Below are 70,900 nucleotides of genomic sequence, written 5' to 3' on the forward strand. Positions count from 1 at the left end.
GGGTCACAGCAAAACAGGTGGATCCTTCCTGCCCATCCGTCAGCCCCTCTGAAAAGGTGTAACCCCTGGGCAGGGGTGAGTGTGTGCGTGCATGTGCGCACAGGCAGCAGATGAACACGCTTGCAGAGCAGATATGGGGGCACCAGGCCAGCCCCAGCCCCTCTGCAGGTTCAGCCCCTTCTGGCCAATCTTCACGTCTGCCCCCAGGGCACAGCAGGCTGGGCAGGGGGCTCAGGGCTGTGGCACGGTCCGGTCCGGGGAGGGCACCCAGGGGGCAATCGATATGCCTGGGCCAGGGGACGGTTGTCTGGAGAAACCGAGTGAGGCTGAAGAAAAGAGTTTGGTTTGCGGATGCATTCCAGGCTGAGAAGGGACCGCGTGACCGGGAGGCTTTGAACCCAGGAGGGGAATGGCCTGTCCTGGGGAATGGCCTGCTAGCCAGAGACTTGGGCTGTGTCCTTCCTCAGACAACCGGGGAAAGCCCTGGAAAAACACCTTAATGTGTGGCCGCCGTGTTGGGAGGAAGGGGGAAGACGCGGGTCGTGTGTGCAGAGCTGTGTGGTCAGGCCCTCCTCTCGGGACCTGGTCCCCGGGATTGATCAGGCCTATTAGACACGTTCAGTTTGTCTTCCACAGGAGGCAGGGAGGGTCTCAAAGTCACATCCTTACCCATTTGTGTCCGAGTGTGGAACCACCGTAGCCTTGGAAAGCCCTCAGCTGTGGAAGAGTTGTGACCCGCAAGGTCTCCCTGGTGGGCCTGCCCTCTCTCCAGCTCGTGATGGCCCTTCTCGCCCCCCAGGCCTCTCTTCTTATCAGACAATCCTCTCTGCCCTTACGTGTCGCCAGGCGATACACTGCCCACCACAAACTGTGAGTCCAAAGCCTGTTTCTATTGTGGTTGTATTACCTACACTCTCACCCTAACGCCCCGTCAGACTTCACGGCTGAAGCACCACCTTCCTTCTGTCCTTTGAGGGCATCTGTCCATCGTGAGAGTCTTCAGAGAAAGAAATCCTTTAACGGCTGAGGAGCCTGGGGAAGAGGAGGGTTCTGGCAGATTGAGGTGGACAGACATTGCTCTGTTGAGCTCATTCTTCACGTTTGTCCAGCTAGTGACATTCTACAGAACCCCTGGGTGCTCAGTCCTGTGCCTGATCCACTGGGGGGGGACACAGGGAACCAGGGGCGAGGGCCGTGTCCTCGGGCAGTGCAGTCTCCTTGGGGAGGCAGGAGCTGCATATGGAAAGCAGCAAAGAACCAGACACAAACTGTGTCTCTGAAGCCGAATGTGCCTGCCGGGTGCTTGGGCTGGGCTTGGGAAATCAGAGAAGGCTTCTTGGAGGAGGAAGACAAATAATCGGGGCAACTTACATCTCTTTGGATGAGCTCCGCGTAAATCAAGCAGGCAGCAGAGATCAGCACATCAGCATCGAGGTCAATGAGGTTGTTGCAGGCCTGTGCAGAGAGAGGAAGCTGGGACGCAGCAGGTCTCCTTGGGCACAGGCGGCTGCCTCCCGCTTCAAGGGACAAGGCGGCTGCCCATGGCAGTCACTGGGGCCACCTGATCTCTCTCCAACCAGCCCAGCACAGTGCCTGATATTTCACCACTGGAACTTGATTTATGGGGGACATGGTAAATGTAGCTTTCCTGCTGGGCTCTAGGGAGTACCAGGGTTCCACTGAGTGATGCAGGGGCTTCTAAGGACGACCCCTTTTATAATCGGGCTGCCACCCTAGAGCGTGTTGAACGTAGACCTCAGCTGCTTTTTTGAAATGCCCGAAAACTCTCTGTCTTTGCCGCAGGAGGACCCTAGGGCTAAGGGATTAACTGTGAGGCTGCGAGCGCAGACAGTAAGAGGCGTTCAAGGCCTCGGGTTCTTCCTGTGCTAAACAGGGGTGCTGGGGATGGTTGTGTCCCACTGCATCAGGCTTGTCGTGAGGCTTAAATAAGCTGCTCTACAGAAGCACCAGCGCAGTGCTCAGGACATCACAGATTCCCGCCAGGGGCGAAGGGCTGGCCTGGCCCCAGGGCGGGTGCACTCACCAGGATGATGTCATCCCTGGTCATGCTCTCCTGTAGCACCTGCTCGCGCACCATCTGCAGCATGCTGTAGGCCACCAGCACCTGGAAGTTCCTGCAGGGCTTCCCCGTCAGCAGAACCTGCAGGTGGCCGGTGAGTGTCAGCCTGGGCCCCGCAGCCGGAGACCGCAGCCCACCGGAGGATGGTGACCCACCCGCTGACTAGGCACCCGCCCGGGGTCAGCCGTTCCTGGGCCTCACTACTGACTCCCTCATTCGCTCAAGTGCTACCTCGGGGGTCCTGAGGCTACTGCAGGCTTGGAGAAAAAGGCTTCAGGGAATTCATTAGCTAGGGGGAAGGAAGAGGAGGAGAGAATGAGAGAGGGAAGGAGGGGAAGAGGAAGGGAGGGAGGGAGGGAGGGAGGGGAGGGAATGACCCAGTGACTGTAGCATTTGAGTGGAGCTTTGGCAAAGCAACGGTTGATGAGAAGTCAACGATCCAGGGGTGTCAGCAGAGGTCTGGGGGTGGCCATGGACTTGGGCATGGAGACCAGCAGGCCGTGAGGGAGGGATAAGGCAGGTGGGAGTTGACTCGGGGGGCACTGAATGCCAGGCTGAGGACTGGGCTGGGCAGGGCAGAAAGTGGGTGGTGGGTCCGTTCCCAGGGAGCTTCATCTGCTGATGGCCCAAGGGCCTGGGAGCAAAGAACTGCACCTTTGACCTGCCCTTTGGTGGGGGACCCTCCTTCTCCAGGAGTGAGGGGCCAGTAGGGAAACAGCACTCAGATGGAGGGGAAGGCAGAGGAAGGGGCAGCTGGGGAAGCAGAGCAGAGGGCGGCCCACCTGGGCAGGTGGTGGGAAAGCAGGCCAGGCCCCCCCCCCCCGGCCCCCAACACGGGCCAGAGGCCCCTCCTTCCACCCTGACTGCCCTCCAGGAGGCGCTGGTGGGCCTGGATGAACAGATGGACCAGCTGATGTCCTAGCCTCCTCCCACGAGGCGGGAGCAGGGTCGCTGGCCCAGTAAACCCCAAGCTGCCGAAGTCCAACCCGGGCCAGCAATGAACGGGAGGCGAGGGAAAGGGCTGCCCGCTGCATGCTGGAGGGGTGGGGCCTAGCCCTTCAGTCCAAGGAGGCCTCACCTCCCACAGCCTCCAGACATCTTCGAAGGACTTGAAGGCACGCTGGAAGCAGAAGCAGAACCAGGGGAAGAGGGACCGCACGGTCCCGGCACCCTTCCCTCCTGCGCAGAAGAGACAGGGGCGTCAGCCCAGAGGCCGTGGTCGGAGAACACAGGGACAGGTCACGTGACAGAGCAAAGGCACACAGAGGGCGAAACGACAGCACGCCAACACGCTGGGGAAGTACGAAATGCCTGGCCCTCACTGTTCCAACCGCCTTTGGAGACTGTTTGGGGTGAATTTTCAACTGTCCGGATGCCAACGCCATCCGGGTGAACCGTGCTCCCAGGGCCTGGAGGGAAGACCAAACGACCCGCTCCCGCCCACCATGAGTGGGCCCGGCTGCCTGGGGCTGGGTCCTGGTGCCCCCTCATGCCTGCCCTGGCTGGCGGGGGGGGGGGGGCGACGTACTGTTGCAGGAGGCGGAGGGTCCACTCACTTAGGTGCTCAGCGAACATGGGGTCCAAGAAGTCGATCAGGTCGTTGAGCATGTCTAGGTTCTTGCCCACTCCGATGTTGATGACACAGCTGTGCTCCTGAGAAAGATGGGTGGGAGGGAGGGAAACGGCACCTCTCTCCGTGTGGGGGCACCGGAAGAGCCAGCCCTGTTTCACAGCATCTTGGTTCTGGAGGCCCCGCGCGGGGCTGGCTCCAGGCTGGGCTCATGGCTCTGGATGAGCCTGGATGCCTGGGTCTGGGCGTGTCTATGTGATCTGTGTCTGTAGGGGTGTTTGTTTGCACATGTGGATGCACCTGTGTGTGTGTGTGGTGGGGATGCAGGGATGTTCCAGATGTGGCTCACGTGCAACGCATCCAGTTCTGCCTCTACACACACGCTGTGGGTCAGAACCAATTGGGACAAGGAAAGAGCAGTGAGCCCTTTGCTGCAGGGATGGAGACAGGGGTGAGGGTAGATGCTGAACAGCCTCTCACAGATCATAAGGAAAGGTTTTCCAGGGAGGATGTTCCAGGGAGCAGCAACTTTAAAAGCCCTCAACGTGGTCGTTGTGGGGTACATCTGGGGAGTACCGAGTCCCCTGCTGTGCCTGAAGTGCAGGGCGTGTGAAGGGGGCAGCGAGAGACAAGGCCAAAGATCGTCCTTGACTGCCTGGCCAAGGTTATTGGACTTTATTCGGGAGGCGATGGGGAGCCATGGAGGATTTGTGGGAGCAGAGCCATGTTTGGGGAGGGCAATGCCAGGAGAGGAAGCCTTCACTGGGACTGGCCAGTTACACTCTTTCAAGGTTTGGGGAGAGCTGGACCCAGAGCACCTTTCTAGCCCTCTCCTCAACTGCAATGCCTACAAAACACACAGCACTGTCCCCCAAAACCTCACTGGTGTTAGTGTTGCCTGTCCACGCTCCTCTGGGACCCTGAGGGCTGTTTCAGGGCTGAAGGAAACGGCCAGGCTGCCAATGCGTGCCTGACCTCAAGGGGTTATCTGGGGAGTGGTAGGGAGGTGGTCCCTGAACTCAGGCCCAGCCCTCACCGTTTTCTGCAGGAAGAACTGGAAAAGCCAGAAGGTCTCATGGTCATGTTCCACCATCAGCTGGAAAAGCATCACCATCTCGTGGAAACCCTGCTGATACTCTGGGGTGGAGGGGGAGGGCAGTGAGGAGGGGCTGGGTGGGGGCAGGGAAGGGATTCCAGGAAGGAACTGAGAAAAGGGGGCCGTGGGGAGGCCCAGGCCCGTGGCCCACCTGCCTGGGTATTGCAGACATAACTCAGGAGCAGAATTTTCTCCAGTCTCTTCTTGTCGATAAGGACGTTGCCTAGGTGGTCTTTGTCGTAGAGTTTCTGAATGTCATATGCTAGGTTGCGGAAAAGAGACAGGTAGGGGGCACCAGATCACCTCCAGCAGGGGGGCCATGAATGAGTTCATTCCCCCAAAGGGTAAGACCCAAGGCACCCTGGGGAGGGGGCTGTGAAAAGTACATCGGCCTACATCTGCCCATGAGGCTCTACCCCTCACCATACCCTGAGCTGTTTGGCCGTGTCCCCACCTCCAAATCTTTGACGATGCTGTACCCTCTGCCAGGAATGCCCCCCCATCCCACCCCACCGGTTCTGTCCAACTGAAATCCAGCCAGTTCAAGGCCCAAAGGGGAGAGATGAAGGTGAAGCGGCAGGAATAGGAATCACCCCGGGGGGAAAATGGTGCTGGGCATCTAGGGGCCCCCAGCAGAGATGGGGGATGGGCTAACCAAGGTTTAGCCAGCAAAATTCCCTGTGGAGGCAGCTCCCAGGAACCAGGGGACCCATCGGCCCCTGGACATGACTGAGGAGGGGGCAGGCATGGCTTCAAGCCCTCCCCTCCACCCCGCCCTGCCCACCCAACTCCACTTACCAATGTTATTCCGAGTCTCCATAAAGTTCCGGTGCAGGTTTTCCAGAAGGGGTTGAATCTTTTCATACATCTCGCATAAGGCCTCGTAGTTCTTCCTGTGAAGACAGAACTGAGGCTGAAAGAGGCAGCCTCCCCCTCCTGGCAAATCAAGGGAACTCTGCGGAGCACTCTCCAGGAGGCTGCACCCTCTCGCTGTGATGCCCCCTCTCATCCCCACCGGTGCCAGCCCTAACCACACTCTAATGTGCTCCTGGAGGGCAGCATGGAGGCAGGTTCAATCTTGTGGCTCTGGGGTCCCATGGCTGCTCCTGAATCCTGGCTCCACAAATTAATAACTGGGTGTTTGCAACTAGGGTCAGGCCTTGTGGACATCACTATACCTAAGCCTCAGTTTCCTCCTCTGTAGAATGGGGAGAATACTGGCACTTCCGCCTTAGAATCGGAAGGATTGGATGAGGCAGTGTCTAGTGTCTGTTACCAGAATGTGCTTAGGGCACGTAGGAGGCTGAATGGTGGCCCTCCAAAAGATATGTCTACGCCTTAGCCACTGAAACTTGTGCTTGTGAACTTATTTTTAAAAGGGCCTTTGCAGATGTAATTAAGGATCTCGAGATGAGATCAATCTAGATTATCCAGGTAGACCCTAAATCCAATGACGAGCGTCCTTCCAAGGACACACAGAAACACACAAAGGAGAGACAGAGAGAAGGCGACCATGGAGGCAGAGATTGGAAGAACACCCAGAGTCAGCAGGAGGAGGCATGGAAGGGTTGTCCCCTGGAGACATCAGGGAACGTGGCCGTGATGGCACCTTGCTTTTGGGCCTCCGACCTCTGGAACCGAGAAAATACATTTCTGCTGTTGCAAAGCCCCCGGTTTGTGGTGCCTTGTTTCAGCAGCCTCGTGAAACTAATACAGGCCTTGTCAGGGCTCTCAGGAATAGAGCATTCCAGGCGGACCCTCAGTTCCCCTACGGCCCTGGATCATTCTCCACTGGCCTCTTGTGCGTGAATCTTCAGTTCAGAGAGGCACACAGGCTCTAGGGAAGGATGGGATGGGACGGTGGTGGGCCAGAGGAGTTGCTGGAATGAAGCCCATGCAGGGCAGTGTGTGGGCTGCTAAATGGAGCTGGGTGGGAATGTGCTGGCACCTCCCGTGTTCAGGCCCTGGGTCGGGAGCACGTGGGGGTTTTGTCTCTCAGAATAAGAAATCCATCCGAGGGAAGAAGACTGAACTTGCCAGGCTGGGGTGGGCACTCCCACCCACCTGCACTGCCATCCACCCTCCCCTGACAGGATCTGGAATGTTCTACCTCCTTGTGCTGTCCACCGTGAGCCGCTCATCCTGGGAACTCTGCCATGAGTAGTAGCCCGTGAGGAACTTCCAGGCTTCTGTCCTCACGAAGGGGTGCAGACCCTGAGGTGTGGGTGAGAGGTGAGAGGTCACAGGCCCTTGGGGTGCCTGCTGAAAGGGCCTCTCCAAACACCTGCCTGCCCTCTTGCCCACCCATGCCCCCCAGTGCCAGGGCAAGGCCTTGGGGATTGTACCCTTTCCAGGATGTTAACACAAATGGAGTCTCGTGATTTGGCCAACAGACCGTTCTCATCAAAGAAGGCATCCCATTCTGTCTTGTCAATGGGTGGTTTTCTCTTCACCTGGCAAGGACAATCACTTCAGCCTTAGTTAAGAAGCTTTGGTTTTTCTTTTAAGTGTGCTTGTTTTCCTTTATTTTAATGTTTTATTTATTTCTGAGAGCATGTAAGCAGGGAAGGGGCAAAGAGAGGGGGACAGAGGATCTGAAGTGGGCTCTGTACTAACAACAGCGAGCCCAAGGTGGGGCTCAAACTCACGAACCATGAGATCATGACCCAAGCTGAAGTCGGATGCTCAAACAACTGAGCCAGCCAAGTGCCCCTAAGTGTGCTTTTTTCAATGTTATACTCTGGAGTTTGTAGCATGAGTCAAGTTCCCAGTCTCTGACTCACTTCTGGAAATCTATCCTGAAGAAATTACTGCAAAGTTCTACAAAAATGCTGAAAGCACAATAATTTTCATTGCACATTACTTACCAAAATGAAAAACGCACGTGCTCTACACATTATGCAATAAGGGAATAGTTAAATAAACTATAGTTTATATACTCAATGGAATATTGTGAGGCATAAAAAAATGATGCTGACAGGGAATGAATAATAATCTGGAAAAATTTAAATGTTAACAGAAAAAAGCAGAATACAAAATTACACATTCCGTATCTATCCTCTATCTTCTCTATGTGCTATCCTCCTTGTATACCTATGTCATATATTATAAAAACTACACCTCATATACTCTAATATAGAATGAATTAACATGATTAAGATTCTGGCAGAAAAAAAACTGAAAAGAAAGCCCCCACCAATACCAAAAATCCCCACTAAAAGCAAGAGTGATTGTCTTCGAGAAATAGGATTCTACATAATTTCTTCCTTTTTCTTGTATTTTTGAACTTTTCTGCAATAAAGTCTACTGCTTTGATAATGGAAAAATATAAAATAAGCACAAATTAAACACACCCATGGGCTCCATTTTGCCTTTCTTGGAAGAGTAAAACAATTCATCATAAGGAGTGGTTTCTGGTTTACATAAGAGATGTGAGTGTGTGTGTGTGTGTGCATGTGTGTGTGTGTGTGCATGTGCGTGTGTGTGTGCGCACGCGCGTGTGTGTGTGACATGGGGGGAAAAGAGTGTGCTGCATGCAGAGTAATTAAAAATGCTCATAAGACAGTAACCAGGAGGTAAGAGCTCCTGTCAGGAATCTTCTATTGGAGAGAAGCGTGTCTTGAAATGCCACACTGCAGACATGAAGACATGCTAATGGACAGAGCTTGGCAGGTGACTAGACTTGCCTGATATATACACTCCCAACTTCCTGAGTACACCTGAATATGCACATGTGTGACTCAAATTCAAATTTGCATATGAGTCACCTGAAGATCTTCATAATATGCAGATTCTGACTCAGAAGGTCGGGTGTTGGGGCCCAGGGTGATGCATTTCTAACAAGCCCCCAGGAGATTTCTTTTTTTTTTTTATTTTTTTTTTAACATTTATTTATTTTTGAGACAGAGACAGAGCATGAACGGGGGAGGGTCAGAGAGAGGGAGACACAGAATCTGAAACAGGCTCCAGGCTCCGAGCTGTCAGCACAGAGCCCAACGCGGGGCTCGAACTCATGGACCGCGAGATCATGACCTGAGCCAAAGTCGGAAGCTTGAGCCAAAGTCGGAAGTTTAACCGACTGAGCCACCGAGGCGCCCCGCCCCCAGGAGATTTCTGATGCTACTGGTCCTCTGATCACGAGAGAGAGGCAAGCTATTAGAAATCCCTTTAGCACTGGAAATGAAACAATAAGAGCCCACAGGTCCAGATTTGGGATAATTTCTACCGACTCCACATTCGATAGGGATGGATTGAGCACCTTTTTAACTCAAACATGCTCTGTCTTCTGAACCAAAATAGGACATGTGGGCCCAAGAAGATATCAGAAAAATCCCACCCTCATTGGAGATGGCCTAACCTTGGGGAGCGGGGTCTGTCCTGATGTCATGTCCCAAGTGCACAGACACTGTTGTCTGGGCAGACCAAAGCCAGGGTTCCATCCCTCCAACTGCCATCATGTTCTCCAAACCTGTACTCAGACTGCAACACTCAGCATGAACTGTGGCAGGAAGCAGGAGGGAATAGGCAAAGTTGGGCTGTGTCCTGGGATCCTTAATTATAAAAAGGAATGCATGGACTTTAGCAATGCATTTCCATATAAATCTTAGTCAACTTGTCAATTTCTACAGTAAAGACAGCTATGATTTTGATGGGGATTGCGCTGAATTTAAAGGTCAATTTGGGGAGCAATGATAATAATATTGAGCTTTCTGATCCATGAACATGGTATATTTCTTTGTCTATTAAGATCTTCTTTAATGTCTCTAAGCATTGTTTCGTAATTTTCGGTATATAGGCTATTCATATATTTTGTCAGATTTATCCCTAACTATTTTGGTTTGGGGGGGGATGTTATTTTAAAAGTTGGTGTTTTTAAACTTCCCAACTATTCATTGCTATATATAGAAATACAATGGATTTTTGCATATTGATCTTGTATTCTGCCCCCTTATTAGTCCTAGTGGCTTTTGTGGGATTCCATGGGATTTATTATAGAGGTCAACAATCAGTAAACTACAACCCATGGACCAAATCTGGCCTGCAACCTGTTTTGTTTTGTTTTTTAAATAAAGCTTTATTGGCACACAGTCATGCCCATTCATTCATGTATTGTCTGTGGCGGCTTTCATGCTAAAATAGCAGAGTTAAGTAGTTGTGACAGAAACATTTGATACACAAAGACTAACATACTTACTATCTAGACCTCTGCAGAAAAAGTTTACCAGCCCTGATATAGACAAGTTTCTTCTCTTATAATTTCGTTGATTTTGGTACCAGGGTAATGTTGGGTTCATAGAATGAGCAGGGGTGTATTCTCACTTAAAAACTTTTTAGAGGGGCACCTGGGTGGCTCAGTCGGTTAAGCGGCCGACTTCGGCTCGGGTCATGATCTCACAGTCTGTGAGTTCGAGCCCCGCGTCGGGCTCTGTGCTGACAGCTCAGAGCCTGGAGCCTGTTTCAGATTCTGTGTCTCCCTCTCTCTGACCCCCCCCCTCCACCCGTTCATGCTCTGTCTCTCTCTGTCTCAAAAATAAATAAACTTTAAAAAAAAATAAAAAAAACTTTTTAGAATAGTTTGGATAGAATTGATATTATTTCTTTCTTCAATATTTGGTATAACTTACCCATGAAGCCATCTAGGCCTAGGGTATTTTTTTGTAGGAAGATTTTTAACTATAAATTTAATTTTTTTATTAGATTGAAGGATAGAGTCAGAAGAGTTTGTTTTATTTTTTACTTAAAAAATTAGAGATTTATAGGAACAAGGCATTTCCCTTCTAATCCCCTTTAAAAATAAAAGTAAATAATACAGGAAACAACAAGGAATTAAGAAAAGCATAAACATAAAAAATGATACAAACCCAAAGAAATCAATTATGAAAATAAATGCATTAAATTCTCTGGTTAGTTGTAAACATCTACGAAGCATTGATGAGGTGCCAGGCACTGTTCTAAGCACTTTATATTTATCACTTAATCTTTGCAACCACTCGTGAGGTAGGTGTGGTTATTACACTGTTTTACAGATCAGGGAATTGAGGCTGGAGGAGGGTTGGTTAGTATATCTGAAGTCATACAGTAAATATTAGGGCTGAGATTTGAACCCAGAGCTGTTTGGTGCAAGAATCAGGGAGTTTAACCCCAATCCCATGCTACCAGGGAGAGTAAGAAGCAAGGATTTTCCATTTGAATGGAAAATACATACCTGATACCTGATACAAGCTGTTAACAAAAGGCATACCTTAAAATCTAATGTCGTAGAAAGATTAAAAAATAAATGATGAACAAAGATATGAAAAAAGGGTAAAATGCGATGAAAGGGTGGCAAAGTAAGTAATGTGCACAGAAACCATAATAAGAGGTATGGCATCAGCACAATAAGGCAGAGATAATTAAAAATGTCACAAGAAGGTGTTTGCCGAGTGCTCAGTGAATTTATATTACTAAACCTCTACCTGCAACAATTGACCATCCTCCTACTTTGCCATGGCTGAATTTGCTTACAAAAAGCCACTGACTTGTGGGGTGCCTGGGCGGCTCAGTCAGCTGAGTGTCCAACTCTTGATTTTGGCTCAGGCCATGATCCTAGGGTTGTGGGATTGAGCCCTGCGTAGGTCTCCATGCTGAGCACGGAGCCTGCTTAAGATTCTCTCTCTCTCTCTCTCTCTCTCTCTCTCTCTAGCCCCTCTCCCCCGCCCTCACTCTCTCATTAAAAAAAGAAAAAAGAAAAGAAAAAGTCACTGACTTCTCCTTCCAGGAAGCTCAATTTCTCTATGTCCACCACTTCTGTGGGCAAAACTTAAACAAACTACAGGCCAACCACAAGAACCTCGAAGACATTTGCTAGCAAGCCAAGGACAAACACAAGAAGCTTGTTGACCTGCAGAGGCCTAAAGGGAAAATTTCCACACAGAGGGCCCCTCCCTCTCTTCTCCGGTATATTCACACCACCTGTCTATGCCGGAAATCAGAGACCAGAATCTGTATCTGGGGTCCTTCGAAGTAATAGAGACTGTCAACTCAATAATCTCTCAAATCCATCTTCCTACTCCCACATTCGCCCATTCCCGGCTCCGCTTACTAGTAACGCCCTGCACCACCATCTGGGTACAATTACCTGGTGATCCAGGAGGGGAGATACATAGTCCATGAGGTGCTGGATACCCTTTAACTCTGCAGTAGCTTTTTTTCCTGGTCTCTTAGGAAGAGGACTGCTAGACGGAGCCGTTGTGAAAATCTCCCACCTCTACGGTGTGCTTAAGTAGGTTAAAACTCCCCACCAGCAAACCTGGGGACACCTTGGCCACGTTTCCTCTAGAGAGGGGGGCCGGAAGTAGGAGTCCTAAGTGGCTCAGTTTCTCTAACATCCTCCTCCTGCCGGAGGCCCGGGCTGTAGGCATACATCTCCCCACCCTCCTTCTATTCTGCTTCATTGGGTTGAAGATTTTCTCTAGCATTCTTACAAAATAGGAAAGCTACTGGAGGATAAAGCAAACTTTCCAAGAGGGTTCCTGATGCCATGTTGCTCTGAAAACTCATAGGGACAGAGCCCCCAGTAGGCCTCGGAAGGGTCACAGGCTACTTATGGTTCCCAGCCGCTTCCACTCCAGTTCCCTTGAGGGACAAGACACGCTCTCAACAGTAAGAGTGGCTCATCATGTCAGTGATTCTCACCCAGGGGAGAGCAGGGTGGCCCAGGAAGGAATGTTAAAATTGGGGTGGGGGGAAGCATATATGCAACTTGAAAGTTACCTGGGTGATTATTAGCAACCCAGGTATAGGGGTGTATCATCCATATAGCGGAGCGATTAAATGAACGGTTTGAAATAGTGGTTCTCAAAGTTAGCTCCGGATCACACTCCCCCGGAGTGCTTGTCAAAACACAGATCATTGGCCCTCACCTCCAGAGTTTTTGGTTCAGGTCACCTGGGGATCAAGAGTCTGCATTTCTTACAAGTTCCCCACTGATGCTGATGCTGCAGTTCTGGGCACCACATTTGGAGAGTCACCGATGTAGAATGCCACCTCTGCCACTTAACAGTGTGACTTTACACAACAGTGTGACTTTAGGCAAGTTGCTTAGTCTCTGTGCTGCAACTTTTTCATAAAATGAAGACAGTAGCATCCTACACCTCCTATATGGTTATGGTGAGAATAAGGGACTCTAAGGAAAGCATTTAGAACAGCCATTGTACATAATAAAGGCTATGTGACAGTTTGTTATTTTATTATTATCACTCTCTACATTCAGAGAAATGAATAGAGATATAAAGAAAATCCAAATCAAGACCTGGTAGTAATCTGCAATAAAGCAATAACATTTAAAACTCAGGGAGAGACCGATATTACCCTATGTGTTAGCTAACTAGAATTTAAAACGAAAACTTGGAACAAAAAAAGGAATATAAAAAAATAAAATACAACTCAGGGAGAAAGGTGCCCGTTTTGCAGTTCTGCTTTTTTTAATGTATCATTCTCTTAATCCGTATGACTAATGAAACTCAAGATTGGTTAAGGTCATTATAGTCAGTTATTATGATTTTAAAAAATACACTGTGTGGAAAATTTTTATGACTGAGGCTGCCTTTTAATGAATAGATACATTTTATTAAGTGGACTTGAAACCACCTACTAACAGAAGCATTACTGCCACCTGGTGGCAGCATACCAAAATTGTTGGCAAAAGCGCCAAGGAAAATTTATCAGCATCTACAAGTTTGTACTTGCAAACCCAAAACTCATTAAAGTTAGAATATCACATACAGGGAAAGGTAACTGGCTTAGAGAGAAGGGTGAAAGGGAGAAAGACGACCTGTGTTTTTCAGTCCTGTGGTTAGTGCTGATGTGAGATCAAGGTACAGCCTACCCTGCTCAACCTTCCAGGCCAGCTCAGGGTTCTAGTCCTACCCACCCAGCAGGGGAAAGTGGCCCTAATGCAAACCAGAAGTTGGGGAGGGAGGGACTTGGAGTTGATGAAGAACACGCACCAGGATGAAGGAGGCTGACCACCTGGCAGAGAGGCTGTTTTCAGGAGAGAGGGTGGTCATGGCCCCTGTGGTCCGGCTTCAAAGCAGCTTTTGACCAGAGCTCACTTGGAGCCCTAACTGATGCAGGGGAAGGCGGTCTTCTTTTGGGGGGATGAGCTGCATGCCCAGAGGGAACTGGGCCCCTCCTTGACGCCTGAACAGAACCAGCCAGCATGTGTCACAAGGCCCCTGGAACCCTCATCACAGTGACCTTGGAACCTGGGAGCACTCAGCCTCAGAAGTAAGGCACATCCAGGAACTAAGATGACCAGCCAGCCCGAAAAATCACAGCACACACAGGATGTGTGGAGGTTGGGGTCACAGGACGCGCAGACCAATGTGCTGGGCAGGTCAGGGAAGGCTTCCTAGGAGAGGTGGGCCAGGAAGCCTTTCTCCCTGTCTCCGGCTGTCCCTTCTCTGGGTTCCCTTCCCTTGTTATCCCACAGATCAGTACCCAAACCCGGATAACACCCAGAATCTGAGCTTCAGGTTTCTTGCATGTCAATTCCAGAGATTCAGAATCAGCGGTCTGGGTGGGGGACCTGGCGTACTGTGTTTTGAAAACCTCCCTGGTGACTCAGAGTCAGTATTTGAGTGGTAGCTTCTGGGGATAGAGACCGGTTTTTCCTATCATTATATCCAGCGCACTTCAGACAGGGGCCTGCGCGACTGAATGAAGGATTTAATTGAATGGAAGAACGAATGGATCTCTCTTAGATCTCGTCTCCTTGTCCTCTCTGAAGGCATCGCAGAGGTTTCTGTTCCATGTCTTCTCTCCCTTCCAACCCTGGGTTCCTCAGGCCAGGGTCAATGTCGGATTTCCTTTGTGCTTTCCTCCCAGTGCCAATCTCTGCTGCCTGGCACTTGGCAGGTTCTCCGTATTTGAATGAATCTGAGGAGCTAGCTCCTCTCGACTCCAGCATCACTATTTCTCGACCTTAAGCATGGCTTGCATGTCTACCCAGGTCCAGGCCATTAAAGGCATCTGGCCCTAAAGCATCCATAGTCATTAGGAGGTAGCAGTAATTAGACCAACTAAATTGGAATCGGGAGCTGGGAGATGGAATTCGGACTCTGACCTTAAATTTGGATGTCCCTCCCCCCCTCCTGAGCCATGGGTCCCCCAGCCACGAAATCAGAACACAGTCAACCTCTGGCTCTCACATCCTTATTAGCATAATGAACCGGCAGCCACGCAGGAGTCTTCGAGTGGACACAATTCGCTGTCTCATTTACGGTTACTGTTCTGCTAGCTTGTGGCACCGCGGGGGTCCTTTGAAATCAAACACCTTATTCTCTGCCTCCCTCCACCACGCCATGCCAGCCCAGCAAAGCATTATAGCCTCTTCCCCTTAATCTGCTGCCCCCAGGTCTTCATGGAAGAGGGGGTGGGCGGCTTTGAGCAGGCAAGGCGTGGAATGAGGGTGAGGCAGCCTCCCACGGCCGGGCGCCTCCATTCTGACGCCTGCAAGAAGCTTCCAAAGCAAACGTCCAGAGCAGGAGGCATGGCGTGAGCATTACTCACCATTTGGGATCATCTATGCCTCTGCTGCTCCACATTAATGATGTCGACAACTGAGAAGCAACTGCCGTTTTCCCCGAAGCTCGGGATCTGGCAGGGGGTTGGAAAAGCTGTGCGCTAAATCCGACGTGGTTTCTAAAACGAACGTGATGGCCATAGATCATCTACTGAACTTCCCTTCACCTCTGGCTCCCCATCTGTAAATTGTAGGTAATAACCCTTGCCCAAATTAGCCCGGATAGTTTGGTCATATTACAAAAGCCTCAGAACAACCACGTGGAGGCTTAATATTCAAATGGAACTGCAGGACACTGAGCTGAAGCAGGAAGGGTTTTTGATCCCTTGGACTCTTTTTGCTGATACTTACAAGGGATTTACAAGTGTCAATCTCTTTTCTCCAGGGCTGAACGGTTCCTTTCCGTGTCCATTTATTCACATAATCCCCCAAATTCTTTAGATTCCCCTGTATCACTTTTTCTCTTATGCATTTCCCCCCCTCCTTGATGGGAGCCCAGTTTTTCTGCTTTACATTTCTGTACTTGGGGGTTCTTCAGGGCACAAGAATCCCAGGCTTTTCAAATATTATTCTTGGTACTGGAGTATGGGCCAAGGATGGAGAGAGCTAGAATTTACATTAAAGTAGTCCTGGGAGGGAGCAAACCTTGCAGCCCATCTTTTCTCCAGAGGATCTGGTTGTCCACTGGCTGATGGGTGTAGCGGTGAGGCAGGAGGGTGGTGGTGAGGCTTGGAAGGTGCCGGGGGAAGACCCTCTCATCCTCAGAAGTGCAGGGCTCATGCAGTAAGAAAGCCCATGGGCCTTGGTGCCAGAAAAACCCAGGTTCAATTCCTGACCATGCCGCCCAACCAACCACGTGATCTTGGTCCCACCTAGGGAAAGCCATGAAGTCTTTCCACTTCCGCTTGGCCACTCAGGAGGGGGCTCTGGACCTGGGACACTTCCTTACCAAGAGACAGGGAGTCCTCACAGCCTGTGCTGGATTTATCGCCTCCTGTGGGAACGCCTGCCTCCGTTCCAGATTCAACGTGCGCGCTTCTGTTCTGCTTAAGTGTGTGCACCACATGGCGCCTGGCCAATCCCACTGCCGTATCTCTTCCCATCCAGGAGGGAATGGGGTCCTTTGCGGCATGAGAGGGGTGCGCATAGATCAGAGCCCTAAGTCCGCTTGTGGGACGAGACCCGCTGGCCATGGCGGACCAACGCCCACTGCTGAAGTTGATCCTGATCTATCTCTTTATGTGAGCAAAGCCTTGTTCCCTCCAGCTCCTGTGTGAGTAGTGTCTTTCCTGGTGATGCTGACCCCTGCAAGCCATGAGGGGGTTGACATGTCGAGATGCTGCGCCTGGAGGCAGGCACTGCTGGGCTACTTGCTCTCCTCCATGCGGAGGGACTCCTCCCCCAAGGGTAGACACCATCTCTTACCCGTCTGAGTGGGGGGAGGGCAGGGGAGGGGAGAGGTGTGATAATACCTCACGGAACTGAAGGGTAGATGAAGCGATGTGCATGAAGAGCCTGGCCTGGGCCTGGAGCACAGGGCCACCCAGTGCATGGCAGTTATTGTTAACCTCAGCATCACCATTTTCATTACTGATGCCCAGGACGTGTCCATACAAATCTCTATGGACTAGACTTGAATCAAGTGCTGCCTGCTTCCGTGAGGCTTGTAGTAATATCAGTGTGAAGGTTCAAAGATCCCACGAGCCAGACAGTTTCTGTTTCTCTGCCTTTCTCCGGGAGCCCAAGGACCAGGATTACCATAAAAGTGGGTTGAGGCCAGTATTAGAAATTAAGTTCCCTTAAGCTCCTTAGGTCAGTGCAATACAACCCAACTCAATGACATGCAGTGTGACAGTGTCCCTGCAACAACTACCTGTTCGCCCCTTCAAAGGACACCTACCCATGACTGTCGAAGTCTGGGACACGCTAGTTCTTGGAATAAATCACACACATTTTGATTTTATTTCATTCCAAAGTGCCAGCGATCTTTTATGCTAAAGCGGTATTTTTCTCTTTGCCCCTCGTTGTGAGGAACCAGGATAAGTTTAGATTTCCCACAGCAGGTTTCCTGCCCTCGCCCCCATGGAGCACGGTATTTCTGACAATGCCGGAGACAGCTGCACATCACGTGTCACTAATATGAGGGAAGCGGGGAACGGGGAGCCGGGGACGCAGATGGCTGTCTTCCGAGCACTGTGGTAAGCTGGAATCCCCCAGAGAAATAGCCAGCCACCCCGAAGTCCCCTGAGCTTTTGGAGAGCTTAAGGGTTATCTGCTGCACGTTGGGTCATTTTTTAAAAAAATTTTAATGTTTATGTCTGAGAGAGAGAGAGACAGCAAGCAGGGGAGGCACAGAGAGAGAGGGAGACACAGAATCCGAAGCAGGCTCCAGGCTCTGAGCTGTCAGCACGGAGCCCGACGCGGGGCTCGAACCCACAGACTGAGAGATCATGACCTGAGCTGAAGTCAGACGCTTAACTGACTGAGCCACCCAGGTGCCCCTGCATGTTGGGTCATTTTCAAGGTCTTGGGGAGCCCTCACTGGCTCCCCAGTCAGTTGAAGATGACACCTCTATTACCTCCCATCCAGCTGTCATGCACACCGGAAATAACCCACAGGAGCAACTCTGGCCAGAAGCCACCATAGTCAGCCAAAGAGGGAAACTCAGCCCTGGGCAGTAAGGCTAAGTCCCAGTGCACTCCCTCCTGCTCTGAAGGAGCCTTGCCCCCTAGGGGTCCTCACCCTCATTCTCCCTGACTCCTGACCTCCAGCCCAGTCTCCTGGGGCGCCATCAAGTACTTAGCTCTGACTCTCGCCAAGCCACGGCTGGGTCTTTTATGCTGTCATGTCCACTGATCATTTGGCCCCCACAAGTCCCCTGTTGTCCGCAGACATCTAGACCACAGGGCGCTTGCTCTCTACCTCTGGGAAAGAATTTTATGAATGTCAGTGCTGGCCTTGACCATCCTGTGAGGGCAACAGAAGCCCAGAGAGGTTAAGTTACTTGCTTGGGATCACCCAGCGAGAAGTGAGGGAGCCAGCCACCTCCTAGCTCTACCCAGCTTTGCCACTAACCGGGCCGTCTCTGTGTCACTTTGGCAGAAGTGGGCATCTCTGCGCCCCTTGCTGGCTCAGGGGACTGTGATCCCACAACCCAGCGGGGAGGAGGCGGTTTGCCATGGCTCCTTCTTCCAGATTCTAAACTAGTCATTCAGCCCCAAAACAATGCGCCGTGATGGTCGGGGGGATGGAGTGCGGAAGTGTTACAACGTAGCTTATAAAGGTGATGGAAAGAGTGAGATGGAGAGGAAAAAGGACAAGAAATTCCAGCAAACTCCAGGGACTGCTAATGGAGAGAAATAATGTGGCTAATTACATCTCTGAAGGCCATCCGTTCCAAGATGAATTTTTAGTGCAAAAATAATGCATTTCCCCTGCTGCTTGAATCAGGGAGGGAAGGGACGGAGCGGTCTCCCAGTGCAGGCCAGAGCAGCTGTGCATGCCAGCGCCTCCCCCTTCACCCGTGTCTTCCCAGCACCCTCATCCCTAGGGTGCCCATGACGCCACAGTGCAAGCCGGGTGCCCCTCACGTGCCCTAGGCTCCAGGAACACCAGTGTGGACAAAGGCCAGTAACTGTCCTCACAGCCTCAAAGCTCCGGGTTTCCCTCCTGCAGCCCCCAGAGGGCTTCCCGAGGTATTCCTCTGCCCACTCCCCTTTCCCCCTCTCCCCACCAGGGAGTCATGGATCTTAGATCCAGGGGTGTAAAGCTCCTCATGTGAAATGAAACCCTTGCCTCTAACGTTCCAAATGCATCTGTTTGCTACACGTGGGTTTTGCAGGAAATGAGCCCCATTCTCCCCTCTTTCTGGGGGTAATCTATAGATCAGAATGGAAAAGAGAAGCATGAGTTTTAGAGTCAACCAGACCTGGGTTCAGATCCCAGGCTTGAAACTTATTTGTGGTGTGACCCAGGGCAAGTGATTTACTTTTCAGGGCTCAGTTTCCTTACCTGTAAAATGGGGTAACAATATCTGCTCCATAGTACTGCTGTGAAGGTTGAATAGTGTCTGTAAAGTGCCCAGCACAGCGTCTGGCATGGTCCAAGCAGTGGTTCGCGTTGTTATTATTTGCCCCAGAGCACACCCAAGCTAACCTTGAACCTCGCCCCCCTCCCCTCTGCCCCTCGACACACACACCCAAGAAACTCTGTTCTGAGAACTCCCAGCCTCAGTCAGCTCCGCTTGCCTCCTGGGCAAGCCAGCAAGGACCACAGGGACAGCTGTGATCACTGAGGTTGCTGCTGACCCTTGACCTCAGCTGGGCTGTCTGGTCAAGGGCCCAGCTCACCCTCCAACTTGGAAAAGGCAGCAGGGCGGGAGCCAGCAGGAGGCTCCTCCAGGCAAAGCGGTGACCAAGATACTCCAGATCTCACAGCTACTCCACCCACACTGCCCTCAGGCACATATGTCTCTACAGGCAGCGACAGCGTCCATGGCCACGTGGTCAACCCTTTGTGGGTTCACACTCTCGGCCACTCATTCTCCTACGTGAAAGTTCCAAAATTATACGCAACACCTCTCATATCCGGGAGTACACCAGCACCCCTAAAATGCAGGATCACGTGCTTCAATATCCACTCTTCAACATATTCAGACCCACGGAAACACAAACAGCCCCGCAAGATGTGCATACAAACACACACATATACTATAGCGTGAGTGCACTTACGTGCTTCCCCAAACACAGCACAAAACCTATCCAGAGCACCTCACTTCTACGCAAGACTGTCCCTCTGAAGTGCGTGCACAGAAACATGCCCCTGCCCCCGGGGGGAATGCGTGGGAGGGGGCCAGGGATGGCACCTTGGGCCCGCATCAGTATTGGCAGTGTTCACAGTGGTTCCCAACCCAGAGAAAGCCCAAGCTGAGGGGGCCAACGAAGGCAGGGAGCCTGGCCCTGGGGGACTCCCTTGGAGGTCAGAGTTCATGAGGGACAGGGCAGAGCAGGAGGGCCCCAGGTGCCCGGAGTGACAGAAGGGGACACACTGAGCTGGGGTCTGAGGAAGTAAAGAAGGGTACTGAAGATCAGCACCAACACCCTCCAGTCCTGGGAGCAGAGAAGGTTCTGGATCCAGACTCACACACGCCAACACCTGGCAGAAGGAGGCAGGCAATATTTCTTTCCCACCTCGTTCCCTGTTTGTTCCTGTTTCTGGAACTATACTATCCCCCAGACTCTAGGAGACTCTGGGAGATCCCCACATCTGGCCTGCTGAGTAGGTCTGTGAGTGTTCCAGAGACCAGATGCAGCCAGCTTATTACTGGGATTCTCAAAAGGAACAGGAGGAGAAGGACTCCCGTGGCCTCTGCCCTCTCTGTGTGGGGGACGTTCTCTGCAAGGCAGGATGTGAAGGGCAGATCTTCCTCTGTGTCTCAAAGTCTTTCACTCACCCAGCTGGGGAGGGGCTGCACCTGCCTGGAGTAAGCCAGCATTCAGGGCACAGCATTCAGTTTGACCCTGACCCAAACTCACCAATCTGGTGTCGTCATAAGCACGCGACACCTGGAGGCAGAAGGTTCCAGGACGTTTCTCCTTCCCGTCCTGTCCCTACTCCTACCCCACTCTCCACCCCGCTCCAAGCCCCATACCCTTCCTTCCTTCAGCCTTTCAGGCCAGAGTGGCCCTGCAAGCTTCTCTTTGAAGTCTTTGACCAAGCTGGGGACAGTGCTGTCATGGGAATTGTTCCTGCCCCTCATGGGCAGATCCCACAGACTCGGGATGCTGCTCTGCTGGCAAAGCATTTCTTTCCATGAATGGGATTGTTGCAGAAAAACATTTGGCCAAGAACATGAAGCCAGTCAGTGTTATGGGGCAATTTTCTGAGACGGAATCTGAGAAAGACAATTTTATAACCTGAACCCACATTGACCCTGACCTTGGCCAAGACTGGTCTTGATCACAGAATCTTAAATCGAGGCCTAAAAAACATTTACAGAAACTCTACTTCACAGATAGAGAAATTAAGCTTCAGAGAGGGCAGTAACTTGCTCAAGGTCACACAGCAAAGCAAAGACAGACCTATTACTAGAATCTAGTCTCTTGCCTCCTGGCATAGTATCTTTAGATCTCCGTAAAAGGTGATGTTTTAAAGCCAGGCTTTGAAGAAAAGAGGAGAAACTCCCAGATGAGAGGGGCTTTTTCGAAAGTTTAATGAAGGAGTCCTGGAAGCTGTTACTTTCTGGGGCATGGGCAACTTTTGTCCTCTCCTCACTCTGTGGTTGGGCCAGGCGATGGCCAGAAAGGGGTGGGTTCTGCTCATCACCCTCACCCCGGTGGACGGGGATGTGGGGGTGGGGGCACAGGCCTGGGGTGGGCATTGCCTCCTCGGTTCCAGTCTTCTAGAGTAGCAGCAGCCGCTGCAGGGGCACGTGATGCCACTGCGCAGAGAGGCTGAGATAAGAAGGGGGATTGATCTTTCTGCTGCTTCAAAGAGAATACAAGCCATCCCTGTCATGGCTGTTGATCAAAGGCTCTGCAGAGGATGTTTTATGTGCCCTACCCTGCCCCCATCCCAGGCCTGTGGAGGCAGGGCCCCCAGTCCTTACGCTGAGGCCTTCCTCCAAGCCTCGCTGCAAACCAGAGAGACCCCCAACCTTCCAGCCTGGATCCCTCAGCAGCCACCAGGAGCCAGGGGTTCAAATGCTCCGCCAGCCTTTTCTCCAGACAGCTCGGCCCAAGGTCAGATCTGTGGGAACTAATACTATCCGCATTGCACAGATGAGAAATCGAGGCATAGAGAGGTTAAGTAACTTGTGCAGAGCCATGAGCTAGTTAACCGTTGGGAAACCCCCATTCTTACAGAATTACGTCCTCAGAAAGTCCCCTGTCTGATGGCAGGAGTGGGCTCCTCCCTCTGGAGCTGCCAGTTCATCTAGCATGTGTAGATCCCAGAAAGACTGAAAATATTCTCTGTGAAAAAGGAAGGATGCTTCTAAAATATCTCATTTCAAACATCTGGAAAAATCCAAATTTTTAAATTTCACTTTGTCTCTCTGGTGGGACAGAAGGCAGATTTTTCCCACTCTTTCCCATCCTCTGCATCCCCCATCCCCCACAACACTACCCAACGCCATCTATCTGCAAATAGTGTTCTGCCTTCTGTATAAAAATCCTTAAATGTTTATTTATTAATACAGTGCAAATTCCAAATTCCTTAGCCTGGCATTCAAGGCTCTAAAAAACCCTTGAGAGGCCACATGGCCTAGAGGTTAAGAGTGCGGGCTCCTGGACAAAACCTCCCAGGCTAGCACCCCAGCTTCTCCACCTCCTAGATTTTGACTCATGGATTGTTTAGAAGTGTGTTGCTTAATTTCCAGTAATTGGAAGATTTTCCAGATATCTTTCTGTTATTCATTTTGAATTTAATTCCATTACGGTCAGAGAACACATTTTGTTTGTATGACTTCAATTTTTAACCATCTGTAAGGTTTCTTTTATTAACCAGAATATGGTCTATAGTGGATGATCCATGAGCAACTTGAAAAGGAGGTACATTCTGCTATTGTTGGTGGAGTGTTCTATAAATGTCAATTAGTTCAAGTTGACTGAGAGTGTTGTTCAGGTCTTCTATATCCTTGCTGATTTTCTCTCGATTTTCTACCAGTTACTGAGCAATGAGTCCCTAAGCAAAACTGGATTTGTCCCATTTCTCCTTTTAGTTGTATCGGTTTTTTGCTTTGTGTATTTTGAAGTTCTGTTGTTTGGGGCATACACATTTTGGATTGTTACATCTTCCGAATGAATTGATCTTTTTATCATTATGGAATATTCCTCTTTATCTCTAAGTTTTCTTCTTCAGGAGTCTGCTTTGTCTGATATTAAGATAGTCATTCTAGCTTTTTTTTTAAAAAAAATTAATGTTCCATGTTATATTTCTTTCATCCTTTTGCTTTTAACCTATGTCATTATATTTAAAGTGAGTTTCTTACAGACAGCATATAGTAGGTCTTGCTTTTTAAAAATCTAATCTGACAATCTCTGTCTTTTAATTGGTATGTTCAAACCATTTACATGTGATATATTTATTGATAAGGTTGGATTTAGGTGTCCCATTTTATTATTTGGTTTTGGTTTGTCCTCTCTATTTTTCATTCCCTGGTTTCCCTTTTTCTGCTTCCTCTTGAATTATTTGAATATTGTCTTAGTGTTCCATTTTTATTTTTCTGTTGGCTTTTTGACTATATCTTTTTGTTTATGTGGTTGTTCTAGGGATTATGATACATGTACCTAATTCAGCATCGTGATCTATTTAGGGTTAATATTTTACCACTTCATGTGGTATATATGACTCCTGCACCCATGTAGGCTCCCCTCCTCCCATCACTGTAGCTGCTGTATGCAGGAAAATAGTCTATTATATTTACCCAACTATTTTCATTTTTATTTCTATTTTTATTTTTATTAAAAATTTTTTTGACATTTATTCATTTTTGAGAGACAGAGAAAGACAGAGCACAAGTGGGGTTGGGGCAGAGAGAGAGGGAGACACAGAATCTGAAGCAGGCTCCAGGCTCCGAGCTGTCAGCACAGAGCCCGATGTGGGGCTTGAACTGATGAACCGTGAGATCATGACCTGAGCTGAAGTTGGACACTTAACTGCCTGAGCCACCCAGGTGCCTCTTTTTTCTCTTCTTTTATTCTAAAGTCCCAAGTTTCTTTCTGGTAGCACTTATCTTCTTCTTTTCTTTTCTAAGTTTTTATTTATTTAAATAATCTCTACACCCAATGTGGGGCTCAAACTCATGACCCCGAGACCAAGATTTGCACACTTTTCCAATTGAGCCAGTCAGGCACCCCACTTATTTTTTTTTTAATTTTTTTCTTATGTTTTATATTTGAGAGAGAGACAGAGAGCGAGTAGGGGAGGGGCAGAGAGACAGAGACAAAATCTGAAGCAGGCTCCAGGCTCTGAGCTGTCAGCACAAAGCCCAACATGGGGCTCAAACTCACAAACTGTGAGATTGTGACCTGAGCCGAAGTCAGACACTTAACCGATTGAGCCACCCAGGCACCCCAACCCCACTTCTCTTCTTCATGAATTTCTTCTAACATTTCTTTTAGAGCTGAAATGCTGTCAATGAATTCCCTTAGTTTTCCTTCCTCTGATAATATCTGTTTTGGGGAAGGAGCTTAAAAAAAGATATTTTCACTGGATATAGAATTCTAGGTTGACATTTCTTTCCCTTCAGCACTTTAGAGATACTGTTCCACTGTCCTCTGGCCTCCATGGTTTCTCATAGGAAATCTGTAGTCTTCTTAATTGTTGTTCCCTTGTATATAACGTATGACTTTCCTCTGCTTGTTTTCAAAAACATTTTTTTCTTTATCCTTGATTTTCATTAGTTTGATTAAGATGTATTTGGGTCAGGGGCACCTGGGTGGCTCAGCTGGTTGGGCGTCCAACTTCAGCCCAGGTCATGATCTCACAGTCTGTGAGTTCGAGCCCTGTGTCGGGCTCTGTGCTGACAGCTCAGAGCTTGGAGCCTGCTCCGGATTCTGTGTCTCCCTCTCTTTCTCTCTGCCCCTCCCCTGCTCATGCTCTGTCTCTCTCTGTCTCAAAAAGAAAAAAAAAGATGTATTTGGGTCAGGTTTTCTTTGAATTTATCCTTTTGGGGGGGTTTACTGAGAGTCCTGAATCTACAAATTTATGTCTCTTCACCAAATTTGGAAGGTTTTCAGCCATGGTTTCTTCAATTTTTTTTTTTTCTACACCGAGTTTTTTTTTCATTTCTACCTGAAACTCCAATGACATGAATGTTAGACTTTCTAATGTTGTCCCATAAGTCCCTCAAACTATATTCATTATTTTTCCAATTTTTTTTAGCCTCTGCTGTTCAGATTCAATAATTTCTATGAATCTATTTTCAAGCTCACTGACTCTTCCCTCTGTTATCTCCATTCTGCTATTGAGCCTATAGAGTGAATTTTTTATATCAGTTATTGAATTTTTATGTTATAAAATTTAATTATATAAAATAAGTTACAAGATTTCCCTTTGGTTCTTTTTGGTAGTTTTTATTTTGTTCCTGACAGTTTCCATCTTTCCATTCATTTCAAGATCATTCTTCCTTACTTCGTGGATTATAGTTATAATAGCTACTTTAAAGTCTGCCTGTGATAATGCCATCATCTGGTCATCTTGAGGCCAGCATTTATTAATTGTCTCTTCCTTTGAGAGTAATTATGATCTTCCTGGTTCTTTGTTTGTAATTTAGGGCATTTGAATATTATGGAATCAGCCTCATTTTTTTTCAGACAAGTCCTCACCTGCCTTTTGCTTTGAGTCAATTCTACACATTCACAGCTCAAGGGTGGGTGTAGGACTTCATACATAGATTCTCCAGCTCTCCATAAGTGCCTTCATACTCCCTGACTCCCACCTCCTGGTCTCTAGGCTAGAATCTGGGATTTGGGCCTCTCCATACTGTCATACATTTCCTTTGACTGCATCCACCTTCAGGGTGAAGCAGTAAGATAAAAGAGAAAAAAAGGGAACAGAACTTCCCTACACTCCCCACAGGGGCCCTGTTTCTCAGTTTTTCCAGTCAGAAAGAATGATTTGTTCTCAGAATTTTAGGTTTTGCACCCCAAACATTGCCAGAGTATAGCTTCAAGATTGGGGCTTTCCTTGGGGCACACCCTGGAGAGTAAAAGAGAAGCAACTGAGATTATTCTCTCCACCCCACTCTCTATCCTGCGGGTCCCTGTCCCCATTCCTCTGGCTGGAAAGAGAAGGGTTCTCTTTGAGCTTTTTCTGTTTGTGCCCACTGCACAGATCTGGGATTTAGGCCCTCTAGAGTCCAATCTGGGAGGTATGGGAGGGAAGAAACTCAGGAATCACATTGCCATATTGGTCAATCTTTAGTGTTTATTTATTCCCCTAATCTACCTGCTTTTGTTTTTCAGAGTCCATTGACAGTGCTGTGTGTATCTATTGCAGGGTTTTTGTTTGCACTCAGTGGGAGAGAGAGGGTAAAGTGTGGTTACTCTGTCTTAGCAGTAACCAGAGGCCTGTAGACAAGTCATTTTAAGGGATAATTTGACTAATTTTGTCAACAATATGGCAATATTTAAGAGAAATTCAAAGTCAGTATATTTGTAAATTTAATTTATTAGAGTTACAACAGTTTTTCAAGTACATGATGCAAAGGTTTTGCTTGTGTAATTAGACATTTAAGTTACTTAGGAAAGTTAAATATATGAAATGTCCAAATGTAGTTGGAATTGTTTAAGCAAATTTAATTAAGTTGTAAATGGCACTGGCTGTTTAAGGGAGTTAGTGTTTCAACTTGAGTTAATCAAACCTTAATTGAAGAAAAAGTGAAGGTCTTGTTCTTATTTTATTACATTTATAAATAGAACAATAAGATTGGTAAGTGGAACTTAATCCTTAAGAAAAGCTCCGTTTTTAAATGTGTGTCCTTAGTAAATTGAATGTTAATTTAAAAAATGTAACTATAGATAGTATTTTATATACTCCCCATCTCCCCCCCCCGCCCCCACAACATGCACACCAAGAAAGCTTCACTGATGGGGGCTCACCTCCTCCAGAGACAGCTGTGTCACTCTCAGGCAACTCCCGCTGTTGGAACAATGTCCGTCTTTTTACCTGAAATCCGTGGGCAGCATAGATAGTACAAGCCTTTGAAGACAGACTGGTGAGTTAATTTACTCCTCTGGGACTCAGTTTCCTTATCTGCAAAATGAGAATGAAAAAGAACCTCCTTCAAAGGTTTGTTTTGGAGGCGAAGTAAGATAATGTAGGCAAAGTACATGTATATCTGTATGTGAAGTGCTCTGCACAGAAAGCTCCAGGAGTCATTCTTGATGACGCAGACAGTTGTCTGAGGTACCAGGGAGTGGTTAAAAAATGCAGAGCTTTGGCCTCAGGAAGTCCTGTGTTCAGATCCCAGCTCTGCCTAGCCTCCTGATTGGTTTGGAAAAGCTGCCCAGACTCTCCAAGGCTCTGTTCCTTCACCCTTCTGTGGTGCAGAGCTGAGGATCATGAACTCATAGGGTGGATTTAGGTCTTAAATGGGTTCCTGTGCTGTGTCCAGCATGATGCCCAGCATGTGGGAAGCTTGTATACACACATGGTGCTTAGCTTTCATCTTCACCATGTAAGTTTTATTCCAAAGTGGATTCTTTGGCTGCAGGCAAGCTATTTGTCTACGCTGACCTGGATTATCTGATTAGCTTGTCTACACTGACTCAACTGAGGAGCAGGAAGCCCATGTTCTCGTCTTGGGCCTTGACACTTAGGTCAAACCCTTCTCCTTCCTGGGACTCAGTTTTCTCATCTTTAAAAAAATTTTTTTTTTCCAACGTTTATTTATTTTTAAGACAGAGAGAGACAGAGCATGAACGGGGGAGGGGCAGAGAGAGGGGGAGACACAGAATCGGAAGCAGGCCCCAGGCTCTGAGCCATCAGCCCAGAGCCTGACGCGGGGCTCGAACTCACGGACCGCGAGATCGTGACCTGGCTGAAGTCGGACGCCTAACCGACTGCGCCACCCAGGCGCCCCGAGTTTTCTCATCTTTAGATTGGGTATGACAGTGTCCATTCTGCCCCCACGGACTCATGTGGCTTAGAGGTCCTGTGGATGCAGAGGGCTTAGTTCTGAGGGGTGATTTGCCTTGACAAACTTAGGAGATCTATGACAGAGCATAATTCTTGGTCTCTTCTTACCCTGGCAGGAAGTTGGATGCCCTCTGCTTCTGAGGGCTGATAATTGGCTTCCATTCTGGCCAGGCTGGAGGTTGGTAGCAGGCAGCCACTGGTAAGCTTGAGTTCTGGGTCACTTGTACATCAGCCTCCTTCAAAGCAGAAATTGCTCTGGCTCGATGAGAAGGGGCACTCTTGGAGCATCTGTGCCACCCTGTCTCTGCTCAAACCCCGTGTAGCCACCATTGGCTCCCTTGCTGCTGGGCTTCTATGCATGAGGTCTGTTCCCGACATCTGGGACGGGCAGTGAGAACATCCCCTGGCGTTTGGTTCACTTGTCTCTGGGCATCGTGACCTCTGTCAGCCATGCTAGTGCTTACTGCAGCAGCAACTGGATCCTATGAGGTCACATCAAGCCCCCTGCTTCCTCCAGGAAGCCCTCCCAGCTCCTCCAACTCACACCACCCCTACCTTCCCAGAGAGTCCAAGCCAGCTCCTGCTCATACTCTGTCCTGCCTTGGACCCTTACTATTTTCTCTGAGTGGTTCTGTCACTTATCAATATCCCAGGTGGAGGGCTTCGGAAGGGAGGAGCCAGAACACCTCCTTCTCTACCTTGCTGACAGCCGTGTTCTGGGATGGCCCAGGGGACCTCTAAGACTGCTGGGACATGAAGTGGAGAGTGGGGGGAGGGGCAGAGAGCAGGTCCTGGCTGTGCTCCTCGGAACCCAGGCAGCAAAGAAGCTGCAAAGGAGGGGCATGCCCCACAGTGAGGCCCAAAGCATGTTGGGACCACTCTCTGGTCTCAATAATGCAAACATCTCCTATGTGTAGAGGGCCTCATGGATTTAGAAGATCTCCCCCACCCTTGCAGCTATTTGACAAAACAGACCTTACTACTTCTTACCTGCAGAAGAGATAGACAGGTATCCAGATGTTCAAAAGAGGAATTCCCAAAGGCACAGAAGTACCTAATGTAACACCCCGACTAGAAGCTCCAGTTCCAACTTCCAGCCTCTTAACCTCTGTCTCTGACTTTCACAGAGGTGGGGTGGGAGGTGGGGTGGGAACAGAGCAGTGAGTGAACACCCACCCCCAGCCTCTCTGTGCTTACTTCAAAGACTTCTCTGCTAGAGGGAGGGGCAAACAAGGAAGGAGGCAGAGCGGACAAGCAAAGCTGGAGACTGCATCGGGTCCACTCTCATCGCCTGTACCTGGAAGATCTGGGGGGCTGGGCAGATATGAGGGCAGGCCTGGTGTTCCTCCACCCTGCAGACCCAGCCCTGGCCTCAGCCACCCCATGAACTCCTATCCCATGCTCCTTCCTGGTATCCCAAGGAGACACATGATCTGAGCATCTCTGGAGCTTCCCCACTTCCAAAAAAGAGCCTAGAAGAAAGGTTGGAGCAAGTAGTGACATTGGCTAGAGCCTATGGTCTCCAAGTCCCTTGCCTCCCTTCTTGTACCATATCCCAGGTTGCTCTCTAAGCACACGCCAGGCTGGCTCTCTGGCTTCCAAAATCTCTCATCCTAGTTTTTGGTAAGCTGGAGTGAAAAGGTCTTCCTGTCTCTGGATAACTGCACTGGTCCATTTTCCTCCTCTCTCTTCTCACCTAACTCTAGCAGGGAAATATGGCCAGTCAGCTTTCCTTCTTACTGGCCCAGAAGAAGTTGCCGAGAGAGGAACCTTGAGTGGATGTGTGCGCGTGTGCACAAGAGAGAGAGAAAGAGGGATAGAGTGAGCCAAAGGTACAGAGAGAGACAGAGACAGAGAAAGAGAGGGAGGGAGAGGGGCATAAGGAGGGAGAGTTGTTGAGAGAATTTCTTGAAGACAGGCTAGTCCTCCCCTATCAGACAGGCAGGGACCAGCCTTGCCCAACAGATCTTTTAGGAGTGAGGACTCCTAACATCAAGGCTTCATCAGTCGCACTGGCAAGTTCGGGAAGCGGATGATGTTGCAGTCAAAGGAAGCCAGGCCATTAGCCACGACCATCCAAAGGCTTGGCCAGAGCTGCTAGCAGGCGGGAAGCTCTGACATGCCACTCGGAGCCAGTGAAGCGTGGTGGGAGGAACCAGGCCAGAGCAGGAGCCAGAGTGCTGGACACATAGGCAAACTTCTCAGATACTCAGCATTGGCAGGGGGCAGGGTGATGAGTTAGCACCATCCCTTATTATGCAGATGGGGAAACTGAGGCTCAGAGGGGGACAGGGCCCTGCCAAATGTTCCAAAGCAAGACCAGGGACTGAAAATCGATGTTTGGATTTCAACTTAGGTTTTTTTGTGTTTGTTTGTTTGTTGTTTATTTAATACAAAGCATCTTGCCAGGTTGTTCCGAAATCGATAGCTAGTAAATTTATAATCTCTACGCCTTGCCCACTCCCCAGGTGTTTTCTGGGTACTGGGCCATGTGCTGAGGCCATCAGAGATCTAGGGTTCTATGGGCCCCGCTCCCTCAGTGGCCGGGCAGGACCTACTTGCTGTTCTGCAGACATCCCAGTCTGGGTTGATGACTATAGGGAGAATGTGCCTCAATAAAGCTACAGGCAGAGCACAGTGGGATATGGGGGAGGAGGGACAGACAAATGGGATTTTCCTTACTTTCACCTTACCTCATTTCCAAAAGGTTTACGGTGGCCGTGAGGCTGTGAGTCCCCCAAGGTTTCCAGGGTATGGACTTGCCCTTGAAAAGTGAACAGGATCCAGGGGAGGACAATATGGGAACAGGCATTACAGAAGGAGGGAGCAGGTTGCGCAAAGATACAGGACACGTGTGGGGCCTGGCAAAAGCCAAGGTGGCTGGAATGGAGGGTGGTGGGTGATGCACAGGGAAGTTGGACTCTCTTGAGACTCCCTGTTTGCTAGTTGGTCTGCTGAGGGCGCCCTTGTAGGGAAGTCTGCCCCTCCAGAGGCTGATCTCTTTGTCCTGGCTCACTGTGTTCTCATGATGCTTCTGTTAACAAACCTCAGAATTCAGTGGCTTGAAATAATGAGCATGGAACTTACTGTTCTGTGGGTCAGCTATTTCAGCTGGGCTCTGCTAGGTGGTTCTTCGGGCCTCAGTGGGGCTTGCTCACATCCCTGGAGGTGAACTGGCTCTTGGCTACCTAGGCTAGCCTTGGCTGGGTGGAGGGCGCTCCAAATGTCGCTTATCCTCCAGCAGGCTAGCTTGGGCATGGTCTCACCCGGATGGCGGAGCACCAGAAGGCCGGTTCCAGCGTGAAAGCCCATTTTAAGTTTCTGCTCAAACATGTCTGCTAACATCCCATTGGCCAAGGCAAGTCACGTGGGTGGGCCCAGCGTTGAGGGGCGGGGCGGGTGGGAAAGGGCAATACAAAGTTGCAAGGTAAAGAGCACCGACCCATGGATGTGACCGCTGCAGTCATTTCCGCCCAGCCTTAGCACAGTCATCCGCACCCACCGCCCTGCAGAGGTGCAGCGCAAGCCTCCAGGACCTGGGTCAGATCCTGCCTTCTCAGGGGAACCCTCCTTGATGGCCTGACCCTCAGACTAGCTCAACTGTGAAGGGTCAGGTGGTTGCACGTGTGTGCGTGTGTGTGGAGAACGGGATGTATTGTGTGAGCGTCTGTTGGTGTGCGTCTGTGTGTGTATATGGGACTGTGTGGTCGTGTGAATGCAGGAGTAGAAGTTGTAGGTGTGCATGCATGTGTGGGTGCGTTTGTGTGTGTTGCTGCTCAAACCAGATGGTGGGAAGGGAACGGCGGCTGCCTGTTTCTTTATCATCTCCTCTGTGCTGGGCCGCGGAGCACAGAAGTGAATCAGACAGGTCCCAGGGCCTCCAGGAGACCCAGTTTTCTGTGGAAGACACTCCCGCCAGCAGTGACAACCCAACATGGCAAAGACCAGGACACAAGAGCACAGGACACAAAGAGAGACCAGGGCAGCCCTGGGCCCAGCCTGGCAGCCAGGAGAGGCTTTTCAAAGAAAGTGAAGCTTGAGTGGAGTCTAGAAACTGAGCAGAGGAGTAAGAACAGACCAGTGCATCTTGGAAGGGATGGGGGAATCCGTCCCCTGTGGAGGGAATAGCATGGCAAAGGCCTAGTGGTGAGAACCGATGCACACATTTAAGGAATGGCTGGGGCTGAGCGTGTACCTTGGAGAGAACGGGGACAAGCCTGGAGAGGTCGACAGAGACTTGTCACCACACGTTGGAATGAGGGATGCAGGGAAGCCGAGTTAGAAAGCAGGAGTGCACAGGCAGACCAGGGGTCAGACGACAGTGTGCGACAAGGTGGGGGGAGATGAGGAAGGTCTGAATCAGGCAGAGGGAGTGGAACCAAGAGAAGTGATTTAGAATCCGTGGGATGTAGTGACCGCGAAATGGGACCCCCAAGGCAAAGATGACCTGGGCCCAGGGTTCAGGGGCTGGAGCTTAGGGCAGGGGCATCGCCTGAAGCCTGAGGGTGAGCAGTGCTGGCACTGGGAGACCATCTGCTGGTTAGAAGGCAGCAAGACATGGGCCAGGACAGCTTGGGAGCCAGTGTCCCCAGAGGTCAGGGTTATGCATTCCTGGGCTGGGCCTGGGCCGCACACAGGCTTCGGGGGCCCTGACTCTGCACGGCACTTGCCTGAGGCCCCCAGTTCCAGAGTGGCACTGCTCTTCCCTCCCCAGCAGCCTGGCACAGCCTGTGCGCCCCCGCCTGCTTCTTCATCTGGCACATCCTGACACGACAGCACTGCTGACAGAGAGCAGAGCGATCTGAACAAGCCACCAAGGAAAGGAGCATCAAAGTGCCTTCCTAGACCTGACCTCTCTCCCCAGCTCCAAAGCCTGCTTCAGACACCCCACTCACATCATAGGCCTGGGGCACCAACTGATGACCAGGGAAGCCCCAAGTCACCTGTCCCTCCCCTGGGGAGCTTCAAAGACAGAGGTCTCGGTCCCATCTGGGAATCTTTGTCACCCTCTCCTCTGAGCCTCTGGCTGACTGACATTCCTGACCCCCTCCCCTAAGATGTCCTCTTGACCCTGGGCTCCTTGTCAGAACTTGTCACCAGCTATGCCCACCCTGTCCCAGAGCAAGGGCTTCTCCCCTCTGCCAAGCACTCGGGTCCTCATCAGCCTTGAGTCTGGCTCAGTATGCCAGCCACCAAGCCTCTCTTTCCTGAAGAGTTGGGTCTGCCTCTTAGAGCAGCTACTGAAGGCAGAGAGGCCCCTGGATCTGAAATTAAGAACTCCTTGGTGGAAAAAGACTCCCTAAGTCTTTTCTTTCCTTCTTTTATTTACAGGCAGGAGCTGAGTTTCAGAGCAATGCCTGGCTGTGTAATCAGGAGACCTGGATTCCTGTAATTTGACTTTGGGAAACCTCTTTGGGCTTCAACTCTAAAATGGGGCCACAAAGGCTGGTCTATGAATTGAATAAGGTAATGCATCTGAAAATGTTTAATAGTGCCTAGCACATAGTAGGTGCTAATTTTTTTCTTCTTCTTTTTTTTAATCTTTATTTATTTTTGAGAGAGAGATAGGGTGTGAGCAGGGGAGGAGCAGAGAGAGAGGGAGACACAGAATGCAAAGCAGGCTCCAGGCTCCAAGCTGTCAGCACAGAGCCCGACGCGGGGTTCGAACTCACAGACTGTGTGATCATGACCTGAGCCGAAGTCAGACACTCAACTGACTGAGCCACCCAGGCGCCCCAGTAGGTGCTAATTTTTCAAAAATTAAAAATTCAATATGTTCTTAAGAAGTTACCATGTACCCCTATTCCTAGTACTCAGGGAAGCCCCAATAGGGAAAATGCTCAGAGGGGAAGGACCTCAGAGAGTTCACAAGTGTGTCCTACTAAACATTCTTATTCCACACCCTGTAGCAAAGAACATGGGTCAGGTTAAATCTGGTCAGCAGGTGCCAGGGTGGGAGAGCTCGGTGCTGAGGGCACAAGACAGGCAACCAGGACTCCGGGAGCCGGGGCGAGAGACGGTGGTGTGGACTGGTGATTAGGAAACTGAGCAGGGCCCAGCAGGTGTAAGGTTTGGACAGCTGAGAGGATAGTGAGTAAGGTATCCTCATAGTCCCAGCATGATGCTGGCTGTGGGCCCTCCAGGGAAGCCTCTGCTCTGGAGAAGAGACTTTGATTTATGAATATTGAATCTCATGATAGACCCAACAGTCCTACACTGCAGGACCTGGCCCAGGTCTCCGTGGGCCCGGGATGGTGGAACAGCATGGCTGAGGGCCTCTTGGGCATCTTGGAGCCCCTGCTACTACAGACCCATCCAGGAAATGTCAGCTCTTTTGCTGCTGGAATTGGGAGCCTCAGGGAAGGCAGGCCTGGGAACCTGGGGACATAGAAACTGCATGTGGACCAGGGGGTGGCTGGAGTGTGAATCCTCTCCATCTGTAGAAACAAGCCCTGGAATTGCTGGGAGTTGGGGGGCAAGGCTGGTCAAGATACAGGGAGAGGAGAACCAGAAAAAGGCAAAGCACACCTGGGACTGCTAATGGCAGGGGCCTGCACATTGCTTCTTTCCCAGAGCACAGCCAGAGCCTGGCCCAGTGGCAATGAGTGTTGATCAAATTGATTTGATAAGAGAGATCTAGAGTGAGATACAGTCACAGAGACACGGGTGATAGAGAAGCCAAGAGATGAAAAGACGTGCATACTCAGGGATAAAACCCTAGAGATAATGGAAATGGAGAAGGGAGAGAGAGAGGAGAAAAACAAAACTGAGCAGAGACAGAGAAGGAGAGAGAGAAGATAGTGTCTTCACCAAGTCCCAAAATAGCAGCTGCTGGTGCCGGCAGCCTGCCCTGAGATGGCCCCTTAATTGGGGCTGAATTCAGCATTCTCTGAGCCCAGCACGGATGTCACAGGACGGTGTGTGCTGGGCCAAGGTTGTCAGAAAAGGCCCAGCTGGAGCTGGAATGTGTATCGAGTGTGTGGCTTCCTGCCCTGGGCTCCCCACACCCCCTCTAACTCCCATCCTGTACATGGGCCCAGACCAGAGATGCTGCTCTGAGGGGAGGTGACAGCTCTGGGGAGGTCAGGGTATCACCTGCTCCGCCAGGAAGCAGGGAGAGGGACTGGACTAAGGAGCAAGGAGAGGGTGGAAGGGAGTGGATGATCCTTGCATTTGGGGAAGAGATGATGGTTGGACCTTTGGATACTTAGTGCTGTTATCATAGGGCCAAGTTACACTTTCACATAACTCTCTTAACAGGCTGATTTGTCTGCCCACGTCCTCTCTTCCAGATGCCAGCACCCAGTTGTGTGACCCAAGCAGCCATAATTTAAGGTACCACCTCCTCTCCAACCCATTCCCCTATTGCTTCGGAAGAAGGGCTGGTCCTATGTCCTAAGGGAGCATAGCCTCTGCTCCGGCCAGTTATACAAGGAGGTCTGGCCGGGCTCCATTTCCCCTTAGGATAAAATGAACACACCTGCTATTCCCCCATGCCATGAGGAAATTTTGTTAGATGTCAAGAATTTTCCAGCAGCATGAAATCAAGACTAGCATACAGGATAGCTGAGTGGCATGACCACCACCTCATGTCCCTGCTCCATTACAAGGGAAACTTGAAACTTCTTCTACAGATTAATACCACATCTGTGCTCGTGACGCTCAGTGCTGGGTTAATTTAAAAATATTAATTGGCAATTAGTTGGAAAGTGCCCCCAGACCCAAAAAAAGAAGGGAAGGAAATTAATATTTACATGCCAGGCACTGTGCTAAATAGTTTCCCTTATGTTGTGGCATTTAATCCTCACAAGAGGCCTAGGAGGTTTTTATTATCATTTCTGCTTCTGGATATGGAAAGAGATTAGATAATTTGCCCAAGGTCACTTAGCTGGTTAGTGGAAGAGCTGGGGCCCAAACCCTGATCTGCCTGCCTTCAAAGCCCATTTTACTATGCCAGGTCTCAGGGAAGCCTTGCTTCTAGATGAGAACTAGGAGAACTGTCATAGAAAGCAGAGTGAATAGTCTCTTAGGAGACTTGAGGGAAATTGATATGCAAGGCAGCTCTACTCTTGGTTGGCCTTCTTCCATGTAGTCAGATGGTGGGCAGATGTCATCAGGATGCCTAACCCAAGGGGCCAAGACTTTAGAGCTATCATAGGTTGGGTTCACCTGGAAGCAGACTCTGAGATGATTAGTTTGCAGAAAATTTACTGGGGAGCAGTCTCAGGGCTAAAGCTTGTGGGGGAGGAAAGGGACAGGATTGGGCAGTGGAAGACAGTGACCTGCCAGTACAGTCTCAGCAAAGACCAAGACTTAGCTGATTCTGCAGGGTCCTGGAAGCTGGGATGATCCTTCAGAGCTGTCATGAGTTGGGGTGAGGAAGCTGGACCTTCACTCTCTATCATTGGCCATTGGGTGTTGACTGCCCTGGGAAGTGGGTCTGACCTTGGACAAGGATGCTTGCTTCAGTACAGACAATTCCCATAGAGAGTGGACAGATGAGAGCTGTCAAACAGCCACCTCCCAGCAGCTGGGAGAATAACCTGTAGGGGCCATCTGGGTGTTCAGCACAGCATTCCTGACAAAGTTTCTCTGTGACAACAGTAAGACACGAGGCTGGGGAGGGCCAACTCCATGATAGACAGAAACATCAGACATAATATAGACCAGGAATGAGGATTCCCTAGGGGCAAGGGTCCCCTTGAGAGAAAGGGAATGAAGCTGGGCTGAAGAGTTCTGGAAAACACTTTGAAGTTTGCCTCTGCCTCCTGTGCCAACAATGCCAGACAGAAAAAGTGCCCAGGAAATCAAAGCTGAGGACAGAGTCACCCCTTGGCTAACATGTCCTCCAGAAAGACCCTGCATGCCTAGCCCTGAGTGGAGCTACACTGGGTGGAAGGAAAAGAGGGAGAGAATGGAAGGACAAGTAAAGGACAAGTTGAACCTGTCTCAAGGCATTCACATTCTGGCTGGGGGTGCAGCTTCATATGTGGGAGCAGGCAGAGAGTAGCACATGGTGTGCTCCCAGGCTGTCTTGGATGGTTCTGCCAGCTCTTAGGGTAAATTAATTCAGAGAAGGAAGCCAGCAAGGTGGGAAAGTCAAAGAGAGATCCTCAGAACAGAAGAGACTTAGGATAAGCCTTGAATAATGGAGAGGAGTCAGGCAAAACAAGGATCTGCACTTCTGAAATGTCCTCTCACTACCCTGCTCTGTGACCATGGGGGAAGGGAGTCATTACTCACCCAAGGTTGGTTTATCTCCAGATTAAGAGGTGACCCAGAGAAGCACCCAGTCTCTATTGTTGCCTTTGTAAATACTCTGTCATCTCAGGCACCCTGGATCTGTCCATGGTTCTGAACCCCAGAGTGCTTTTCCATGCCTCACCTTGGGAGGACTAAGTCTGCAGAATTTCAGTTTCTCCTTCTGCAAGAAAGTGGCAAGATGAGCCTTGTCATGTAGGGTTTATGCACGGAGGCTTCAGCCAGTGCCAGGAGATCTGCCCCTGGACACTCAGGCCCTACCTTAGCTTCACTGGACAGAGCAGGACAGGATAAACCCACCTTTCCAGTCATAAACAGAGCCCAAGGGCTACCACTTGATTCATGTTTATGAGCAGAGCATAATATGAGCAGTTTAAAGGTGGGCCTTCAAGGGAGCTCATTTTTGATAATGAACCAGTCTGTGTCTTGATTGTAGTGGTGGTAATACTGATTTATACATGTGATAAACATATAGAGCATACATATATGCATACAAAAATGAGTGTATGCAAAACTGATTAAAGTTGAGTAAAGTCTGTAGTCTAGTTAATTACCACAATACACGTGCTAATTTCAAGTTCCTAGTTTTGAAATTGCTATAGTTATTCCCGCATTCCTTCATATCACTGGGGGAAGCTGGGTGATGAGTACTTGGGACATTTTTGTACTAATTTTGCAATTTCTTGGAACCTATAGTTATTTCAAAAAATTTTTAACAACAACAACAACAACCACAACAACAACAACAAACGTTGTACCTAGTGGCTGGTCCTGCTTCAAAACCTCTTATCAGCTGTCTCTTCTTTACCCCATGTATATACTTTGGGGGCCCAACTCAAGTTTTTTCTTCCCCAGGAAGCTTCATGAACACCCATGCCCACTTCTTTGTTTCTACAGCACTTACAATGTGAACACATAGCCAGGTGTCTGTCCTATGTGGTTTCATGTATTTCTTTTGCCTCACCAATGATACTGAGAGTTCTCTGAGGGTGGGGTTTTATCTTCTGGGTCTTCTACTTCCTTCTTGGATCCTAAGGATACACAACCAGTGCTCAACTATTACTTGGTGATGGACTGATAAATATCTGTTTCCCTCAGGACCTAGACTTTTTCAAGCCCTGAATTGCCTCCTTCATTCCGGAGCTCCTATTAAGTCCAGCTCTGTGGCAGTCTGTCTCCAACAATCATGTGAGGAAGTGGGAGAACATTGGACTTGAAGATTGGGAGCCATGCACCATGGCTACCACTTAGTGAATATCCACATGATAATAACACTTAACATCTCTACAACCCTGCAAACAGGGAGCTGCGCCCCCATTTTACACATGGGAACAGACATGAGCAAGAGATAAGTAGCAAGAGATAAGTAACAGAATTGCAAACATAGTTCTGTTTCCCAGCTTTGCCCGTTGCTTAACCTCTCTGATCTTCAGTTTACTCATCTGTAAAATGGGAAGAATAATACCTTCATCACAGAGCTTTTGTGAGAGGTAATGAAATAACTTCCATAGCGTTTGCTATTCTGCAGCTTCCTCAAAGGTAGGACCAGGCCTGGGATATTCACTTCATGTTTGTTGAAATAATCAATAAACAAATTAACGGTTGAAAGAATAAACAAATGCTTGCAAAGTGCCCTCTCAGTTCTGAGCACAGGATGGAACTCTGTAAATGTTAGTTCCTCCCTACTTTCCTCTTCATTCCAGCCCAGGCTTTTCTGGCATGAATTGCCATCCGAACAATGCCAGGACAGTGGAAAATCTGCCAGTCCCTTCTGGTTCCAAAGGAAAGAAAATGTGTCCTTTTCAATTTGCAGAGTTTGAGCATGGTAGGAGGCATGGGGATCCCTCTGCCCCTGAACTCATCCTCAGGCCTGTGGCCAGGCAGGGCCCAGGGAAGACTGTGCAAACCAGCAGCCTGGGCGGGGGCCACTCAGGGACCCTTTTTCAGGGTGTCAAAGAGTGGACTCTAAGGGCTGGGCCTGGAACCCCACTGTTCTCCTACAAAGTAACCTCGCATGAAGATGTCAGGGGATCCAGGGAGGGCTGTGGGACACCCACCTTTGGAGAAAAGGCAATAGGGATTTATAGCCCCTGTGTGCCTATCCCTCACGCAGAATCCTAGAATCCAAATCTGTCAGGGATGTGAGAAACCCTGACTGTCATTAATACAGCTTCAAAAGGCTGATTCCTCTCCAGGTAGGGACGGGTCCAAGGCTGGAACCGCCACCCCCCTCCCCAGGGTACAGGAGACTTACTACTTCCCTGGTATGATCATTCACTGCTTGTCCTGCTGGGAAAGGCAAAACAGGCCATTCCAACACTTCTGGAAACCAGGCTTGCCTGAGTCAAGCCAAAAGAGCAGTGAGGTGGTAGCTTCATAACTGAAGGTTCCATGGCCAATTGTTTTCATGCTGATGCCTAGGATAAAATCTTGCATTTTGAAGAGTTCAGGCTGATAGGTAAAACCTTGGGGAAGAGTAAATCGGCCACAGAGTTCATACTAAGGTGTAAATTATTGACAAGCTAAGTTCTTCCTTGTCTGAACAATGACTGGCCTACTGACTCCAAATACAGACCTCTGAGAGGCTGTTCTGCAGTTCTTGCCTCCAGAGCTGTTTGATCAGGTGGATGGGAAGTACATCCCTTATGCTCCCTCTCCCCTAGGTTCCAACTTCCCACCCCCTTTCTAGCCCCAGGAGTCCACTTAAGTATAGGCTATTGGATTTAATCCACATGCCCTTGGTTTGACATAATGCCCCCCATCCTGGCCCAGCAGGGATGGGAAATTCAACTAGTTGTACAGGCTCCACCCCCCCTGCTCACTCCTAATTTCAAGGCTGAAAAGAATGCTTTACACTTTTAAGGCCCTTCCCATAAATCCTCCCTTGTGGTTGAACACATATGGATTAATAGTCCCATATTAAAAAATGTTTTTAAGTGGGCTTCACACCCAGCACAGAGCCCAACGTGGGGCTTGAACTCACAACTCTGAGATCAAAACCTGAGCTGAAATCAAGAGTCAGAGGCTTAACCGACTGAGCCATCCAGGCACCCAATGGTTCCATTTTAAAGATGAGGAAACTGCAGGTGATAGTAAAGTGACTTGCCTAAGGTCACACAGCAAGACAGTTGGCAAGACTGAATGTAAATCCCGGGGCTCCTAATTTCTGTTCCTGCCCTTGCCAACTCTCCACAGTCTGCCAGTGAACACCAGCTGCAGTGGCTTCCTCAGCCCTGTTCTCTGCCTCCAGTTCTTCCAGCTTGGACACAGGTGTCTGTTTTCAGGAAGATACAGGGCTTTGGTCTCAGGAAGCTCACGTTAGGGTGGGCAGACATGAGTGTGCATGAGGAAGCAAGGAGAGGAAGCAAGGCAGGTCTTAAGGGGCTTGGAGCATGGAGACCAGCTCCCACAGAGGAGTGTCAGTGAGGCAATGGGTTCCTTGGGGGTGGGGCCTATGAAAGCCAGCAAGGATTCCATGTCAGTCTACCCCTCTGGCAGACATTTGCTCTTTCCATTCCATAGCCCCTCACTCAACAGAGTCCTCCAGACATCCAGTGCCCCTAGTCAAGCTCAGTGCTTCTATCGCCAGAGGCCAGGTCTACCAGCTGCCCCCACATCCACTTCTAAAGTCAGGTCTCCAGAGGGAGTCTGGATCCCATCCTCACATTCTCCTACCCCCTTCCCCAGCACCACAACTCAGGCCCTGCCTGTGTACTGGAGCACATTCTAACAGTAGCATCTTGCCCCAAAGACTCTCAAAGTCCCCAAGGGCCTTGATAAGACATGACAAGCTGGACAAGAACAGGGTTAGTTTGTGTCAACCACTCTGTTCTTGCCCCTAGGGGTCAACATTTTTCCTAAAATGTGTACAGGGTGAAGGCTCAGGCTAGTCCTAAAATGAAATTCAATCTCTGGACAGAGTCAGGGCTTAGTTGTAGGAGTTAGGGGTTAGAGGGTGTCCCAAACAGTGACACAAATCTGGTCTCTTTGGTCTTGAAAAGCAGGAAAAGACATACAGCCAAATCCACATGGCTTTATGGTGAGTGCTTCTCTTTCTCCATGCTCCCTGGGGACCCGGTCCCCAGCCCAGTGCAGTGGGAGGTGGAAGAGGCAAAGATCCCTCTCTCAAGGGGCTCCAGGCTCAGGGGACGAGATCAGTGTCACATCAGCAACACCTTCCAAGGACATTAGTTTCCTATGGCTGCCATACCAAATTGCGGTGAGTTTGGTGGCTTAAAACAACACAAATTTATTTTCTTACATTTCTGGAGATCAGAAGTCTCACAGGGCTAAAATTAAAGTGTTGACAGGGCTGTAGTCCCTTCTGGAGGCCTTAGGGGAGTATCTGTTTCCTTGCCTTCTCCAATTTCTGGAGGCCGCCTCTTATCTTTGGCTCATGGCCTTGCCTCCATGTTCAAAGCCAGCAATGCTGGTTGTGTGTTTCTAATATATCTGGCTGGTATATTGACTCATCTGACTCCCACTTCCACTGTTAAGGACCATTGTGATGACACTGTGACAACTTGGAGAATCCAGGACACTCTCTCTATTTTAAGATCAGCTGATTAGCAACCTTAATTCCATCTGCAAATTTAATCCCCCTTTACCATATTAACATACTACATTCACAGGTTCCAGGGATTAAGACATGCACATCTTTGAGAGGCAGGGGGAGCTGATGGGATTATACTGCCCATCACACCAATTTATAGAGAGTGTAGTACACATAGGGACGTGGAGAGGTCTCAGGATCCCTTTGGAAGCTGGAGACCTGGGTTCTCATTCTGGCTTGCCTGCTGCCTGGTGTTTGGCTTTGGACAGGCCCTTCCCCTCTCAGGCCTCAGCATACCCTTCTATATTCAAGGAGGATGAACTATATGATGGCTGTACTAACTAGTGTAAAGTTGGGCTCTGAAACATAGACACCCAGCAGTATTTCAGTGGCTTTAAGAAAGACAGCCACATATATCAATCCAGGATGAACATCCCAGGTATATGTGGGCTTTGCTTCATGTGGTGATTTAGGGATTGGGATTCTTTCTCTGTCTTGCCTTGGGGCCTTGATATTCAAAGTGTGCTTCTGGGGGCTCCTGGGTGGCTCAGTCGGTTAAGCGTCTGACTCCAGCTCAGGTCATGATCTCGTGGTCTGTGGATTCGAGTCCCGCGTCTGGCTCTGTGCTGACAGCTCAGAGCCTGGAGTCTGCTTCAAATTCTGTGTCTCTCTCTCTCTGCCTCTCCCCAGCCTCTCCCTCAAAAGCAAAAATAAACATTGAAAAAAATTTTTTTTAAAAAGCAAACAAAAACAAAGTGTGCTTATTGAACCAACAGCATCAGCATTTACCTTGGAGCTCTTTAAAAGTACAAATTCCCATCCCCGGACTTAGTGAATCAGAAACTCTTGGGAGGTGGATAGCAATCCACAATCCAAAAATACCTATAGGTAATTCTGATGCACACTGAAGATTAAGAACCACTGTGCTAGAGAATTATACTTACCTGCTTGGGTGCAGCTGGGTCACGGACATGTCTGAGTTTGGGTTCATGAGAAGGAAGCATGGTGGAGCACACCCCTAAGGCTTTGTGGGCCAGGCTTTAAATCCACCATTGGTGAGAATTTGGTCCCATGACCAAACTTAGTTTCAAGGGGGTGTTGAGAAATGTAAGTTCTAGCTGAGCTGCCACATGGCTAACTACAGTTCTACCACTGTGGAAGAGGAGGAGGAAAGATTTTGGTCCTCTATTTCATAAGAACAATGATTTCTTGCATCTGTCCTAAATCACAGGCCTCATCTGATAAGCTGAATGCACCTAGAGGGGTGTCCTCATACATTTCAACTCAGCTCTAGCCTCAATTGCCACAGTTTCCTAGGCATCCTGATGGTGGTCGTGAGACCAAGGTCATTCTCCAATTTGGAAAGAGAGTGGGAGAAGGGAAGGACTGGCTTTACAAAGCCTGGGCCTACCTAAGCTTAAGTAGGCAAAGGTGGGGGTGGAGAGGCCATGTTTAGGATATCAGATCTGCCCCATAAAATGCTGGAGGTTTTCAAGATATCCTAGGTTCAGCAGGATGGAGAACACACTTGTTACCACCCCTCCCCCTCCATCAATATCATCAGCACCAACATTAAAAAAATTTTATTTAATGTTTATTTATTTTTGAGAGAGAGAGAGAGAGAGAGAGCATGAGTGGGAGAGGGACAGAGTGAGGGAGACAGAGAATGTGAAGTGGGCTCCAAGCTGACAGCAGAGGGGCTCGAACTCACAAGCCGTGAGATCATGACCTGAGCTGAAGTTAGATGCCCAGCCAACTGAGCCTCCCAGGCACCCAAACGCCAACATTTTTTGAGTATTCACTTTGTTCTGCTCCCTGAGCTGTATGCTTAATGAGAAAGTGGCATCAACTGCTGAAGATTCAGGAAATACTCAAAGCTTCAGGTGGGAAAAATGGGGAAATAACTGTCCATTCTACTCTCTCCCTGCACATTGTTCTGGGAGCTTCTTAGAGTAAGGTGAGAGGCCTCCTTCTTCATACTGGGCATGGCCCCAGGGAGGGAGAATCGGCCTCCTCCACGGGTTCAGAAGCCAAGTGGATGTGTTTCGTTGTTCTCTCTCCTTCGTCACATTGAGCCCCTCGGTTCAGATTTTCTGATGGTGTCATGGGTGTTCTGGACTTTCTCAGATGGCCGTGTTGGCTGAGCCTCCTGCAGAAACACTGTCCTGAGCCGGGCTTGGTGCCAGACCTTGATTTCTGCAGGGCAACAGTGAAGAACATGCCTCCTGCATTTTCCATGGCTGTTGGGGAAGATGCTGCCTGTTGTGCAGCTCAATGTCCCTAAAGTAATGGCTCCTGTGATAAATTCCACTTCGAATTTAATGCCGGGGACATGTTTATGTCTCCTGAAAAACTGGCCTTTTGTTCTGGCAGGGAGAACACTATATCCTTGTGGTTCCACTTTGGTCTGAGCTGCCAGGAACCTCAGAGCTAAATTTAATGATTAATTGCAACACCTCAATATTTTCAGTGTAGGATGTAGTTCTTGCTTCCTTTTCCATTCACTAGAATTTCTCAAGGGGGAGATCTATAGATGCCTGGGACAGAATCAGCTTGCTGAAGTGCACCTTACAGCCCAATCTCAGCCCCACAGGACCGGAGTCCTGGCAGGTGCGGTAGGGTTGGGAGGAACGTCTGATGCATCCCAAGTCAGTTCTTAGAGAAGCCAAAGACGGAGACCCACTGCAATGAATCCTATTAAGCTTTATCTCAAACACTGTCTACTGAAGGCAGGCTCTCCCGAAAACCACTTCAAAATGTTCTTGGATGTGGGAAGAATTTGAATAATAAATAAAGCCTGTCCTGGAATACTAAGCAGCTATGAAAATGAATGAGGGAACTTATTAAGAAATAAAAAGATATTTCATCAGGTGAAAAAAGAAAGGAACACAACAGCATGGATAGAATACTAACTTTTTTTTGTAAGTTTATTTATTTTCAGAGAGACAGAGCGAGTGTGAGCTGGGGAAGGGCAGAGAGAGAGAGAGAGAGAGAGAGAGAGAATCTCAAGCAGGTGCTGTGCTGTCAAAGCAGAGTCGCACTCAGGGCTTGAACTCACGAAACCATGAGATCATGACCTGAGCCGAAATCAAGAGTCGGATGCTTAACCGACCTAGCCACCCAGGCACCTCTAGGATACTAACTTTTGTGATCAATAGGGGGAAATATGAATGCATATTTGTTTTGCTCATATAAACGTAAGGGGACTCTGGAAGGCTTTGTCAGAAATTAGTAACAGTTGCAGAGAGGAGATGGTGGGAACTGGGGTCTTAGATAGGAATGAAAGGAAACCTTTCACTATATAGCTTTAACATTTTTCCCTTTTTGAACCATGTGAAGATATTTAGATTCAAAACATTTAAATTATATGTATCTCTGCTCAAAAGACACTGCTCTCTCACAACCATGTTACCTGTTTCATTAAGACAGGCATTTGGAGCCACAGAGTTTCCTCTGTGAACCTCACACAACAGCATCCCAGGTCAGCTTCCCTGGGAAGGGGTCCCTGGGACTCGCAGCTTTGGACAGAGCTGGCTACACCCTCAGAAGAGTAGAAAATGGGTTGAGCAAAGGAGAGTGAAAATGCTCCCCCAATTCTAAGAACATTTAATGTTCAGTGTCCAGGTTCAGGAATGTTCTGCCATCATTTTTGCCTGTCCAAGGGGATCTCTTACTCAGACAGGCTCCGATGCCATTAAATATCATAAGACCAATCAGAGTTTGGGAATGGAGGCTTCGGATTCTGACCTTGCCTTGGGTCTGGGTCGGCACTTGGGACTATTACTGGTTTGGCAAGATGTGGTTTGAAAGAAGTAGGTTGTGGGAAGTAGACCACATCAGATGAGAAGGAAAAGGGAGAGAGAATTTGTGATCCGAAGACAAGACTGGGGAAGGGGGGGATGGCAGTACGTCCCCAGCACCCTGTCCCCGAAAGAATGACTCCCTTTGGGATCCCCCATATTGAGGGATGGCTGAGCATTATCTTCATGGCTCCAGGCTTTGTCCTTGGCTCCAACTTCTCTCTGGAACTCTGGGTAGAATGCCCACCCTTTGCCAGGCTTTGCCTTGAATGAGCTGAGGTCTCCAGGACTGTGCTCACACTGTTTTAGAGTGGGGAGAAGCATAGAGCTCATCCAGTCTGGCCCCTTCATTTTATGGAGAAGGTCCAAGTTCCAAGCACGGAGAGTGACTTCTCCAAGGCCGCACAGCTGGGACCTAGAATTACAACCAGGGGTGAGGGACTGGGGCTTTCCTGGAATGTTCACAGCCCCAGGAATCCAGCCAGCAAATCAGGAAAGGAGACCTTTCTCCTCCTCATCAAACAGTTTAGACTCTGGGGGTCTTTATTCTTAAGTCACAGACAGGGGCTGCCCCAAAGTGAGAGGCTGGCCCATGGGATGGGGAGATAATGGGGAAAAAACACTTAGAAAGAGCTACAGGTGGGCAGACACATTCGTCTGGGGCCATTTGGTTGGCAAGTCAGGGAGATAGAGATGTTTCAGGAAGACTGTCCCTAAAAGGGAAGAAGAGTAGCATAAATGATGAGTTAACACCCCAGTAAATCCTGACCTGATATTTCAGTGTTCTAGCTGCAGGCGTAAATGCTGGGCATGTGACGGAGGGATGGATGGTGTGCTTGAAATGATGGAGCACTCCAGCCTCTCTCCAATCCCTTCCATGATGCTGGCCCTGTTTCATGCTCAGTACCAATAACAAGGATGTGTCCTGGAATGAAAGATGGCCCAGGAATGACAGGACCAACCTGTCTCCATTACATCTTTTCTGACAATGGAGTACAGCCATGTCTGCCTTGGAGTCAGAGGAGATCATGGTCTGGCTCCTGGAAGATGGAGAGTGCTCCGGGCACAGGCCTCCTCTCCCACCACACTGAGCCCACCCAGGATGCAGCCCTTCCTCCAATCTTCCAAGCCATCCCTTCTCGTCTTGCAAAGGTCAGGTTCAAGCTCTGACTCATCTAAGAAGCCTGCGCTGACAACTCTGGCCTGCACCAAATTCTTCCTTCCTCTCGCTCCTCTGCACTTACCACGTGAACCACCCATCACCTCCAGTTAATGCCTGAATAATTTCACTTATATCTGATTGCTTCATATGTTTCAATTCCCAATAAGATACTTTTGTTAACTTCACCATGGGTCCCTGCCCCACCCATAGCTAGCACAGAGTAGATGCTCAATAAATGGGAACCGAATGACTGACTATCTTGAATTGGAGGGTGAGTCTCTTCTCTCTCTCCAATCTAGTAGCTCATCAGGCATAAAGAAGCCACCTTCTCTAACCACCCTGTTGCCCAGCGCAGAGTACCGGTGCAAGACGTACAGAGAACGGAGGCCAATAAAGCTGGTCAGTTCAGCCCCTCCAAGCGAAGGCTGGTTGTAGAGCAAGCCTACACCAGATGTTGGTGCTGACCCGCCTCATTCTTCTCGCGTGAATCTCCCCATAGGTCCCAAGCATCCCACCTTCCACAAAGGCTCAGACAGGCTCTCCCCATAGGGCCTTTGGGCTTCCTTCTATCACTGCATCCACAGAGCTGGGGACCAGGTGGACTGCTGCTTCCTCTGTAGGCTCAAGGAGTGGCCACCATGCCCCCTCTACTCCTGGTTTGACCAAGGGGCAATGGCACAGAAGGAGAAAAAGAGGTCACCTGGAGATGTCAGGTTCAAGCATTGTGACATGCACTTCCACGGAGGTGGGCTGATTCCACCCTCCCAGCTCTGGCCTGTGGGAAACCCTGAGCCCTCTTCCCTTTGTCTTCTTTCCAAATGCCATTCCCCTCCACCTTCACAGACTTCTCATGTGATAATGAGGCCGTTCTTATTCCTATAGATCTTGGAGAGGGAGGTCAGGTGTATCCAAGCCTGCCCAGGAGGCATACATGTGTCCTTGGGCCAAGGAGATGATGTCACATGTAGGCCAGTGTTGAAGCACCCTCCTCTCCAGGAAGTTCATCCTTGTATCTGACCCAAATCTCTTTCAGTGCAACCGAAGCCCAGTTTGCTCACTGTCCTCCACAGAGCTTGGCTCCTATCCTTGAGCTCATTCCCTCACTTCCTCTCTGCCGGCTGTGCAGCCAGGATGGGGTCATCCTGTGACCTCGCTTTAAATCTCAGGGCCTGGGGAACGGCTTTTATCATCCCCGCCGGTTGGTTCCATCTGTCTTAATTACATTTTCGATTTTGTCACTTACCGTCACTTCGTATTTCCTTCAGTGGCTGAGCGTGCCCACGAGGACCTGGCAGGGGTCGGTGTGTGGGGGGGGGTGTCCCTGCCTTCCCAGCCACTCAGCAGTTCCCGGCTCCGTCACTCAGGACGGGCAAATTGCTGGCACCTGCCCCGGGGCTCGCTGCAGAGCAGGCTGAATAAAATCGCTGCCCTCACCCTCCACCCCAACTAAACAGCCTTGGCTGTGGCCCAAGGCTCTGATCCAGGACGTCCCTGCTGCCAACTCCTCCAGCCAGCTGCCTGCTCGCCTGCCTGCCGCCTGCCCGTGGGTTTCAGGGTGACCTGGGGCTTGTCTCCAAAGCACCGCAGGAAGCTGAGAGTCCACCAGGATGCCCTGGGCTGGGCACCTGCTCAACTGGCCTGTTGCCTGATTCCATCTCTTTCTGAACTTGCCGGGAATCGAGGCAGCTCATTTTACCCCCGTACCTGTATACCTTCTTCTCCCAGAGGGAATACAAGAGTCTACACAAGTTTGGAGGAAAAGTAAACAGAGGACCCAGGAGTGAAACGGTTTTGAAGGCTAAGTGTGATATCAATGAGGAAATTATGCTTATATTCTGATAGCCTTTCATTATGGTTTATTTTCCAGGGAACTAAGGAAATTGAGCTCATACGCAGGGGGTCAGGTAGCTCCACGCTCTTTCCCCATCAAAAACTGAGTCCAGACTCCAGTCCCAGACTGAGCCCTACCACCGGCCTAAGACTGGGCTGTGATCCTTGGCATAAACTAAGTTGTGAGCTGGCCCCAGGCTGAGCCCAACCCTGGTCACAGATCGGCCCCTTCCCCAGTCTAATTTCTCATCCTGGCCCTGAACTATTCCTCCACCCTGAACTGTCCTGGCCTGGGTTCTAAAGATGCCCTGACCCTGGCCGGTCCCCACACCCCAAACACACACTCTTCACAAAGGTGGGTGAGGAGAGAATGGCTGACCGGGAGTGGCCCGACCCCAGTGCTGGGCTTGCAAGTTCCTGTATCCATCCTTGTGCCTGGGCTGTAGGCCGACTATAGGCATCCCTGTGTGAAGGCTGAATGCAGTGTGCCTTCCCGGGGAGAAGCTGCAGTGGGGAAGGGCAGGTCAGAACCAGGTGCCACTTCGTGACCTCGAGGCCATGTCTTGAGTGTGTCCTTCCCCATCCCTGTCCTTAGAGTCTTGAAGCTAAGGTCTTAGAGACACCAGTCCCTCCCTTTGGAATAATGCATAGCTCCTCTACCCCTGAGGCCTCCCTCCTTCCTGATCTCCATCCTGCTCCAGGATGAAAGTCAGCTCTCCTGGCGGAGTGGGCATCTCGCCTCTCTTCTCTTGCTCCTTGAGCTCAGAGGGCCGCTCCCTGGTTGGCGCAACTGTGGGGAAGGGAGAGAAAAGTGGCCTCCACTGCAAAGCCTTTCTTTTTCTCTCCATCTCCAGCTCTGTCTCCTCCAAGAAGTCTTCCCCAACACCCCAACCCCTCTGAGCCCTCTCCAACTTCCTTCAAACTCAATAGACTGCATTCGGCACCAGCCGCCACAGTCCCGGGTGCTTTGTCTGTAGATGAAGTATGTATTGTCACACTCCTGATAACCAGGCTGATTTGACACCCCAGGAACATCAACACTACACATTCTGGAAGGAATACCGCTGAGGCCTCATCTGACACTTGACAGTGCTGGTTCAGGACACCGGCTCTGCGGCTGAAACAGTGACTAAAACAAGATAGAAGTTTATTTCTGACCCATGCAAAGGTCCCAGTTCCCTTGGCATTTCTGAGGCCTCTGGAGTGATCCTAAGAAGTCACCTGCAGCAACATGCCCTTATCCTAGTTGGCAGGAAGGGTGCGGTGGTGTTCAGCATTCTCTCCCCCCGCACTGCTGTCCTTTCACTTAATCACAGCCTGGAAGCCTCGCCAGTACATTTCTCAGACTCCCTTGCTGCTAGGATTCTGGATAAGACTATTTGCAACCAATGAGCTTCATTCACGTGCGATTTGGAAGGTGGAAAGAAGGCTGTGACCGTTCTTCCTTAGGCAGTGGACGCCTCTGGCCCAAGAGAGTCTTGACTGTGGCTGGATCTCCAGTTGCTGTCTGGTCACCTTGTGTCTGTGGGTGGCTGTGACACTAGAGTGGTTTCCTGGAACTTCCTGACCTCTGTTTTGTAGCTGCTTGCCATGATGTGACCACAAATCCTAGCAGCACCTCACAGCCTACACGCTTCCAGCCTGCCAATGACTTTGTAAGCCCCAATTCCATCATTAAGCCCCATTTTGCTTAGAACCCAAGAACAGTTTCTGTTTCCTGTACTGCACCCAGACAGATTTTCAGATTGTGTCCACCACACCCTACTGGCCAGACCACATCCAGGGACGCTGGGAAGTGTAGCTTTTGTCCTAGGGGGCCATGTCGCCAGCTCCAAGGCAGGCGGCCTATTACAGAAGGAAGAGAGAAAGAATGGACATGGAGGAAACCTAGCACTCTGCCTCGGCTGCTATGATAAACCCAAAGAAGCTAGAACAGGCCTCATGAGTGCTATTAACCCAGCACTGTTAACTTTAAAGGGCCCCAAGACCACATAACGACTACAGACTCCAGAGCTCCATCCATGAGCCCAAGTCTACCGATATAACCAGTTTCTCTGCCACTCATGTTCGGACCACAGTGTGGAGATGCAGTGAATGAATGAAGGCCTGGGGTCACAGGCTCTGGGCTACTGTGTCCACTGGGCCTTCTGCTGGGCCTGCCTTTTTGCCCTACACTCAGGTCACCTTGATTCATTCATTTAACAAGCCTTAGGTAGAGTGAGCCTCGCCTTCCCTGACTTCCCACCATTCCAGTGCTTACCTCCCACTCATTACTGTCTGTCCAGGACTCTGCCACTCCCACAGATGGGGGTGGGGTCCGGGGTAGCAGGGGCCTTGTCTGATTCATTTCTGGACTCGTAGGGCCCAGCACTGCCTGCCCAAATCCTATCCTCCATCCACGTTCAACACCCTACCCTTCCCAAACTTGCAGTGCTTTCTCTCACCTCTGGGACTTTGCAAAGGATGTTCCTTCTCCTGGCATGTCTTTGCCACTTTTCTCCTCTGATTCTTACCAGCCCAAACCCACCAGGTTCCACCTCCTCCAGGAAGCTTTTTCCTGATGCCTAAAGGTGGACCAAATGCCTCCTCTAAGCTTCACAGCCTCTAAGCTTCCCTCTCCATTATTACTACTCAGAGTGTGGCCAGGAAGCAATGAATGGCATCAGCATCTGCTGGGAGCTTGTGGGAAATGTAGTCTCCGGCCCCACCCCACACCTCCTGAATCAGAACATGCAGTTTAACAACATCCCTGGGTGATTCCCACGCACATTCAAGTTTGAGAAGTGCTTCTCCCACCCACTGATTACACGGGTTGGGATCATCTCTCTGGGGTCTCCTTCCAAACTGTGACTTTGTTCTGAGCGCCGTAAACATTTCTTATTCTTTTTCTCCCCTCCTTCCTTTTCCACTAGGGTTGCCAGACTTGGCAAATAAAAATACAGGACACCAGTTAACTTTGAATTTCAGACGAACAGTGAATAATTGTTTTAGTATAAGGATGTCCCATGCAACATTTGGGGCATAGTAACGCACAAAGCAATTCTTTGTTTATCTGAAATTTGAACTTAATTGGGTGTCCAGCATTTTATCTGCAACCTGATCCCTGTCCCACTCAGTACTTGACCTGTACACATATTCAAATCTATGTTTGCTGTGTGAAGGCTTAAAATACAAGAGAATGTGAGCTTCTTCTATAAACCAAGGGAGCTTGCCTGCTTACTTTTCAGCGTTGCTGCTAAAAGCAACCCAGTGAAAGTGCTTTAGAAATGTAAAAGCTGTGTACAAATGTGGTTTGATATTATAGTCATCATCACCCTTGCCGTCATCCAAATGGCCCCAAATATGTCAAAGCTACACTTTGTGAGCATTTGTGTATGTCGGTAATTCTTTTCTATTGCTCAGATCAATCTGGATGTAGCACATTAGGGCAAATGACATTATATTATAATCATGTTATTACTATTATTATTGCCACTATTGATATTGTTACAGTATGCTACTTTACGGATCAGTGTGATTATTTTTCCTGCAGAGAATGTTATGTTCTTGTCAGTGACTTCATTATAGTACTGATACCCGAAACCTTCCCCCAGGGCTCTGAATAGCAAGTGCTTGAAAGCCCTGCCTCTCTCTCAGTAACCGTAGTCATCAATGAATACCAAACCGACAGAGTGTGTGTGCTGGCACCGGATCCTTTGGGGGAAACAGAGATAGAAGGTTATTTTCTGAGTCAAAATCTAGGTCAGTGGTTCCAGAGTGTGAACCTTGGACCAGAAGCACTGGCATCACCTGGAAGATTGTTAGAAATGCAAATTCTTGAACTCCACTCCAGACCTCCTGAATCAGAAAGTCTGAGGGTGGGGCCCAGGATCTTACGGGTGATTTAATGCACCCTAAATGTGAGAATACTGATCTAGGTGGATGTGAGAGGACTTGGAGCTCTCAGGAACCTTCCATCCCTGTTCTATTCTACCATAACTCTAATCTCCACATTATAAGTCTACCATGAATTTAATCCTCATACTGTAATTGTACCATAGTTCTAATCCCTGCACCGTAATGCTACCATAATCCTAATCCCCATACTTCAATTCTACCATACTTATTCCTTTTCCCTCAGGGGGAAATACCCTGGCCTCTCTTTCTCTGATTTACCCTCCCACCAGGGGTATTTGTATGTATGTATGTATGTATGTATGTTTGTATGTTTGTATGTTTGTATGTTTGTATTGATTTTAATTCCTGTATAATTAGCATACAGTGTTACATTAGTTTCAGGTGTACAATACAGTGATTCAACATTTCCATTTATTACTCAGTGCTCATTGTGATAAGTGTACTCTTTAATCCTCATTACGTATTTCACCCATCCCCTCACCCACCTCCCTTCTGGCAATCATAACTTTGTTCTCTATAGTTAAGTGCCTGGTTTTGGCTTTGTCTCTTTTTCCCTTTGCTCATTTGTTTTGTTTCTTAAATCCCACATATGAGTGAAATCCTATGGTATTTGTCTTTCTCTGACTGACTGACTTCACTTAGCATTATACTCTCTAGCTCCATCCATGTTGTTGCAAATGGTGAGATTTCATTTTTTATGGCTGAGTAATATTCTGTTGTATGTATATACCACATCTTCTTTATCCACTCATCAGTCGATGGACATTTGGGCTCTTTCCATAGTTTGGCTATTGTTGATAGCACTGCTATAAACATAGGGGTGCGTGTATCTTTTCAAATTAGGGCTTTCATATTTGTTGGGTAAATACCCCGTAGAGCAATTACTGAATCATATGGTAATTTGATTTTTAACTTTTGGATGTACGGTTTTCCACAGCGGCTGCACCAGTTTACATTCCCACCAACAGTGCACGAGGGTTCCATTTTCTCCACATCTTTGTCAACATTTGTTGTTTCTTGTGTTTTTGATTTTAGCCATTCTGACAGATGTGAGGTGATATTTCATTGTGGTTTTGATTTGCATTTCCTTGGTAATGAACATCTTTTGATGTGTCTGTTGGTCATCTGTATGCCTTCTTTGGAGAAATGTCTGTACATGTCTTCTGCCTATTTTTAATTATATTATTTGGGTATTTGATGTTGAGTTGGATAACTTCTTTATATTTTGTATACTAACCCTTTACCATTTGCAAATATCTTTTCTCATTCAATAGGTTACCTTTTAGTTTGGTTGATTATTTCTTTTGCTATGCAGAAACTTTTCATTTTGATGTAGTCCCAACAGTTTATGTTTGCTTTTATTTCTCTTGCCTCAGGAGACATATCTAGAAAAATGTTCCTATGGCCAATGTTAGAGAAATTACTGCCTGTGTTCTCTTCTAGGATTTTAATGGCTTCAGGTCTCACATTTAGACTATTAATCCATTTTGAATTTATTTTTGTGTATGGTATAAGAACATGAATCAGTTTCATTCTTTTGTATGTAGCTGTCCAGCTTCTACAACACCATTTGTTAAAGACAAATGGTTTTCCCATTGTATATTCTTGCCTCCTTTGTTGAAGATTAATTGGCCATATAATTGTGGATTTTCTTTTCTGGGTTCTGTATTCTGGTCTATTAAACTATGCCTATTTTTGTGCCAATTAACATACTGTTTTGATTATTATAGCTTTGTAGTATATCATGATATCTGAGATTGTGACACCTCTAGTTTTGTTCTTCTTTTTCAAGCTTGCTTTGGCTATTCAGGGTCTTTTGTGTTCCACACAAAATAGGAATATTTGTTCAGAGAAACGCTGTTGGTATTTTGATAGGGATCATATTGAATCTGTAGCTTGCTTTGGGGAGTATGGACATTTTAACAATATTTGTTCTTCCACTCCATGAACATGGAATATCTTTACATTTTCTTGTGTTGTCTTTGGTTTCTTTTATCAGTGTTTTATAGTTTTCAGAGTACAGGTATCTAACCTCTTTGGTTAAGTTTATTCTTAGGTATTTTATTGTTTTTGGTGCCATTGTAAATAGGATTGTTTCCTTAATTTCACTTTCTGCTACTTATTAGTGTATATAAATGCAAATCTATATATAGGTTTTGTATCCTGTGACCTTACTGAATTCATTTATCAGTTCTAGTAGTTTTTTGGTGGGGTCTTTTGGGTTTTCTATATAAACTATCATGTCATCTGCAAATAGTGAAAGTTTTACTTCTTCCTTACCAATTGGGATGACTTTTATTTCTTTTTCTTGTCTGACTGCTGTGGCTAGGACTTCCAGTACTATGTTGAATAAAAGTGGTGACAGCGGACATCTTTGTCTTATTCCTGATCTTAAGGGAAAAGCTCTCAATTTTTCATCGTTAAATATGATGTGAGCTGTGGGTTTTTCCATAAGTGGCCTTTATTATGTTGAGGTATGTTCTTTCTAATCTTACTTTGTTGAGAGTCTTTACCATGGATTGATGTTATGCTTTGTTGAATGCTTTTTATGCATCTGTTGAAATGCTCATACGGTTTTTATCCTTTCTCTTATTGAAGTGATGTGTCATTTTGGTTGATTTAAGAACATTGAACCACCCTTGCATCCCAGGAATAAATCCCACTTGATTGTGGTGAATGACTTTTTAATGTATTGTTGGATTCAGTTTGCTAATAATTTGTTGAGGATTTTTACATATATATTCATCAGAGATATTGGCCTATAGTTCCCTTTTTTGTGTGTGGTGTCTTTATCTTGTTTTGTTATCAGGGTAATGCTGGCCTCATAGAATGAATTTGGAAGCTTCCCTTCCTCTTCTATATTTTGGATAGTTTGAGAAGAATAGGTATGAACTCATAAGTGTTTGGTAGAATTCACTGGTGAAGCCATCTGGTCTTAGACTTTTGTTTGTTAGGATTTTTTTATTATTATTGATTCAATTTCATTGCTAGTAATCAGTCTGTCCAAATTTTCTGTTTCTTCCTGATTCAGTTTTGGGAGGTTATAAGTTTCCAGGAATTTATCCATTTCTTCTAGGTTGTCCAATTTGCTGGCATATAATTTTTCATAATATTCTCTTATCCTCCTTTGTATTTGTGTAATGTTGGTTATAATTCTAACATGTTTCTAATCCCCATACTATAATTCTACCATAATTCCCATCCCATACTACAATTATACCATAATTCCAATCCTGTACTAGAATTCTACCATAATTCTGATCCCTATACTGTAACTCTATAGTAATTGTAATGCCTATAGTATAATTTTACCATAATTCTAATCCCTATCTATAATTCTACCATAATTCTAATTCCCATACTATAATTCTACTATAATTCCAATCTCTATGCTACAATTCTATAATTGTAATTTAATTCTACCATAATTCTAATCCTTATATTATAATTCTAATCCCCAATTATAATTCTAGTGCATTCACCAGGATCTAGGAAGACAGGGGATAGTGGGGTCAGGGAAAGAGCATGGGTACCAAAGGAGGGGATAATATTGACTTGGTATCAAGCCCTCATGGCCAGGGACCTTCCTTGTACTCATAGTCTCCCCAGAGAAAACATGAATTTCCACATGTGGGATGGAGGAGAGCAGAGCACTCAAAGCAGAGGAAATGCCACGTGGAAGGGCCCTGAGACTAGGTGGTAAGGGGCAAGTATGGGAGAGAATGGATTTCCAGATTTAACTGGAATCTGTGGTTTCAGTCAAGATGGTTTATAGCCAGAGCGCAGCTACCCTTGGATGCCATGGGACCCATTCAGATCTTATCCATTTGCGTTTTGAAGGGCTCTGAGGGTTTTTGACAGGAGAGGCACATGGTCAGAGCTGTTCTTCTGTAGGATGGAGATGGGGAGAAAAGAAGTTGGGAGTACAGAAGGAGGCATCCATCAGGGCTGACACAAACAGCCACAAGGATAGGCCCTCGCTCCATGTTGCACGGTATGTTACCTTGTGGCTCCAAGAGTAGAATTGGTGTCCTCTACAAAGGTGTACTTTTTTTACCCACAGCATTAAAAAAGTGAAAAACCAGCCCTGGCCGGTTAGATTTTGCAGCTCTTGCCAGCTGGGGATTTTGGGATCTGTGACAGCAATAACTATAACAGCTCCAGCAGGCCTTGGGTCTGTTTCCCAGGAGCAACTATTGCCATGGACACTTATGGGGGTTGGCTTGGGGGAGTGGTATGGGAACTGGGACCCATGGAGGGCATGATGGCAGATGGGATCTTGACCTGCCACTTCCCTTCCTCCCAGGCCTGTGGGGAAGAGGATGCCCTAGGATATAGTCTTGTTAAGGTCTGGAGAAGGAGTCTGGGGTGAGGATGGGGGTTGTGGAGTGAGAGAGAAGGAAAGAAGGAATGTTTATGCCACTCCTGTTCACCTTCCCTTGCCACCTTCACCTTGCCCCAGCCCTGACTCAGGAGACCAAAGGAGTCTCTCCTTTTCTTTTGAGGAGCATCAAAAAGAACATCATGCTCCACAGCCCCTCTAGATTGGCAGTTTGGGGAGTATAGCCAGATGTGGCTTTCTCATAAAAGGCATTGGCCATGGAGGCAACAGTGGGGTCCCCTCCTATGGATCCATAGGTAGTAGGAATTGCTGAGAGGGATTCTGGCAGGAAAGCAAGATCATGGCTCCACTTTATAGGAGAAAATATGTATCTCTGAGTACAATGGAGATACCCTATGGAGACTCCAAATATGACTCTCTGTGTGTTGAGGAGGAGGGATCTTTACATAGGGCTGGTCCTTTGATGGTGAGTTGAATAAGGGTCAATAATTGACAGCAATTTATGGGAAAGTCCTTCCATTGTGCTCTAGGTTGGGGAACCATGAATTACATGTGCACAGTCCCTGGCATAATGTAAGCACTTGATAAATGCTTACTGAACAGTGTTTCATAAATGGGCATTGAGTGGTCATTGAGACCCAGGTCCTTTTGTGGCCTTGTGGATCCCTCCCCATAACTGCTTTGGGACACAGCTATTGATGTTTGATGTTTGCAAATCATGGGATGTATCTCCTTTGGTTTCCACAGACATCTGGTTTCACCCTCTGATGGAGGATCCCCAAGGGAGCACCATGTTTCTACTCCTAAAGTCTAAATGTTAGAGCCAGAACTTTTCAAGACTTTTAACTAACTCTCATACACATAGTAGAGATGGAGAAATTGACCCACTGGTGGGAAATTACTCATCACAAGTTATGAAAGGAGTCAGGGACACAGCATTAGAGTCTGGCTTGCCTGATTTCACACTGGCACTTATTCCACTGAGTCTTCAGTACCATCCCCAGAGGGGAAGGGGAAGGGGAAGTGTTTCCCTATGAGAGTGGCCTGACATCATGGCAACAGAACTCTAGGGTTTCAGATCTCCCTGTTCTTTAATCCCCTGAAAAAGGACTTCAGGAAAATCTATCCCTCATCCCTCTGGATGGTCAGGCTCTTAAATTATATTGCCCATGACTTCAGAGCAATTACTGGGGTTAGTGGTCACATCTTGGGCAGCATAATAGTTAAGGCCACAGAGTCTGAAACCAGACTGGCTGAGTTTGTGTTCCTGCTCTGCACTTGCTACCTATGGTGATCTTGGGAAAAGTCTCTCAACCTCTCTGTGTGTCTGTTTTCTCATTTCAAAATAAGGATGCTAACAATACTTACCTCATAGCGTTGCTATGAGGATGAAATGAACTTCTTTTGTAAAGGACTTAGAACAGTGTCTGACACACTGTAAGAGCTAGACAAAAGTTTAATATACAAAGCACTGTTGTAGTCTGCGTTCCCTAGAAACCAAACCCAAGACAGATTCGGGTGCACGAGATTTATTAAGGGATCCTTAAAGGAGAAAAGAAAGAAGAAAGGGAAGGAAGACAGAACATGAGTACAACTTAGCTAAGGATGTGGTCTTAGCTGGGGTCTGACTGTACAACTCAGGAATACCAACTGCACCACAGAGGCAGTCTCATCCTAAGGCAAGGGGCAGGAGTTAGGAAGCAGGGAGCAGCCTTTTGCTTATACGATTCAGTCCTTGTCTACAGTTTTCCCTGAGCAGCAGGAGAGTGGAACGTCACAGAAGAGGCGAATTCCATTTGCCAAAGGTAATTCTAGTGAAGAGAGAGGCTGCGAGCCATTAGCAGCTGACACTAGCTGCAGTTGGGCAATGGGCCCATTGGCCCAGCACAGGGGATCCGAGCGGGGCACCAATGGCACTGGCTCAGAGCACTAAGGCCTCTCAAATCCCCCTTTGCTTGATAGAAGGGAGAGCATTGTCCTTGGTCTTGACTCTTCCTTTCTATCTCCAGCAGGGCTGGGCTTCCTTTCCTACCCCACTCCCCTGCAATAAATCAAAATTCTCATTCAAGAGCTAGAGAAAATCAAGGGCATCCCAACCCCTGCACCACATTATCAGCTCTTACCAGCCCCCTCCTAGGGGAGGGATCTCCTAAGGACTCCTGAACTCAGGAGGCTCTGGCTCCTGGCATTCAGGAAGGGTCCAGCCTTCTGGTGACAGCTTGACCCACCTACCCCCACCCCCAGGTCCCTGTGGTGGGGACTTAACCATGCAGGAATTTCTATCACACCATGAGCACCTTGAAGGAAAATCGGCAAAATTAATTGGAAATTAAAGTCACCAAATGAGCACTGAATTAAGAAACCATTAACTCCAAATGACTGCTGGAAGGGAGCGGAAGTTAATTACAAAGGCTGCCTGGTTATTTTGCATGTTTTCTGCAACACAGTTATTGTCTTAGATCCTGATGTCTGAGTCTGATTAGAATTCTGGGCTACCAGTGTTGTTTGTGGTGAGATATGCGGCCCACCCCAGGTATCCATGGACCAACTCAGGCATCAATGAGGCCTCCTCCTGCCTGAGACAGGGCCTCCCCACAAACTCCCTGCCTGATGCACCACAGCATCTTCCCACAGCTGCCCCCTGCCTCAGTACCCTCTAAGGAAAGCCATCGCCTGCGGCGTCCCAGGGAGTCCTTGCCAGCACATTCTCATTGCATAATGGGCACCACCATCCACCTCATTAGGCTCTGCTGGGGATCAGGATTAAATGGAATAAAATGGAAGAAGCACATGGCTTATTAGCCAAGGGGGCTGTAGGAGAGAGTTGGGGCGGGGGAAGCTGACTGCTTGCCAGGAGAACCTCCCAGATGTACTGCCCTGAAAGGCAACCCTGGACCCGCTTCTTTCTCTCCCTGGAAGCAATCTACAGCAATAGTTGACTAACTAGTAGGATGTAAACCCCACAAAGGCAGAGGCTTTTGTTGTTTTTATCACAATTCTATCCTTAGTGCCTAGATCTGTGTTTAGAACAATAAATATTTGTTGAATGAATGAGTGAATTAGAACCCCCAAGAAACCTTCTGTTGCCCATGAACTGAGGGAAAGGCCAGTCAACTGCTGAGAGCCATCATGACCTTTCACTGGTGTTGTGGCAAAGCCTCCTCACTCCTCCCCCTCCGTATTCCATCTGGTATCCCCATCTCCCTCCTCCATTCTCTATATTAAATCCCTGAGTAATTTTTCTGAAATCCATATCTAATCATGTCCCTCCCCCAGGTCCATACTCTATGCTGCCTACAAAGTAAACTACAAAAGTTTAAAAGGTCCCAGCCTGGCATTGGAGACCCTCAGAGATCTCCTGTCCCCAGAGCTTCCCTTCTAGAATGTTCCTCCTCCACGAAGCCCTTCCCAACCACCTGAGCTCCCTGTGAACCTAAGCTCTCCACTTTGACTTTCTGTGTCTTTCTGTGAGTTTAGCACATAACTAGGCACCATCCAGTATTTTGACTCTTTCATTAGTGTCCCATGAGTGATTTTCCCCCTCCCCCTATCAATTATAATCTCCTTGAGGAAATGGATTAGGATTTTCTTGGCACTCCCACAGAAAACCCAGGAAAGGGCTGAGAACACACAGATCTCATGATGAAAGACACTGATTGCTCCATCAATTACTTCAGTGGCTTCCCCTCCCTGTGCTCCTCCACCACATTGTCTTATCACAGCTCTCAGTGTGCTGCTGCTCAGTAATTCACACCCCTGTCTTGTAAGCATTGATTTTCCTATATGGCCTCAGCCCCTGGGCTGTGGGATCATTGAGCACAGGGTACAAATGCCCCTTCTTCCTTCAGGGAGAAGCCCCAGCAACCAGCATAGTGCCTGGCATCCTCAGCAAATAAGAGGTAATGAAATGATACCTCCCTGGCTCTCTTTTCTTATCCCACACTCAAACGGAGCCGTACATTGACCTTCTGGAGCATTCATTTCTTCTCTTATGTACTCATTTCTGTGTTCAGCAACTGTTCAGTAAACATGGATTATGTGTGAGGCACAAGGCTAGGTATTGGAGAGAGAGCAATGAAAAGACAAGCAGCTTAGACATCTTCATTTCTGTACCATACGGTAGGTGGGCAAGTGACGATGGGAGGGACAGCAAGACATTGGTGCCGGCCAGTGATAGCACACGCAGATGAGAAAATGCTTTCTTCCATCCTGAAGACTGGGGACTGCCTTCTCAGAGCAGGGGATTCTTGATCTGGGCAGTGAGTCCAAAGTGTGCCATGCGGACGAAGAAAGAAAGGTAGAGGAAATGGAATGTACAGAGACACAGCGAAGACCTGGGACATTTGGGGAATTGCTGGTGGAAACTTGATACCGCCAGAGTTTAAGAGACAAAGGAGAAGGTGGGAGGCAAGTCTGCATGGGCAGGCAAGAGGGAGGGTGAATTGTAACTAAGAAGCACAGGCTTCATCACGTAAGCTTGGCGAGACTCGGGCATCACTACAGTGAGAAGACAGTGGAGAAGGAGAAAATGAAAATCCCTGTGGGAGCAGTAATACAAACCCCGCAGCTGGGGTGAGACGTGTATCTATAGTTCTTGCTTGGTCAGCATCTTTTCCTCCATCAAGTAGGAGTATTTTCCTCTGGGGAACAGCCCTCTCGCTTATCCAGAGGTTACCTGCCCTACACCCACCCCGCCACTAGCCCAGGCCTGGCCAATCACAGTGTTCCACTCCCCTGGCCAGTGATTGGCTCAGAGATGATCATGTGATCCCACCAAGCCACTGAGACTCCGTTCTGGGCTCTTTTGTTAGAGAGAAGGGGATGCCTCTTCTACTGGGGTGTTGAGAAGCCGGAGCTGTCTGCAGCCCTCTGCTCACCACGTGGTTCAGGCCTGCCTGGATGAGGCTGGTATTGAGGAGTCCAGAGCCTGGAGGTGGCATGCAGCTGAGCTCTGAGTGCTAAGAGCAGAAAGATCAGCTTCTGGGCTTTCTAGAGGAATTTTTTTTACTTAAGCTAATTTGAATCAGGTTTCTGTTATTCACAACGGAAAACGTCCTAACGCACTGATAAAGGCTGTAAAGGTTGTATTGAGACTCCTAGGGGTGAGTAGTTGGTTAGTTGCTGGCCTGGATTAGAGGCTTGGCTCAAGGAAGATGAGCAGAATGTTGTGTGCCTGAAATGTTGGGTTTGGGACACATCTGTGGGAAGGGGCCAGAGAACACAACTGAATTAGTATCTGAGGAGAGTGGTTTGGATTTGAAGAGATGAGATGGACCTAGGACCCACACAAGTAGGGAAGTATTTATCCAAGAACAGAGGAAACTGGAGGAAGACCCCATCTTGAGTTGGGGGAAAAGGTAGACGTAAAGGGAATTATCAATAATACAGGACTGTGCTCAAAACAAAAATCTTCTGTCCCAAAGGAAGCAAACTAGAAAGACAGTTGGCAACTCACTTCCTGTAAAGGGCCAGTTAGTAATTATTTAGGTTTTGCAGGTCATGCAGTCTTTGCCTCAGTTACTTAACTCTGCTGTTGTAGAGCAAAAGCGGTCATAGACAATAAGTAAACAAATGAAATTAGCTATGTTCCAATAAAACTTATTTACTAAAAAAGGTAGCAGGCCATATTTGTTTGTGAGTCATAGTTTGCTGACCCTTGAACTACAATGTAGGCTATTTAGTCCTGTAGACAGAGCCACGTGACAGCATGTGTCTGCAACTTGCAAATCATTCTTCAATTAATACCTGACTTGCTTGCCATAGAGGAATTCGTCAGTGGGGTAGCAAGAGTGATGCTAGGGTGGACTGAAATTCCCATAACCCCTCTAAATCTTGGTTTAAGAGTCCAGCCTTGAAGCTGAAAAGGGGCTTCAAGGGCAGCAAATGGTGGGAAGCAGTGGGCAGTACCAAAGACAGCGCCACTCCTTGGCCCGCAAGGTTAGTTTGGGAAGCATCCTGTTTCCATGTTCATAGAAAAGGCCTGTGATCAGGGCCCTTCCTGAGGTGAAGAGGCAAAAATAAATTAATTAATTAAAATTAAAATTTTTAAAAATTTTAAAATGACCTGGATATCCCGAAAAGTGTCCTGAGAACCTGGGTGCTTAACTCCACAAGCCGACCCCTAGGACTATATAATCAGTGAGAATGAATCTTTTTCCTAAAAGATCTAAAAATAAGCCACAATTTCATGCTGGTATATCTAGGTGGTGTGAATGAAAGCAGTGCCTGGAAGGGATCTCTGAAAGTCACTTTAGCTCTTGGTGTCTCCTCTTCCTCACCTGTCAAATGGAGATAATAATCACATCCCGGCTTTGCTCACAGGGTCATTATGATTATCAGATGAGACAGTGGACAGGAAAATGCTGTGAGCAGCAGAAAGTATGGATGGGAGAAACTCCATCCAAAAGTCCAGCCTCTGACCTGCCATGATTCTCTCTCATCCTTTTCTTTTTTCAGTGTTAAAAAAAGAGAAAAAAGAAAAAGAAAGAAAGCCTTTCCTTTCCAAGCAATGCAGAGAAATGTCAAAACTAGTTTACTGCCTGTAGCAGGCATCGTTGGTCATGCACCCAACATCCATCCTACTTACCAGTCATTTCTCCTGTAACAGTACTTAGGCTGTGTTCAGGGGGTGACCTGCTCTAGAAGGTGTGGGTTTCACAAAGGCAGTTACAGTTGTCCCATTTCCTTTGCCAATTGTTTTAGGAATTGATATTTGGCCAATGAGATGTGAGAGAAAGAGGTATGGATAATGTGCTCACGTTGATTAAAAATTTTTTTTAATTTTTTAATGTTTATTTTTGAGAGAGAGAGCGAGAGCGAAAGAGAGAGAGAGACTGGGGGAGGTGCAGAGAGAGAGGGAGACACAGAGACTGTAACAGGTTCCAGGCTCTGAGCTGTTAGCACAGAGCCTGACTCAGGGCTCACCTCACGAACCGTGAGATCATGACATGAGCCAAAGTCAGACCCTTAACTGACTGAGCCACCCAGGAGCCCTGTTTTTTGTTTTTATAAAAAGAGAGAGTGTATGCAAGGAGGGGAGAGGGGCAGAGGGAGAAGATCCTAACCAGTCTCCACACTCAGCACGGAACGCAACATTGGGGCTCGATCACACAACCGTGAAATCATGACCTGAGGTGAAACCAAGTTGGATGCTTAACCGACTGAGCCACCCAGGCTCCCCGGATTCAAAAAATTTTTAAAGAGGGGCGCCTGGATGGCTCAGTTGGTTGAGCATCTGACTTTGGCTCAGGTCGTGATCTCACGGTTCATGGGTTCAAGCCCCATGTCGGGCTCTGTGCTGACAGCTCAGAGCCTGGAGCCTGCTTCAGATCCTGTGTCTCTCTCTCGCTCTCTGCCCCTCCCCCCTCACATTCTGTCTCTCTCTCCTCAAAAATAAATAAACATAAAAAAATTTTGTAATAAAAAAAATGTTTTAAAACACACAGGAAGAGTTGATGTCTCTCAGAATAATGGAGTGAAGCCCATAGTGGAATAGCAGAGTCAGAGACGCTCCTGGAGCCCCTGGAGCCCACCCCATCCTTGGGCTACCTGTTTTGTGAGATACTGAGCTACTGTGGTTTGAGTTAGTTGGGCCAGAGCTTTCTCTTCCTTACAGTCAAAAGTGTCCTCACTGGTGATCACCACTCATAAGGAGGTGACCAGGCACTGGATACTCATTGGCAGCCACCTCTCCTCTACCCAGAACCCGCCTCATGTTCATTTCAGGGCTTCATCTGAAAAGAAACCTGACAAGCCATATGCTCCCCAGGTCTACACTCATCTTTAATTAACCCTTGGGGGCAAAATGTTGGGATAGGGGGCCTGGCTGTAAGAGTGGAGCCCTGTCTCTCCACCCTCAGACCTAAAGAAGCTCTGTGCCATTGACATGCCTCTTTCATTTGGTGTTCATAAATGTTCGGTCAGACATTTCAGGGGAAATGTTTATTCTGACTTTGGACCCAGAATGGGAGAAGGAATTTTGTGGTTGTTGGGGTATGTGCTTGGGAACAGCTGAGGGTTAAGATCCAGCTCCTTGAGAGTACAGAGTCAGGCCTGGGCCCTGACACTTTCTCTCAGAGTTCGGGTCTGGGATGGGTTTGTCTGGGGTGGAGAGCTCAACTCACTCCCAGGTCAAAAAAGCACAAGTTGTGACTTAACCCTTTTGTCTCCACCAGGAGACATCAGCTCCGTCAGCTCTTCTCAAACAGAAGACTTTCAGAGCCGACAGATGCTCAGAAGCATAGAAGACAGGGCTGTATTAAAGGTGGGAGTGTGATATGAGATGGACCGTGGGAAAGTTCAGGATGAACTAGGTCCCCTACTGAGTCAGCAGAAGCATAGGGTGTGGTTGGGTTTATTCAAATGGAAGAAAGAAGGACCCCTAGCTTCCGAGGCTGGTAGGCAAGAAGGAGACTCAGATGAGAAAAGGCAAGCCATGATGAAGTCACGAGGCAAGGCCAAGGAGAATGACTAACATCCTGCTTCCTAGAGGGCTAAGTTCTGTTGACCCAAGACCCAATCAATTAATGGTATGGGCTTTTCTTCCCAACTCCAGCTCAACACAGTCCATTATCTCTGATGTCTTTCCCTCTGAAAACAGACTATAGAACATGGAAAAATGTGGCAGCTACATTGAGGATCTCTGCTGGAAGAGAAAGCATGACCTCTACTCTGGATTGGCTTATCCTCCAGCCACAAAATAAGGGAAGACTTTCAGGCATTCTCATGCTCAGATGTTCTTTCTCTTTCTCTCCATAGTGACCATCACTGCCCACATCCAATCCACCATCCTCTCTTACCCTGAGAGCCTCCCAACTGTCCCCCCACCTCCAATATCTTCCTTTTTCATCTATTGCCTCCACTCTGGAAACTAGAAGGATCTTTCTAAAGCACAAATCTGAGCACATGACTCTCCTGTTTAGAACTTTCAATGGCTCCCCATTACCTTCAAAATAAAGTCCAACACAACCTTCTTAATGGCTTAGGAGGCCCTTTATTGTCCTACCCTGCTTACATTTCAAGCTCCATCTCAAAACCAGACCCTTTTTTGAATTCAGGACATTGGCTTCATCAGGTCCTCAAATACGCCATGTTCTCTTGCATCTCTGAGCCTTTCTGGGTAGACCATTTTATTCCCTAAAAATTCCATTGTCTCCTCATTCCCCATCCCTACCTAGCTGCCTCTACCCATCTTTCGGCTCTTGCTAATGCCACTTCCTCCAGGAAGCCCTGGCTCTGGTTCACTCCTCTCCTCAGGGTTTTTGTAACTCCTGGCTTATTTCCACCAAAGTCCCCTCAAAGCTTCTCACAATATATAACAATTGCCCCTTTATTGATCTGTCTTTCCCACTTACCTCTGAGTATCTCAGGTATTAAACTGAGACATGAAATGTCAAATCTTTGACCATTTTGACTTACAAAATGGGCAACATCATATGGTTCTACCCAACGCAAAGACCATGATCATTTTGTCACTTGGATCCCAGTGTCTAGCACAAAATCTAAAACACAGTAAGTGCTTAGTAAATGTAGATCGTTGGTTTTCAGTGTGACTCCAATTAAGTTTTTACGTCTGATGGCCAACATCAGCAGAAATCTCTTCGGTGATAGAACCAGGGAATATAACGGAAGGGTCTCCTAAGGTCACCTGATTCTGCCTCTTGCCTCCTCTTGGCACTGATGCACATGTGAGAAGCATCACGGTGTTGCATGGGCTGACTTAGTCTAGAGCTGTCCCCAGCCTGAGGTGCATTCCCACCAGGCCCAGAGCATGTTCTGAAGCTGAGGAGGCCATCCTCCCAAGCGTGGGTCAGTGACATCACCATGGCCATAGATGATAATAGTCTAATGTGAACATTCTAGTGTTTCTTGGGCAGAGGGTTTAACATGCCTAATTCATTTGTGCAAAACCAGGCCAGGCTTTAGGGACTATGAAAATTTTACATTGTGCAGACCCATTAAAGTTCTGGAACCCTTAGAAAACACTAGAAAGATCAGCCTCGATACTCTAATTCTTCTCACTGGCACACCACATGGTGCTTGCCCAGGGCCACACAGGTACGTGGATCAGGGGTGGAGAGTCCCCAAGCCAGAAGCATACCCCTCGAGTGAGGTCTCAGTTAAGGCACCAATAACTTATATGTGGTTTTCACCAGGGAGGAGGGCTTAATGAGATTACATCCTTTTACTAATGAAATTAAGTGATATGCTCTTCCTACTCTAATTGTCAGTCTATTTTCCTTTCCCGGGACCTCCTGCCTATGATAAAACCAAGAGCCCCGGGGGTGCATAGGCAGTCCAATATGTGGGTCAATCCTGGTGCTATTGCCGCAAAGGGAGGAAACCAGACAGCCTGCTGGGCCGAGGCACCCCCTGGGCCGCAGCTGAGCATCTGTGTCCCACAACGCTGTGGGCAGGCAGGCGGGCATGCAGGCAGAGTCCCTGGCGGTGGCCAACGCTGTGCCGGCATTGATGGTCCAGTAGCATTTTCTCCAGTTACGTGGGGGGTCGGGAGCATGCACTTACATGTGGTCATGTCGCATCTCTGTAGGCCCGAGGTCCCAGTGCTGTTTCCTCAGCTCACGTGCACACTCACCCCTACATGTATATAGGTACGCCTGTGCCCTCCTCCGGGGCCAAGCCCTCCCATTTCTGCCCAGGGCTGGCAATACTCTGTATTTATGTCCCCCAGTCCACCCCTGTGGAAGGTTCCTGGGATTTCCGCTTCCTGGCTTTGCACCCTCAATGCCTTTCTCTGCCACCATCAGGATGGCCCAGGTGGGAACCCCAACCCCCTAGGCCCCCTGAAGGAATGTACTCATACCTGAGCGTACGCGAGAGGTATATAGTTTGCTAAAGATTTTGCAAGGCAGTTAAGGGGGAGTGTACATGGGCACACCCCAGAAACATCCTTTGGACCTGTCTCCAGAGCCCCTGCTTGGCTGCCCCCTACCAGGGCCCTCCCCATTCAGCCCCAGCTCCTGTGGCTCCTTTCTCCTCCACCAGGATCAAACCACCCCAATTCCCTCTTCAGCCCTCTGGGCTCCTACTCCCACACCTGCACAAACAAACCCGGCAAAGTGCCTGGTGGACAAGACGCCTTCCCAGTTTTGATTACTGACCTCAGAAAATAGCTTTAGATGCAGAAATTCTTTTGTTCTGCCTGATTCTCCTGGTTGTGACCTGAGCGCCCTTGCACCCACCCCCGCTTGCCTCTCTGCCTTAGCACGCCCTCTGGATTATTTCCTGGCTCTTTCCAGCTACAAGTCTGTCTCTGGCCCCAGCAATGCTTCCTCCAACAGACTAGGTAAAGCCTTCCCCTTCCCGCCCCCCGAGAGTGCCCATCCCCAGGATCCCTCATCTGACCCCTCTGCCTGTGACCAGCCACATGCCCACCTGTTCCTTGCCCCTGGCCTGGTGGGGGGTGGGGGGAGATGGAAAGGAGAGGATGTGAGTAAAAGAGGACTGGTTTGCACTGGGTGTGGACGGCTGGAGCTGAGGGAGAGCGTGAGGAAAGGAATGAAGGGGAAAAGGAAGGTGAGACTGGTAGCGGGTTAACGGGGACTTCAAGGGTCCAAGAGGGAGGGGAAATGGAAGTGAATAGGTGTCAAGAGTCGTAGAAGAAAATGGAAGGAGACCCAGAGGCAGAGAAACTCTAAGAAATCCAGCTGGAGACCACACGGACCTTCCCCTGGATGGCACCTGCTCTGTGGCAGCCGCAGGGCAGACAGCTGTGTGTACCCCCACTCCTCGATGCCAGAGCCCGGGCTGGGGCAGCCTCAGGAGGGTACGCCCTGCTGGGTGTCAGAGGACGGGCCTGGGGCCTTGGCAGGTGCCCAGTTTACTCAGGGAGAAGGCAGCAAATGCAGAGGTTGATTGTGACCAGACCCCATCCCCGGAACCTGTCTCTCTACCCCTGCCCTGTGTGCGGCCTGCCTCTAACCCCCCCTCCTGGGCAGCACCGGGTTGGATTCACCCACCCCATCTAAAGGAACTGGAGCCTGAGCCCCGCAGTACTGTCCTCACTGGGGAGAGGAGAGACCTCAGGCCCAGGAAGGAAGCCAGGCTGGCAGCCTTGGAGACGGGAGCAGGGAGCACCGGCTCCGGAAGGCCCCAGGGTGATCCCTCTGCTTCCCTGAAGACACAGCCTTTGCTTTTGGCCTGTGTCTCGGGGCCCTGAATGGACAAGCTGCCCCTCCCCGTCTGCTACCTTGGGCTGGGGGATCCTTTCTGCTTCCTCCCCTAGAATAAAGGCCTCCATACATGCCAGGTGTCCCACCTCCTACCTATCCTCGGGCGGTCTCCACTGCCCCCCCCACACACACACACAAGCTGGCTCCAGCCTGCCTCCTCCTGGCAGCTGCTTAGACCACTTCAGCCCTCCCAGACCTCACCCTCTGGGCTCAGGTCTCCCCTGGGGAGGGGAGCCGAGGCAGGCACTGTGGTGGGAAGGGACAGCACGGCCACCTTCCAGTTGTTTGGCACATGGTTGGGAACAGGACTTCACACATCGTCCCCAAAAGACAGCCCCGGAGGCTCTCTAGCTTGGGCCACTGCCCAGGTGGCAGGTATGAGGGTCAGCAGAGGAAGGCCTGCAACTTGGGCTGCTGGCTGAGGTTTGGGGAACACCCTGCCACTGCTCAGAGGAACAAGGCATCAGGGGATGCTGGGGGAGGAGCCTAGGGTCTTGGCCCACGTGGCCTCACAGCTACCTTGCTGGGACCAAGGCCCCTCTGGACCATCCATTCCTGAAGCAGCGGTTCCTGTGCTGGCCTTGGGAGATTTCCACAGCCGGCAATGGCTCCCACCTGTCCCCACTCCTGAGAAAGAATGCAGAGGGAGACCACATCCCAGCTCCAGCTGGCCACTGTCACATTTCAGGGGCTCTGGCAAGTCCTTCCTATCCCTGCCTCGGTTTACCTGTTTCATATCTACCCCATCTATTTAAGAAGGACATAACTGGGCCAGCCCTGTGCCCCATCTCGACCTTTGTCCCAACAGTGGAGTGAGTAGTGGAAGGGCCTTCTCGGCAGTGGAGGTGAGAGGAGGCGGGGCTATTGTAAGAAATCCCTGCCTGGTCTCTAAGCAGTCAGGAGGCAGAGTGGACAGTCAAAATGGCCGGAACACATAACACATATTAAAATTCCGCCGGTGTGGCCAACCCGGGACCACAACCCAATACCAGACCGAAGATACAGAAGGAATCATCTTATAGCCTCTAGGGTGAACCTCTAGGGCATGAGCTAGACACTGACCCCTTGGCTCACAACCCATGTCACACGCCTCCCCCACTCCCACCTCTGCCCTCCACAGTTCCCTGTTTCTCCACGGAGCCCCCAACCCACCAGTGGGAGCCACACCTTCTTCTGGCCATGAAGACAGAAGGACAGGGTCTTGCATGGTGAAGTAGGTCAGGCCAGGGGTGGGAGTTGGGGTGGATAAGGGGCTCTGTGAGAGGCTCAGAGTCTAGGGGACACTCCAAAGACCCCTCACATGACAACAGCAGCTTCCCCAGGTGGGGATAAGGTGACTTTCTCGTTTCTCAGGGCAGCCTGCACACCTCTTTCCTATTCTAGGTTTCCCCCTCCCCCCACTGGCAGCCTGGTTTCCTCCTCCAGGACTTGTGGTGACTCAGAGATAGGTCCAGCTCAAAGATGTTTCCTTTCTGGGGCACCTGGCTGGCTTAGTCAGTGGAGAGCATGTGACTCTTGATCTTGGGGTTGTGAGTTCGAATCCAGGTTGGGCATAGAACTTACTTGAAAAAAAAAAAGATGTTTCCTTTCCATTTAACAAAGAAGCAAAACAAAACGGAAAGGAAAGGGTGTGAGAAGAGTGTTTCAGATGCCCTCAGCTAGGAAGGAAGGACAGCTGCCCTTCAATGCCAGGCGTTGGAAGTCTGGGCACACACAGGGCCTCCTGAGAACTGCGCCTTGAGGGCTGGCTCTGCAAGGAGGAGGCAGTCTCACTGGGTCTTGGGCCGGGGTGCAAGCTGGCCCTGGGGGAGCCCTGCCGAGAGTCCTCACGGAGGCCCAGCTCCCCTTCCCTGACTTCCTGGACCCACAGCCTTGGGCTCCCCATTTTGGCCCCTGTTCTCATTGCCCAGCT

The 70,900-nt window shown here is 48.9% G+C and overlaps 1 protein-coding gene and 1 non-coding gene across 3 annotated transcripts; one reads left to right on the forward strand and one right to left on the reverse strand.

The window, feature by feature from the left end:
* Positions 1 to 999: 999 nt before the first annotated feature.
* Positions 1,000 to 13,793, reverse strand: TBC1D21 (TBC1 domain family member 21). 2 transcript variants are annotated; one of them, XM_047074701.1, is made up of 11 exons: positions 13,734 to 13,793; positions 7,092 to 7,199; positions 6,857 to 6,960; positions 5,545 to 5,639; positions 4,898 to 5,008; positions 4,687 to 4,787; positions 3,637 to 3,733; positions 3,159 to 3,259; positions 2,045 to 2,161; positions 1,372 to 1,455; positions 1,000 to 1,032 (listed from the first exon to the last, which is right to left on the reverse strand). In XM_047074701.1, the coding sequence occupies exons 1-11, from the start codon at positions 13,791 to 13,793 to the stop codon at positions 1,000 to 1,002; spliced, it is 1,011 nt and encodes a 336-aa protein (XP_046930657.1). The 2 variants fall into 2 exon arrangements, with proteins under 2 accessions (XP_046930657.1, XP_046930658.1); XM_047074702.1 differs by lacking the exon at positions 7,092 to 7,199.
* Positions 13,794 to 64,004: 50,211 nt separating this feature from the next.
* Positions 64,005 to 64,089, forward strand: TRNAQ-UUG (transfer RNA glutamine (anticodon UUG)). The gene has a single exon. It is a non-coding gene; the product is annotated as a tRNA-Gln (tRNA).
* Positions 64,090 to 70,900: the final 6,811 nt, after the last annotated feature.

Source organism: Lynx rufus, unplaced genomic scaffold (assembly GCF_022079265.1).
Source record: "Lynx rufus isolate CCGP_SWC_20201006 ecotype Redwood Valley unplaced genomic scaffold, mLynRuf1.p SCAF_13, whole genome shotgun sequence".
Classification (NCBI taxonomy): domain Eukaryota; kingdom Metazoa; phylum Chordata; class Mammalia; order Carnivora; family Felidae; genus Lynx; species Lynx rufus.

Excerpts from the sequence above, each read along its gene's own strand:
- TBC1D21 (XM_047074701.1), bottom strand. The coding sequence starts at position 13,793 with ATGACCACCCTCTCTCCTGAAAACAGCCTCTCTGCCAGGTGGTCAGCC. Across the intron at positions 3,734-4,686 it reads AGTTCTTCCTGCAGAAAACG|GAGCACAGCTGTGTCATCAA; the intron begins GTGAGGGCTGGG and ends CATCTTTCTCAG. Across the intron at positions 3,260-3,636 it reads CATGTTCGCTGAGCACCTAA|GAGGGAAGGGTGCCGGGACC; the intron begins GTGAGTGGACCC and ends TCTTCTGCGCAG.